Here is a 72,089-nt window from a genome sequence, read left to right on the forward strand (position 1 = left end):
AGAACTGATTGTGGTGATGCTTCTACAGTTCTTTTGATGTAACCTAACTATCGAAGTGCATGATATATGCCATTCAAACTAAAAATGCAGAGCCGTCTATGTTTGAATGGCAAACAGAACAAGGACATAATACATGGTATAAAATCTGGAAAGGTGTGAGGTTTGTATTCTTTCATCATACTTGCTCAATCAACGTGCATGCTGAGAAAATCATCAGAGAAGCTGCCTTATATGAAGAAGAGTACAGCATCAGGTTTGGAGGGGAAATTATGAACAACCTGCAATATGCAGATGACACAACCTTGCTTGCTGAAAGGGAGAAGGAATTGAAGCACTTGCTGATGAAGATCAAGGATTACAGTCTTCAGTCTGGATTACAGCTCAATGTAAGGAAAACCAAAATCCTCACAACTGGACCCATAGGTAACATCATGATAAATGAAGAAAAGATTGAAGTTGTCAGGGATTTTGTCTTGCTTGGATCCACAAGCAATGCTCATGGAAGCAACAGCCAAGAGATCAAAAGATTCATTGTGTGAGGTAAAGCTGCTGTCTTTAGAGAATTGAAGAGCACAGGTGACACTTAGAGGACGAAGGTGTGCCTGACCCAAGCCATGGTATTCTTCCTTGCATCATATGTGTGTGAAAGTTGTCCACTGTATAAGGGATACCGAGAAGGATTAATGTTCTTGCATTGTGATACTGGAAGAGAATATTGACTGTACCATGGAAGGCTAAATGGACAAACCACTCAGTCTTGGAAGAAGTAAGACCAGAGTGCTCCTTAGAGGCAACAATGGCAAGCTTTTGTCTTACATAACTAGACATTCTTTCAAAAGAAGGACATGGTGTTGGGTGAAGGTGAGGGGCAGAGAAGGAGAGGAAGGCCCTCAGTGAGATGGAGAGGGATTGTCACTGTAGCTGATCAATGAGCTCAGGCATAAGAACAATTATGAGGACCGAATAATGTTTCCTTCTGGTGTGTGTAGGTTTGCTATCTAATGGAGCAGACTCAACGGCACCTAACAAAATCAAAGTGTATCTCAGTTTGTAAGAAATGGAACCCAAGCCAAATCCTGGCAATTATGTCCATATCCACTCAGACCAACCTCTACATCGGTGTTTTGGAGCTGGTAAATCTTTATGAAAGCAGACACCCGCAGCTTTCTCCCAGGGAGAACCTGGTCAATTTGAACCTCTAACTTAGCGGTATCGTGAACTGTCAATGACAAACAAATCTGTTTTGGAAGAAGTCTGGTCAGAGTGTTTCTTAGAGGCAAGGATGGTGTGACTTCATCTTCCATACTTTAGCCATATTGGTAAGAGACACCAGTTCCTAGAGAAGGACATCACGCCTTATAAAGTGGTGGGGCAACAAAAGGTTGGCGAGCCATCAACAAGATGGACTGACATAGAGACTGGAACAATGGGCATATGGTGAGGATGGCACAGTTTTCCCTGCTCTTGTGCACAGGGTTGCACATGGGTCAGAACCATCTCAATAATACCTGACAATAAGAGCGAATGGTATTCACTGTGAGAATGGTGCAGGAATGCACAGTGTTCTCTCTTGTGCATAGGGTTCTCATGATTTGGAATTGACTTCATAGGGCCTAACAGTATTCATGGTTAGGTAGTGCAGCATGAGAGTAAAAGGTGAACATACTGGAGCAGGACTATCTACCAGTAGTTTGTCCCACTCACCCATATTACTCCCTATGTGACCTTGGCCAAACACAGATTTTTCTTGCTTTCACTTTGCCACAAAATTAGAAAATTAGTATGTCACTGTTCTAAAGGGATTAGTACATGTGAGGTGCTTAGAATAGAATCTGGTAACTTTTTAATGATCATTGATTTTATTAGCTATGCGATCTTGACAAATGATTGCAGGATCTCTCTTTTCCTAAGTAAAATGGGAATCCAATAATAACAATCCTTTAAAGGTCTTCCCTAAAAATAAAACAACAAAGGTACATGTAAGTGCACAGAAAAAGAGAAGTGTAAAATAAAACAGAATTACGTTGTCTGAATAACGAAGCTAGAATTAGAATGAAGAAGCTAAACTGGTCGCTTTGGTTCTTCAATTACTACATCTTTATGAAATTATTCTTCAATTTCGTTATCACTGGTTTCAGTGGTTGGTATGTAAATTTGAATAATAGACATTAACTGGATTATCTTGTAAACCTATAGATCATGAAACGTTCATTTTGGTGATGAGTGGGTGCTAGTTCCCTTGCATTTTTTATTCCCAGCAGAGGAAACCCTCTGATTATTTTATTCAAAATGGCTAACGTCAGTCCATTTCAGCTCACTAATGCTTAGAATACAGACTGTTATGTGTTCAATTTCATTTTTGCTTTTTTCCAGTTTCCCCAGATTCCTACTTCCTGCATTCCCGATTCTGACTACTTATGGCTGTTTCTTCTGATTGTGAGTCATGGCACATCAGCAAATGAAAGTTGCTTCACCCATGTCATTATAGTCAACTCTCCTTGGAGGAGGCTGCTCTTTCCTGGTTGTATGTTAAGTGCCTCTCAACCTTCCAGGCTCGTATTCTGGCACTAGATCTGACAATGTTCTGCTGTTAGTCATAAGGTTTTCAGGGTCTAATCCCTCAGAAGTAGAGAGACTATTCCTTCCTCCTCCCCTTGTCTTAGTCCAGAAGCTGAACTGGTCACCATGGTGACCCACTGGAATTTGAAATACTTCTCGCATGGCTTCTAGCATTGCAACATGATACATCAAACTAAGGGCCAAGTGAGATTTTTTTTAAAGTATATTGATTTATGAGAGTGATTCACAAACTATTGCCTTTAGGGTTCCAGTTCATTGCCCCATCGGTGTCCACATGTGTAACCATGTCTTGGGACAAGTTAATGGCTTCAGACAAGTGCTATAGACATAAACTTATCTTCATCTAAGAGTAATTTCAAATTTTAAAATGTCCCATCATAATGGTGGTTTCCAAGGGGATCTGTTGGGCCTGTTCAACTAAATTCCGAGAAGTCAGCTCAGGTTAGGATGGCAGGTATTTTGAGAATCCCAAGGATTAATTTGGAAAGATTAACTCAAAAGGATGCAGGACAAGTGTGAGGTACTCATTAGGAGGAAGATTTACGAAAATTGAACACTCCCTTGGTGAGATAAGGTCCAGGAAAGTTGAACTGAGGAATTCGGCCTTCCCCTGACCCTCAATCTAAACAGCTCACCTGATCCTTTGTCAAATGCGACAAAGGTTGTCTTGTGAGAATTTTGCTTATCACATCCACTCAAAGCCTTGATTTCCACCCTCAAACTGCATTTCCCCCACAAAATTCAAAGGACATTGAAAAGAAACATGATTTGAGTCCCTTAAGGATGCGAGGATGCTGCCTTGATGTAGTATTAATAGCAGTGTTGAGTTCTTCAGGGAAGGGTTAGTAAGATGGAAATAACGTGTATAGACATAGATGGGGAGTGTATTGAGGAACAATGGCTTTACATTAGGATATTTTTGATTTATAATACTTTTATGATTTTATAGCAATACTTTACCACTTACCTTTATATAGTAACTGTAAGAATTAGTTTTCATTCTAAACCAACCAGATTCCTGTTTTCTGGAAACTCTACCCAAAGCAACTGTCCTGAACTTCATTATCAGGCAGGGCTGTGAAGTAATTCTGAAAACTCTTATTAACTTTCTTCTTTGTCTATAGAGAATTAAAAAAAATTTTAACCATATTTTATCATCGACTCTTATAAGAGCTTTCCTGGAAGACTGTAAACATATGTTAGGGTCAAATGGATCAGGAGATTTCTAAATAAAATGTAGACCTTTCCAACAGAACTTTAGCTAGTGAGGTTAGTATAACAGACTTAGAAAACTGGAGAAAGATGCGAACTTTAATTTGTAGCTCACACAAGATTTGAACTTGGTGCCCGCTCATGTTTCCATGATAATCTGTGAGCTCCTGAACTTACTTGTCAAATTCAAGTCAGCTCCATGCAGCTCTCCTTTCCTATTGTCCCTCAAAATTGACCTGCCCCAACTGTTATCTTCCAGCAGCCTGAAATTTATTAATGAAATTAGTTGATTTGATCAAATAGAACGCAATAAGAAATTTCTGGAGATGTTATTTCGACTACATTAGGGAAGCTGGTACCAGAAACAAAAGAAGGACTAAGGCTGACTGTTTAGTTCCTCAAATCAACACTCCCCCAAAGCCTTGGCTTTCGCCATTAGATTACATGGAACGGAAGATGAAACACAACCACTCATGACAGGAACATAATGTAATTGTAAATGATTATTAAATCTTTCTTAAGTGTCACATGGGGTCTTTAGGGGATGCGAGCAGTTAATAGGGTCAGCTGCTACTGATGTCTACCCAGAAGCACCTTAGAAGAAAGGTGGAAAGCCACTTTTGAAAATCCAACCACCAAAAACCATATGGAATACCATTCTACTCAGACACATGGGGTCATGTTGAGTTTATTGAACTAGGCATTAACAGAGCCTAGTTCAAGTGCCACACGACGTATGTGCATTAACTAATTTAATTCTCACAGCACCTCCACAAAGCAGGTTGTATTCATAACGGTATTTATTAAGCAGGACACTATGGGATATGGGTGCAGTTCCATTGCTAGTCCATTCTAGAACACAAAATTCAAAACGAGGCCCTCTGGTTCCTAAATGTAGTCCCTTACTCCACTTTTATATTGCCTCCCTTGAAGTAGCTCTTTCAGTCCCCACGGAAGCCGTGAATTAGTACCTGGGTGAGTACCTGGGGGTTAAGGAGTACCTGGGTGACTCTACCACGAGCCCAAAGATTGGCAGTTTGCATCCGTCCTCCCCTCCCCCCAAGGTGCCTCAGAATACAGACCGGCAGTCTACTTTCAGAAAGGCAAAGCATTGAAAGCCAAGAATGAACCACAACCACACTATGTGGGGGGTTATTCATTCTACTTATTAGGGAGATGATTTGTCCAAGGATCCCTACAAGGAAACCAAATCGGGATCAAAGTCCAGGCTTCCTGTTTCCAAGCGTATGTTGCGTCCACTGGGCAAAACTGCTTCTACTGAGCTCTTCTAGTCCCATATCATCTCCTTTTCTCTGACCACTTCCTTGCAACGCATTTGTATATATTATGCATTACCGGAAAAGTTCCACGAGTGCCTGGGCTTTTAAAAAATGACATCCAGCCAGGAGTGGGACCTAAATTCTTGGGGATATTTCACAGCCTGCTTTCCACAAAACAGATGCATGTGCCATCTTGTAGCATTTAGACTGCCTAATGGGCAATTCACAAAAGCAAAAGGTGACTCTCCTTACATAAAGTAAATCTTTCTGCATTCCTCTAAAGTGATTTCGTTCTTGTAATTCCGAGTGCCATTGAGAAGCAATTGAAAAGCATGGTAGATATGTTGTCATCATTCTTTTCTAGACACTTACTTTCTATTGAGCCCTTGGGATCAGCGCCTCTTTTTTCCCTCCCTATGCTTGATACAATTGATATATGGATTGTAAAAAGAGTTGTAAGAACCCCTAATAAAATGATCTTTTATTAAAAATAAACAAAACAATACAACACCTTTTTGTTAAAAAAAAGAAAGAAAGAAAAAGCCTCGTAGATCTCAGTTCTTTAAGCATTGTGGGGCAAAGTCACAAAGTCACACCTCTCGAGTCCCATGACATTTGTCCTCAGAGCCCAGGCAATCTGGGTCCTGATCTTTCTTATTTCTCCTCCAACTTCACTTTATCCTTCACCTCCCACTTGCCATTTAAATGGTCTATGAGAGGGCTATCGAGTGTGTGGAAAATTGGATGAAAAAGTAATGGGGTTTCCTCCATGACATTCTTGAAACCTTCCCATATATTTCTGTGTGAATCCTTCAGGAGGAAACCTTCATGGGGGTGGCATTGGAAACAGTAAGACTACCGTAACACAGTTGTTATTAGGTGCCCGCTCAACTTATTGCGATCTGAAGGAGGACAGGGGAAGCCTTGCTCAGGTTTGCATCATCTTTACCAGAGTTGACAGGTTTGTAGCCCGTTGTTTTCAGCCACGATGTCAATCCAGCTCATTAAGGGTCCTCTTGTTTGCCCCTCTGACAGCCTACTTTTCCAGGCAGGATGCCTTTCTCCAGAGACGGGGCCCTCCTGATAAGGCACCCAACGTCTCTGAAACAAACTCTCCCCTTCCTTGCTTCTAATGAGCATGCTAGCTCAATGGCACTTCTTCCACGACAGACTTGTTTAGTGTTCTTCTGGCATTTTATGGTGTGTCAATATTCTTCACCAAAATCAATATTTCTTTGGTCTCCCTTTATCATGCTCATTCTTTAATTCTGTATGAAAGACAGTTCAGAGGAGTCTTGAGATCCAGAATGCTGCCCCTTCCCTAAATCCCTCTCCACTGGCTCCTTGCGGACAATTCCTGAATCAACCTCCTGTGACCACATGGAAAAGGGCTAAACAGAAAAACAACCCCGAGACTGCAAAACTCATCGATGAAGGCACACTTGACCACTGGTTCCAGATGTGCTGGTTTTTGTTTGTTTTTTTCCCTTCCTGAAAGTAGGTTTGATTAGCGGGGCTGGTGGGTAAAAGAGAACAGGCGCTAACAATTTTGAAAGCCTTCCTGCCTCCCACAGCAGAGCGATAAGCTATTGGCAAACATTTAACTTTTAAAAGGCCTGTGAGCTAGGTATTTGCCATCTGGATTTTACAGTTGACGATATCAAAAAGGCTCAATTACTTGCCTAAGGGCATAAAGCTAGAGAGGATCAGAAGCTAGATTCAAGTCTGACTCTAAAAGATGGTGTTGTCATTGGAGACTATTATATTGACGTTTAACAAACTTTTATGAACAAATATGAATTAAGCAAGGCTTGTCCTGGATACCAGGCGAGGAAAAAGTCTGTTGCTGCTGCCCTCTGTTGGAGAAGGAAGGAATTGATTTGCTTCATGTTTCCGTTGGGAGGGACCTCCATTAGAGCATCACCTCCACTGACTTCCTGTGGCCTCCCCGGGCTGGTAGCGAGGACCTCCATGATTGCGGAGTGAGTCAGGGAAGAAAATATTGGGCTCAGCTTAGTTCCCCTCCTTCTATTTTGGCAACTGCCTGCGCCAGAGAGAAATTATCCGTTCTCAGCAGTGCCCTCATCTGGTTATCTTCACCGTCTTGCCACTGTGAGCGAGCAACTTCACAAACCAGCGGGCAGCTGGCTTTTCCAATTCTGATCATGAACAGGGGAATCGGTTTACAGTGTATCTCATGAGCAAGCCAGTCAAACCTTTTGGTGGTAGAGTAGACCTCTAAATGCTCTGATATTGACTGTGGCTTTCATAAAGACACCATTTTAATTTTTGTCTCTTCTGCTGTTTGTCTCTCAGTTGTTGGAAAACAGGATTGTTACACTCCCTCAACCTCTCCCCATGTCAACGGGGTTGCCTTCTCATAGGAGATGCCAAATATAGTCAGTAATAAGGAAGTATAGATTTGTCAGTAACTTGCTGATGCTATTGAAAGAACCACGCGTTGTGCTAGCCTCATGAATGTGCCATGTATGCACCCCAAATAAATTCTGGAATAGATTCTGATTCATGGACACCTTACAGGACAACGTAGAACCACCTTTTGTGTTTCTGGGGCTGTAAATCTTACAGGATCCCAAAGCCTTATTTTCCTCCTGCAGAACCACCGGGGGAGTCGAACTGCTGAGCCTGTGCTTAGCAGACCACCAGGGCTCCTGGTCATATGTGGCCTTGCATTTAGAAGGTGTGGGTTCATTCTCAGGTATTGGTTCCTTGCAATTTTTGATAAAGTTTAAACAATGAACTATATATTCATGTGTACATGTGTGTATTTTATTTCACTATATCGCTAAGCAAATTAAGCGACCACTGACTGTTGGTATACTGCACTCAATCAAGAGTCCTCTTAACGCTGTTGTACATGTACAGCATGTACATTTTCAAGGCTTGCGGTGAACACCTGTGACTTTCAGTAATAGGTTGCTAACACAGAGTTTATGTTCTTCAACTACTTTAAGAGTTAATATTTTTGAAGTGAAAACGGATTTGTCTGTACACCTTCACCTAATTCAGAATAAACTTTGCTATTTTAAATGGACAAGCTTATTGCAAGCAAAACAACAGGGGGCCCTACATACTGTCTTTTTAGGAATTCGAGAAAATTACCTATTTTTAGAACAGGTGACGTCATCGCCAAGGCATGGGCTTTGAGGTCTGAATTTCAGTCTTTCAGACGGTTTGACCAGACATGGGTCTTTCCAATGCTCAGCAAATTTGGTTCCCATTGAGCAAAAAATATATATATATTTTGACAACTTTGGGTTGTTGTTGTAGAGAATTTTAAAATTTCACATCGCATTTTATTTTAGGTCATCATCCCTTGCAAGTATGTTCATGAAAGATTGCAGACATGTTGGTGATCAGATTTCTAAGTAAAATTCAAATTTTTCCAAGATATTCTAAGCCATGGCAGTGGCATTCATTTGATGGACTAGGAAAATGGAGAAAGGTGTGTATTTTATGATGTAGCTCATATGCCACATGGATTTGATACCACCTTTAATTTTCCATGATGTGTGAGTTTTTCTGCTCTTTTGTTAATCCTGGTCATGCAGACCCATGCAGCTGTCCATACTTATTGTCTCCTGTCCACAGAGGGTCCCTGTGAGTTGGAGTCGACTCCATGGTAGTGAGTTAGTTATGTAGCTCGTCTTTGAGGCGGTACTGGTTACGAGTTAGTGTGCTGACTGAAAGGTCAGTGATTCAAAGCCAGTCTCTTTGAGGGAGAAAAAGGGTGCTTTCTACTACCGTAAAAGTTACAAAATCAGAACGCATGGGGATCATTTTATCCTGTCCTAGAGGGTCACTGTGGGTTTGCATGGACTCAATGACTGTGAGGGTTGTTTTGTTTTTTTTTAATGGGTCAAAAGAGCTGAGTTCTTTTATCCCTCACTATGTGACGGGCATACAATATTTTTGAGGCTCTCTGTCATTAATTACAAACTGAGACTATTGTTGCCATTTTACAGGGATCTGGTCAAGATAGAAAATTTGGTTCTCTTAAAAACAATAAATAAAAATGTATAATTGATCAAGGATTTACAAGGGTGGGAGGGGAGGGGAGGGAAAGGAAAAAAGAGGAGCTTATACCAAGGACTCAAATAGAAAATGTTTTAGAAATGATGATAGCAACACAGAAACAAATAGGCTTGATACCACTGATGTATGGAATGTTATAAGAGCTGTAAGGGCCCTCAATAAAATGATCTTTAAAAAAATTCTTTGGAATATTTTGCTATTTATGTTTCCAAATACATTTTAGAATCAACATCCTTGATTTTTCTTTGGATTGTGTTAAATCTGAAACACAATTTCAGCAGAATTGGCATTTATAATAAAATTGAGCCTTTTGATAATTATATATTTTTAATTTTTATATTTTATATAAAATAATTATATATTAAAATCATCTCAGTAATATTTTATTATTTTCCATGTACAGATCTTATAACTTATAATAATGTAATTTTAAAATTCAAATTTCTAATGCTTTTTCAGTAATATATTTATATATAAGAATGTATCCCTCAACTGCAAGAGCAGCTGGTGGATTTGAACTGCTAATGATTAGAAGTCCAATATAAACCAATTATGCCACCATGAGTTGGAATTGACACAATGCCAGTGAGTTTATTTTGTTTGAGTGGATTTTTAATGGATGTCAGTCACTTTGAATTTAATGTACTTTAGTTTCTTTTTTTCAATCTTTCCCTCTTCCTTCCTGTGGTAGTTACATAGTCTGTTGTCAATTTGAGAGGATTAAGAGTGAAGGGGTGGAGATTAGCCTGTCAATCAGGTGGCAGTTTGATGACCTCATTTGGAGGCACTAAGGAGATAAATCGCTCACTCAAAGTGGGACACAGGCTCACTCCCTAGGAGACGTTACCGCTGACCAGATACATGGAACTATGCTAGTGCCCTGAGCTGAAGGAACCACGTGGAGACCCCTGCCAGCGCTGAGATGCTTACAATTCCACTGGATCCACAATACTTCCTACCCACTGGCCTGTAATCTTCCTATATTCGGCATCATTGTATGTGTCTCATGAGTCTGAAGAGAACTTTATAGATTGGTATCAGACATATGGGCTAATATTGGACTTAAGGACTTGATCTGGACTGGGTTGGGATGTTTTCTCAATATTCAGTTGCTCTCGTATATAAAGCTCTTTCTTATACACATATGAGTCTCCCTGGATTTTTTTCTCTAGTCTACCCAGACTTGTACACATTTTCCCTCCTTCCCTCTCTTTTCCTTTCATGTATTTATTTCTTGTAATCCATGAAGTATTTTGGAGATTTAATAGAGATGCACATAAAATGCACTCACAGGTTCTAACTTTTAAAACATGGCAGATGGGAAATTGACTCAGAAGGAGAAGAAACAGCTGTAACCATCAATTAATAATCAGAACTTAGAGTATATGAATTATGAATCCAGGTAAACTGGAAGTTATCAAAAATGAATACATAAATATAGATCATATTAGCATTTGTGAGCTGAAATGGATTGATATTGGCCATTTTGGATCAGAAAATCTTATGGTTTATTATTCTGGGAATGACATTCAAGAGGTCATTAAAATTACATTTCAAGATATATCTTGAAGTACAATTCTGTCTGTGATGAGAAAATATCTATACAAGGAAACCTAATAATACAAATATTATTCAAGTTTGCACTCCAACAACTAAATCTGGTGATGAAGAAATTGAAGGATTTTATCAATATCTTCATTCTAAAATTGATCTGCCATGCAACCAAGATGCATTGATAATTATTGGCAATTGAAATGCAAAAATTGAAAACAAAGAGGAAGTAATAATAGTTGGAAAATATGGATTTGGTACCAGTAACAAAACTGGAGATGCCATGATAAATTTTGTTAGCACAATTAATTGTTCATATTAAATACCTTTTTCAATAACACAGATGGCAACTGTACTTCTTCAGATGGAATATACAGAATTCAGATTGACTACATATATGAGAAGAGATTATGGAGAAGTTCAAAATCAGCAGCTAAAACCAGGCCAAGAGCTGACTGTGGAACAGACCACCAATTGCTCACATATAAGATCAATTGGGAGCTGAAGAAAATGACCTTGGGTCTATCCCACCTCAATGTTGAGAATATCTCAAGAAAAGATTTGCTGCAGTGAACACTGATGAGAGATACATGATGAGCTGTGGGATAATAGCAAAGACATAATGTAGAGAGAAAAAAGTCGTTAAAACACAGGGAAGAAAGAAAAAATTAATATGGATGTCAGAAGAGACTGACACGTTCTTATTTCCTAGAGCAGTGTGGTAGCTACATAATCTGGTGTCAATTTGAGGATTAAGAGTATAGGGGTAGCGTCTAGCCTGTTAATCAGGATATAGCCAATGAGGCCTCTCTGTGGGCATGGCCTTCTCCTGAAGATTCCAGGAATTCCTTTATTCCTCCCTGGAGGTGGGAAACACTTTCTCTCTCTGAACACTCCCTGTGATACATCCCTGAGGAGAAGCCACATGGACCTACCCTGAAGCAACAAGAGCTCTGGGAGCTGGAGAAGCCACATAGAGACCTCTGCCAGTGCTGAGATGCTTACAACACCACTGAATCCACAAGACTTTCTACCCACTGACCTGTGATCTTCATGAATTTGGCATCATTGCATATGTTTCATGAGTCTGAAGAGGACTTTATAGATTGGTATCAGACATATACGTTAATATTGGACTTATGGACTTGATCTTGACTACGCTGGGACATTTTCTCAATATTCAATTGCTCTTGAATATAAACTTCTTTCTTATACACATATGAATCTCCCTGGATTTGCTTCTCTAGTCTACCTAGACTAACACAAGTAGCTTAGGCCAATGAAAGAAATGATGAAGTGAAAGAGCTGAAAAAAAAAGTTTCAAAGGTAACTGGAGAAGACAAAGTCACATATTATAATTAAATGTGGACAGACCTAGATTTAGAAAACCAAAAAGGAAGATGTTCAGCATATTTGAAACTGAAAAAATTTAAGAAAAATTTCAAGACTGGAGTTGTAATATTGAATCACTTTATAAGCATTATATTGATGGATGCAGGAAGCATCCCCCCCAAAAAAAGATGGAAAGAATACAGTCACTATACCAAAAATAATTAGTTCACATGCAACCATTTCAATAGGTTGCATATGATCAAGAACCAATGGTAATGAAGGAAGAAGTTCAAGCTCTACTGAAAGGAATAGCCCAAAATAAGGCTCCAGGAACAGATGGAATAACAATCAAAATGTTTCAACATGCCAATGAAGCAGCGGGAAGCAACTACTTGTGCTTTTGGTAATTTAGAAGACAGCTACTTGACCAACCAATTATAAAAGATCTAAATTGGTATCCATTCCAAAGAAACGTAACCCACATTATAAAACAATATCATTAATATCACATGCAAGTAAAACTTTGATGGTCATTATCCAACAATGGCAGCAGTACCTCGCAAGGGAGTTATCAGAGGTTCAGGCTGCACTCAAAGGAGGATATGGGACAGGGTATGTTGTTGTGATTCCAGGGATCTTGGCTGAAACAGAGAATACCAGAGAGATTTGCATTTGTGTTTTAATGCCTATGTCAACGCATTGGACTGTGTGGTTCATCATAAACTATGGCTAATTTTGAGAACGGAAACTCCAGAGCACTTCATTGTGTTCCTGTGGGCCCTGTACATGGCTAACGAGGTTGTTGTAGTAAAACAATGGACTACTGAATGGTCTAAAAGTCTGGGAAGATCTGCATTAGGGTTGGATCCTCCAATCATACTTATTCTATCTGCCGATCAAATAATCAGATAAGTTCGATATTGTGAAGAAGAATATGGCATCAGGGTTGGATGAGTGCTTACTAATAACCTGTGATACGCAGGTGAAACAGCCTTGCTTGTTGAAAGGGAGGAGGATTTGAAGAACTTGCTGGTGGAGATGAAGAATCACAGCCTTTCATATGGATTACAACTCAGTATATAAAGAAAATAAAAATCTTTGGAGATGGACCAACAGGTAACATGATACATGGAGAAAAGATTAAAGTTGTCAAGGATATCATCTTGCTTGGATTTACAATCAATGCTCATGGGAGCAGCAGACAAGATGTGGGAAGCAGAAAGAATTCTCCCAAGTTGTCTCCCCCCAATATATGCCAAACCCAAGACTCTGCTTGCTACGCATGGTAAATGACTGTACACTAGGCCGTTGAAAGTAGGTCAGAGATTATTCTCCTTAAGGGTATCTAGAGCAACCAGACTATATAGTCTGATTCACTCTAAGTAGGGCCCCCTCCCTTCTGATACTGTTCCCTTGAAGGAGAGCCCAAAGGCAAGCTTAGACCACTAAAGGATGGCTAAGTTTAGGCCACTATATTGAGTCTAGGGTCCACCCATCTTGCCACATATGTGCCCCTATTTCCTCCCTGTACTATTGCGTGTACACCCTTAGATCATCCCCCTCCTATTGGTTGTATTGCCTATGTAACAGTGCCTTCTCATGACATACATTGTTATCTGTAATCAGAGGGCTTGCATGTCCCCAAAGATATATAAGCTTTGGTTAGCAATAAAACCAAACAAGAGATCCCTCCTACCTTCTTGTCCCCCACCTCCACGTGTCCCACCAAGAGGAGCTGAGGTAAGCATGCTACCATGAAATGTGTCTGACTTATTTATTTTACTCTCTCTCACCTCTCCCTGTTTTCTCTAACTTTACTATGATCTTTGTATATCTTGACTGTACAATGGCACCTATCGAAGCCGTGATTAGCTGTGAGGGGCTGGTTACCCCAACAGCAAGAGATCAAAGGATGCACTGCACTGTGTGAATCTGCTCCATGAGACCATTTTAATGTGTTGAAAAAAATAGGATATTACCATGAGGACTAAAGTATGTCTAACTCAAATCATGGTATTCTCAATTGCCACATATTCAGTGTAAGTTAGACTTTGTCCAAAGAGAACCTAGCAGATGCTGTGCATTTGAATCCCAGCCCTGCCAAAAGACAAACATATCTTTCTTAGATGAAGCAACACCATAATGCCCCTTGGAGGCAAGGATAGTGAGACTTTGTCCTATGTACTTTGAACATGTTGTCCAAAGACAATCCCTGAAGAAGGGCAGTTTGTAAATCAGAAGGGCAGTGAGAAAGAGGAAGGCTCTTGATGTGACTGAATTATACAGTGTCTTCAATATTGGACTTAAACCTAAGAGCCTTTGTGAGAATGGCATAGGACCAGAAGTGCTGCCTTCTATTGTGCTTCGGCTGACTGTGAGTCAGAGAAGGCTCAATGTCAGCAACAACAGCACTGATCATTCCGATTATTTGGTATTTTGGAAGCATGGACATTTTCCAAAGAGGTTTGCTTTTTTTACTTAAAAACCACAAATGAAAAAAAAATAAATAAAAACCAAAAAAAACCCCACAAATGTCAAATATTCCTGTAGTAGCAAATGTTGGACTTTATCTAAACATCTTGGCATGTATAGTTCAGTAGAGAGTGTAAGTCAGATACATTTACATTTATGTAATTATCTGTGCCACTCAGAATCATTCATTTTTTTGGTCTAATCTAAAATACTCTGGTAATTGCAGTTGAATTTCCATCCCCCACGTTCTTAGTGCCAGGAGGACTTTGGCCATCATTGAAGCAGTGGTTCTAAAAATAGCCAAAGGCTTCAAAGAAAGGTAACTAAGGAAAAATGACTGAAATAATAAGTAGATGTTTAGGTCTATCAGAACCCACTCACCTCGCACCTTTTGTTATGCCTGTAAGTGGAAGCTTTGATGCTGTATCTGTTGCCTCTTTTCAAAAAGCAGACAGGGAAGGAAATACTTGTATTCAGAATTGAATTCGGTGGCATTTTATTTAATGGGTTACCTAGGCAACTCTACCAATTTTAAGTGATCCTTAACACTCACCATTTTATCTGGGAAGAGACATCGTTTTTGCATATTTGAAATAATGTTAAAAGGTGCTTTAATAACTTGTAATGGAAACCATCAGCAGAAATATCTCGGTGTATTCATTAACATACATCTACCTTACTGTGGGTTTGTTGATTAGTTGACTCCTATTTTTCGGGAACTTATCTGTTATAGAATGGAATATTGTCCTATCCTGTGTCGCCTTTATAATGATTGATATGCTTGGATCTCTTGTGACTATTATGTTAGGCCATCCCATTGAAGGCATCCCTAAAATTTTGGCTGACCCTCTAACAATTTTGATGGTCTTTTCTAGCAATTGATCTTTCCCAATGGCATGTCCAAAGCAAAGGAAACAAAATATCATCATCCTTACTTCTACAGATCATGCCAGTTGATTTCCTTCCAAGGCTGATTGGTTTGTCTGCTAACAATCTAGGGAATATTCAATATTTTTTCCAGCCCCACAATTTGAATGCATTGTTTCTTCTCTAGTCTTCCTTCCTCTTGGTTCAGTTCTCACATGCATGTAAGGTAGTTGAAAAGAACATGCAGAACTTGGGTCAAGTGCATTTTAATCATTAAACTGACAATTTTGCTTAAAACTTTTAAAGAAGCCTTTGGAAGCAGATTGGCCCAATGCAATAAGTTTCTGGGTTTCTTGACACCTTCTTCCAAGGAATGATTCGTGAATTTTTACCAAGGAATGATTCGTGAATTTATTGTTCCATCCCACCTGAGAGAGTCACTATGAGTCAGACTTGGCTTGATGGCACTGAGAGTAAGAAATGAATATTGTAGTTCAGACTCTGCTGGACATTGGAGTAACCATAAGGTGTATGTTATGAATGTATTTTATTATAATATTATACATGTTTTCCTAACCTCATAGTTCCTTAAATGTACTTAAATGTTCTTAAATGTACTTTTTAATTTTTTGTGGTCTATGTCCTCTCCTTTATTGACAGACACATGTTTCAATTTCTTAAACACATTTTTTGGGTCAAGTTATTCTTATGATTAACAATCAAGATTGGCTCTGTATTGCCTGAAGAATAAAGTTAATATAACTTCTCATTTTGCCTTACCAAGGATATTGTTTCTAACCTAACTTTTATGCCTCATTTTACATAATATCTCTAACAAAAATTTCCATAGAAGCCTAATTATATCAGTTGTATTTTCCCCCACGATGTTTCTTGATCATGACCATCACTCATTCTTTGCCAAAAGCATTTCTGACATCTAGGAATATTCTCCACATTCTCCTCTAAGTTAACCATATCTGTTCTTAAAGGACTCCCACTTGCCCGTCAGTTTGTTGTACTGTAGTGGCTTGTGTGTTGCTGTGATGCTGGAAGTTATGCCACTGGTGTTTCAAATGTCAACAGGGTCACCCAAACTGAACAGGTTTCAGTAGAGCTTCCAGACTAAGAACAGACAATGAAGCAGGACAGCAACAGTGGGCTCAGGCACAGGAATAATTGTGAGGATGGTGCGGGACTATGCAGGGCTTTGTTCTGATGTACATAAGGTCGTTGTGAGTCTGAACTGACTTCATGGTACCTAACAACAACAACTTTCTTAAAGGAAGAGAAAACACCATTTGAAAGGAAGCGCAAACATCACTTCTTTATCCAGACTTTTCTAATTATCCCTATCCAGTGGGCTGCTTCCCTGTTCTGGATTATTCTTCCACTTTATTCTGCTGTGTAATCAGAGACGTGATGACTTGACTTCAGCAATCACAATCCATCTTGTTTGTTCAAAGAACTCTTATTTCTCCTTCCAGCTCAACAATGACTGCAGCCAGTGAGGATTGTGTATAGTTGTGTGAAACTTAGGGATTATTTTTCATGTAGCAAACAGAATGTGGTAACTTGATGGTTTCTTTCTTTCTTTTTTTGCTCTACTCTCTTTAGTGTTTTCTTTCCTTTCTGTGGGTCCTCATATAGCCATGATTGACTCTCCAGTCAAAAAGAAAACGCAAAGAAGTCATTTTAATGAGGAACTACCCAAGCCATGGCAGTTTCAACCCCCGCACATACATGGGAAACTAGGGAATTCTAACAAGAAGATTGAATCAGAACTGACACATTTGAATTGTGATATGTATAAATAATACTGAATATATCCTAGACAGTCAAGAGGACAAACAAATCTGTCTTAGAAGGACGACAGGCAGAATCCTCCTTAGAAAATTGGGTAGCAAGACTTATCTTGAAAGTTTGCCCACCTTATCAATAGAGACTACTTTTTAGAGAAGCACATCGTGTGTGGTAGTCATTAAGAGGTCAGAAAAAATAAAGCGAGGGAGGTCCTCAAGGAGGTGGATTGATAGAGTGACTACAATAATGGGCTGGAGCGTACCCACTATTGTGAGGACGGTGTGCTACATTTCGTATACTTTATTCCCATTGATGATGAGACTAAGCGCTATCTTAGCCTTATCTGCAGTCAATTTGCCTTTACTGTTTTCTGTTTCCGTCTTTCAGCTGTGATTTCCACAGGAATGGTGCCAGTTGTCTATAGGTGCCACCTAGTCAGACGGGACTCATCGGGACCCTGTGCACAACGGAACAAAACCCTGCCTGGTCCTGTGCGACCCTCACAATTGTTCCAATGGAGAGAGGGGAGAAAGGTGCACCCACCAGTTTCTTTACATTCTTCACATTCTACAGGATGGGAGAGAAAACAAAACCAGAAACTGGCAGGAAAGTGATGAGCGATTAAAAGTAGATGACTTCATCCCAAAATTTGAAGGCTGAAAATCATGGTTTTCTATTTGGTGTCGTTATCAAGATAGGGTCATTTTTACCAAAAAGGGAAATGCACAAAAAATCGACAAGCTTGCCATGAAATCACTTGTTCAGGAACACACGCTGACACTCTGGGACCTGAGTCAGGAGGCTGCATTGTTCACACTGGAGTCATGCCGGCAGGATGGCTGTTCTCCTGTTAGCAATTTCAGGGATCGCCTTAAAACCAGTGTCCTTTGGGCGAAAGCTATTTCTCAAGTACTTTACCCTTCTTTTGATATTTTATATTCTTATAATTTTCAGTGTAGTTTTAAAGGTCGAAGTGGTTCACTCATTGATATACTTCTGTTTTTTCATTGAATTACCTAATTGCTTTTAAATTTATGTTTTATATTTCACTCTCAATTCCATTTAAAACTAAATTTAGCCCATGGGGTCTGATGAAATTCAAACTTTCTTTTTTCCATTTGATCCCTTGGTACCAGCTCCTCTTTTGTCCCTTCCTCCCCAGCCCTTCCACCCTCATGCACCCCTGAGATATCATAAATTATTATTATTTTAATATTTTACATCACCTGCTGTCTCCCTTCACCCATGTTACTGTTGTCCGCACCCCTAGGAAGGAGGCTGGTTATACGTCAATCATTGTAGATGGTCCCCGTTTCTCCCCACACCTCCCCCCTACTCTCATGGTATCACGGTTCCAATTGCTGTTCCTGAAGGGTTTATCTGTCTTTGAGTTTGTGTGTCAAGAGCTCGTACCTGTACCTGTGTACGTGCTCTAGACTAGTCAGAGTTGTAAAGTAGAACTGATGCCATGATAGTGGGGGGGGGGGGGAGGAAGCCTTAAAGAACCACAGGAGTGCTGTGTGTTCAGTCGGTGCTGTGCTGCCCCCTGTCTGTCTTGTTCTTTCCTTGTGACCTGTTTGTGAGGAAATATTCAGTTATGTACAGATGGGCTACGGGTCTCCACTCCAACCCCCATCATTTACATCAATATATTTGTTTGTTTTGGGTCATCTGATGCCTGATATCATATCCAGTCAACACAGAACTGGTATGCTTCTTCCATGTGGGCTTTGTTGCTTCCCTGCTTGATGGCTCCTTCTTTAACTTCAAGCCTCTAAGACCCCAGATGCTATATATTGTAATATCCAGGTACCATCAGCTTTCTTCAGCACATTCGCTTATGCACCCATTTTGACTTCAGCAATTGTGTCGGGAAAGTGAGCACCTTAGAATGGCAGGTTATTAGAATAAAGTGTTCTTGCATTGAGGGAGTACTTGAGTAGACACCCAATGTCCATCTGCTACCTCAATACTTAACATTTAAATATATGTACATAGACCTTTATCCTTACCATTATATATTAATGTATTTATATATATGCATGCCTATATTTATACCTCTATAAATGTCTTGTGCCTCCTAGTTCTTTCCTCTATTTTTTACTTTCCTCCTGTCCCACTATCATTTTCGACCTTCGTTGACTCTCAGTATCTTCTCTCGGATACATTGCACTTGATCAAACCTCATCAGGCATTCTGTTCCCTTGTCTCTCAGTTTATTGGTTCCTCCCCTCCCTTTCTTCCACCTCCTCCTCTCCCGTGTCCCCCTAGAGCAGTTGTACCCATTGCTTTTTCCTTGAGATTGGTTATCCTGCCTATCCTGTATGGATAGAAAGGAGAAAAAGAAAAAGAAAAAAAATGAAAAGGGAAAGAAGATGGGAAAAAACCCCACAAAAATACAAAAACCCAATCCTATAAATAGTTCCAGATCTGTTGCTGACCCTTCTGAATGTTTCCAGTCTGATCTGGTGAAGTGCCACACCCTGCCCACTGATTCTAAAGTCTATTTTGGGGATTCCTCGGTACTTCATTGTTTTGCTTCTCTGGCTGTTCTGCTGTACTCCACGTTTTACTCTAGTGGGGGTGGGGGTGTCAGGCCAGGCACAGTCCCCATTCTGTGTGTCCAGTGCTGTCCCCTGTAGCCCTGTGAGTCAGTGAGGGGTATTGTTTCTTGTGGTGGGGCCAGTCCCATGGTCCTCTCTGTGCACTGGCTGCTCTGAGCAGGAATGTTGTCCTCTAAGCTTGGTGGGCCAGGTTGCAGTCCAGTCTCTCTCTCTTTCCTTCTTTGTGTACTTCCATGCAGTCTGGGCAGGCCCACCACTCTCTTTGAGCTGTATCTTCAGGGCCGTCCTCTGTAGTGCATCCATCTGGGGCGGGAGCCGATGTAAGAGGGACTAGGGCCAGCCCCGAAGACTTTCCTGCGAGTTTGCTGCTTCATGAAGGAATGTTTCTTTAGAGGCTTGATGCTCCAGGTTGAGGACTGGTCCCTTTCTTATGGAGACATGAAAACTACCCTCCCTGTGTGTGCATTAGTGCCCTGTTCCCCCATTATCCATGCCCCCCCCCTCTTTTTTCCCCTCCATTTTAGTTGGTCGACATATGCATCTCTGGGTTGGGTCTGAGCCCTGCCGGAGTGCCTAGACCTTACCCCGGGTATTTATGCAATTGGTGGCTTTTCCCCTTTGCCCCTTGTGTTTTTTAAGCTTACCTCAGTAGACCCATGTTAGACTTGTCCGTTTGTACTTGACTTACTTCACTTAACATCATTTCCTCCAACTCTTCCCATGCATTGATGTGCTTCATGTACACTTCACTACTTTTTAGGGATGTAAGTACTCCATTTTATGTATCTACCAGAGTTTTTAATCCATTGATCGGTTGATGGAAATGTAAGCGGTTTCCATTTCTTTGTGATTGTGAACTGTGCTGCGATGATAAACATTGGAACACAGATGTGTGGTCGTGGACAAGTTCTCACTTTGGGGTGTATGCCCAGTAGAGGGATTACTGGTTTATATGGTACCTTGATTTCTATTTGTTTTTGGTATCACCAAATCAATTTCCATAGTGGCTACACATACCTACAGGTCCACTAGAAGCTGATGAGTGTTCTGATCTCACCACATCCTCTCCAATACTTGTTGCCTTCTCTTTTTTTGAATTGGGCTATATTTGAGGGTGTTAGGTGGTATCACATGGTTATTTTAATATGAATTTCCCTTATGGCTAATGATCAGGAAAATCTTCTCATATACTTGTTATCCATTTGGATTTCTGCCCCTGTGAAACTCTGTTCAGGTCTTTTGCCCTTCTCCTCAGTGGGTTATTATTATCATTCTTAGTGCAGGATAGCAGGGTATTGTAGATTTTAGTAATAAGGTCTTTGTCTCATATGTCATGCTTTCCCAGTCTGTTCCCCAAACTTTTTGAAGTTCCCTGGCACACTGTTACAAAGGTTGACAAGTTCATCCCCACCCCTCTTCATGTCTTATTTTGAGTTGATGAGCTACTACTGTGTAGGATTTAATTACATGGCATTTTGAGGTGAAAATTTCAGTATCAGAGATTTGGTATTTTCTCGTCTGAAAATTTGTGATAGGTATTTATGCAAAAGAATATAAGATTCTCCTGTTTCAGATAGGATATTTATCTAAAGTAGGTGTTATGCTCCAAGTAAGTCTGGGAAACTGAGTTCTGCTCTGGGATGGAAACACTGGAGGTTCAAATCTACCCCGACCTGCCTCTGGGAAAGACCTGATGATCTATCTCCAAACAAACCAACCATTAAATATTTCACAGAGCCCCAGTTCTCTGACGCAGGATTCAGCCTTGCCTGATGGCACCACTCACTGACTCTTCGTTCAACAGTCATTTACGCAGGTGTTGACTTGAGGAGGTGGTTCCTGGGCTTGCATTTATGAAATAGCCTTATAAACCATCACAGATCATCCTGGTTTTAACACTATGCTATGAATGCTTCCTGGTCTTTGGATTTCTGCATGCAAAAGTCTTCATAACAGTTATATATTTATATCCATTATGTAAACATATATATCCATATATATCCTGTTATCCATTTAAATATACAGGTTGTTGATTTTGACACCTGTAACATATGGGGTCACCATGTGTGTTAGTGTAGGTACACTAGAGAAACAAATTCACAGAAACTCATGTATAAGGGAGAGTTCTATATCAAAGGTAAGTGCACATCAAGAAAACATCCCAACCCTGTGTGGCCCAAGCCCCAAAGTTCAACATTAACCCATATATCTGACACCAATCCACAAAGTCCTCCCACATCTCACAAAACACACGCAGTGATGTCAATTGCAGAAGGAAAGCCAAATCAGTAAGCGTATAAGCATCTCAGCACCGGCAGGGGTCTCCACATGGCTGCTCCAGCACCCAGTGCTGCACCAGGGTAGGTCCATGTGCCTTCTCCTCAGGATGTCTTGCAGGAAGTGAGCCTTGCAAGCTGAATCAAGGAACTGGTAAGGTAGCTGCACCCTAGTCCGACCATCAGAAAGCAAGAGACCCGAGAACTAGAAAGGCAAGGCTCGCCGAGCCATTTATCTCTCCACCATTCAATTAACCCCACATGTGTTTATTGGCCAGGTTGGCACAGTAAATTTTCATTATCTCACCGTGAATCAGAAGTGCCTTGATGACAGTGTAGCTAGCTTTGGTTTATGTGTCCATGAATCTACTACCATAAGGAAGATATCATACATCTCTATTATTCAAAAATTTTTTCCTAGTGTCTCCATTTATTTCATCAACCCCTGCTCCAGAAAAACACTAATGTATGCTCTTTCACTATAGATTTTTTAAAATACATTTTCCAGGCCTATGAAGAGCCCTGGTTGCTTCGTGGTTAAGCATAGGCCCACTAGCCAGAAGGTCAGCAGTTCAAAACCACGAGTTGCTCCAAGGGATAAAGACAAGGCCTTACTCCTATAAAGATTCACAGCCTTGGAAAAGAACAGGGCAGTTGTATCCTGTCCTGTAGGGTCCCTGTGAGTACCAATCTACTTGGCAAAAGAAGTATTTATATCAATTTAATCTTATAATATATACTCTCTTATATTTTCTCTTCAATATAATGATTTGAGATCCAGCTATGCTGTTGCCTATATCAGTAGTTAATTTTTTTTCACGACTGAATAATGTCCTATTGGAGTCCTGATAGCCCTGTGAAATAAGCATTGGGGTGCTAACCACAAGGCCAGTGGTTCAAGCTCACTATCTACTGCTAAGGAGGAAGATGAGGCAATCCACTCTGGTAATGATCAACAGCCTTGGAAACCATAAAGCCAACCAAACATACAAACAAATTCACTGCCACAGAGTCAATGTTAACTCAAAAAACCGGTGGGTTTTTGAGACTGTTTGTAGGAGTAGAAAGTTCAGCTTTTCTCCCTTAGAGCTGATGGTGGTTTTGAACTGTCCACCATGAAGATTGCAACCCAATGAGTAACTAGTACACCACCAGAGCTCTGTAAGGAGTTTTGTCCTATAGAGTCATTATTAGTTGTAATCTACTAAACAGCAGTGATTTTTCATTTATGTTACATTGTATGGACATTTTGTTTCTAGGAATTTGGATTATTTCAAAAATTTGTCTATTATGAATAAAACTGTTGTGAACATGCATTTTCAGTTCTTTGTGTGGACATGTATTTTCTTCTTTTTGACTGAATACTTGGACATGAGCTTTGAATTATTTTGGTAGGTGCCATCCAATCAGTCCCGACCCTAGCAACTCTTGCACAATAAAACAAACTGCCTGGGCCTCAGCCTCACAAGTGTTCCCATACTTGAGCCCATTGTTGCAAACATTGTGCCAATCCCTCTGCTTGAGGGCCTTCCTCATTTTCTCTGTCCCTCTAATTTAGTAAGCATAATGTCTTTCTCCCGGCACTGGTCTCTGCAAAGTATGTCAGGTGAAATCTCACCATCCCTGCCCCTAAGCAGCACACTGGCCATACTTCTAAGACAGATTGGTTTTTCCTGTTAACAGTTCATGGTACTTTCAATACTCTCTGCCAGCACCACAATTCAAATGCATGAATTATTCTTTAATCTTCTTTACTCAATGTCCAACTTTCACATACATACGAGGCCATGGAAAACACCATGGCTTAAGGTCAGACACAGACATGCTTACTGCAATGTGTTGTTGGAGCCTTTGATTTCTGCTTCCATGAACATTCATTGTGTCCTCAAGAAATACAAAATCCATGGTAAAAATCCTATGTTCTAGGCATTTTAAACTCGACATATTGCTGACATACAATGTTGACCCTGCTCACGGTGCACAGACCTCACATCACATCTTAAGAAGTGTTGCAATATCCCGGCGTGGAGGACGGAACCGGTGGAGAGGTCTGGGAGGCTGGCCCCAGCACCATAAATTAAGTGGATTCCTGCCCCTCCCCCGAAAAGAACTTGTTCCAAAGGACGACATTGACCCTGCAGCTATGGGAGATGGACATATTTGATCAGAGCACACGGGAGCAGATGAAGGGGCAGGAGGAGAGAGTGGAGCACAGCCTGGCCCACCAGGCCGTGATGATGATGTTCCTGAGTAGAGCAGCCAGTCCACAGAGAGAACAACATGGCTGGCCCTACTATGAGACATGATGCCCCTCAGTGACTAAGGGCGATACAGGGGACAGCACCGGAGACACAGTGTGGGAATTGCACCTGACCTGATCCCACAACACCGAGGCAAATCACTGGGGGAGTGCAGTGGAACAGCAAGGGAAGGGAGTGGCAAGGTCCCCAGGGAATGCTGAAAGTGGACTTTGGGGCCAGGGCGTGGTGCCCCAACAGACTGGACTGGAAAACGCTCCTAAGGGCCAGCAAAGATCCCTGAACTAACTACAAGCTTTTCTCTTGTGAACTGTTTTGTTCTGTTCTTTTTCAGTGGTTTGTTTTGGTTGTTTTGTTGTCTGGTTGTATACTGTTGCTTTGTGTTCCTCTGTCTAGTTTTCGTGCATGTTAGTGACTCCACAGGTCTGTCTGATTAGGACAGGCTGGATGAACTATCTGGATGAAAAACAACGGGACCGACAGTTCCGGGGGGACTTGGGGTGGGGGGTAGGGGGGGTAAGGAAGTGGTGTTAACAAACCCAGGGACAAGGGAAAAACATGGGACCCCAAAGGGTAGAGAAGGGGGAGTGGCAGGCCTGATGGGAAATGATCAAGGGTAAGGTTGCTTAGAGAAGAGGTATACTCTAGCCCAGGTGGCGATGAAGCATGGTAGTAGGGCAGGAGGAAGGTCAAGGGAGATGGAGGAAAGAGCTAGGAGTCAAAGGGCATTCATGGAGGTCTAGACAAAGACATGTACATGCAAATATATATAGGAGGTTGGGGAAATAGATCTTTGTGTCGATATTTATAGGTCAAGTATTAAGGTGGCGGAAGGACCTTGGGCCTCTACTCAAACACTCCCTCTATGCATGAATACCTTCTTTTATTAAATTGGAACTCTATGATGCTCACTCTCCCGACACAACGGCTGGAGCCAAAGTGGGTGAACAAGTAAATGTGGTGAAGAAAGCTGATGGTGCCCGGCTATCAAAAGAGATAGTGACTGGGGTCTTAAAGGCTTGAAGATAAACAAGCGGCCATCTAGCTCAGAAGCAACAAAGTCCACATGGAAGAACACACCAGCCTGTGTGATCGAGTGGTCCCAAAGGGATCAGTTACTAGGCATCAAAGAACAAAAAATCATATCATTGACTGCACACCTCCATGATAGGATCGCTGAAGACAAATGGGTGCATAAGCAAATGTGGTGAAGAAAGCTGATGGTGCCCGGCTATCAAAAGAGATAGTGTCTGGGGTCTTAAAGGCTTGAAGGTGAACAAGCGGCCATCTAGCTCAGAAGCAAATAAGCCCACATGGAAGAAGCACACCGGCCAGTGCGATCACGAGGTGCCCAAGGGACCAGGTATAAGGCATCATGCAAAAAAAATAAGATATAAGTGTGTGTATGTATGTGTATATATGTGTATATGTATATATGTATGTGTATATATGTATATATATCATATTAAATGAAGGGGGAAGTGCAGAGTGGAGACCCAAGGCCCAAGTGTCGGCCAATGGAGATCCCCTCATAGAGGGGTTTAGGAGAGGAGATGGGTTAATTAGGGTGTGAGGTAGTATCGATGAAGAACACAGCTTTCCCCCAGATCCTGGATGCTTCCTCCCCCCAACTACCATGATCCGAATTCTACCTTGCAGGGCTGGATAGGACAGAGGCTGTACACTGGTGCATATGAGGGTTGGAGGTACAGGGAATCCAGGGTGGATGATACCTTCAGGACCAAGGGTGTGAGGGACGATGCTGGGAGAGTGGAGGGTGAGTGCGTTGGAAAGGGGGAATTGATTACAAGGAGCCACATGTGACCTCTTCCCTGGGAGAGGGACAGCAGAGAAGGGGGGAAGGGAGACCCCGAATAGGGCAAGATATGACAAAATAACGAGGTATAAATTACCAAGGGCATATGAGGGAGGGGGGAAAGGGGAGGGAGGGGGGGAAAAAAAAGAGGACCTGATGCAAGGGGCTTAAGTGGAGAGCAAATGCCTTGAGAATGATTGGGGCAGGGAATGTATGGATGTGCTTTATACAATTGATGTATGTATATGTATGGATTGTGGTAAGAGTTGTTGGAGTCCCTAATAAAATGTAAAAGAAGGAAAGAGAAAAAAATGATTAGGGCAAAGACTGTACAGACGTGCTTTATACAATTGATGTATGTATATGTATGAACTGTGAAAAGAATTGTATCAGCCCCAATAAATTGTTAAAAAAAAAAAAAAGAAAAGAAAAAGGAAAACAAAATAAAAAAAAAAAAAAAGAAGTGTATCATCCTTCCTGCGGTAAATACTTCCGGCCACGCCAAACCCTGGGTGCCCTGGGTATACCCATCTCCCACTGACCCTGGGCTGGTTGGCTGAAGATCCTGCATCTTGGACAGTGTGTGCAGAAGACACGCTCATTTATTCCAGCCACATCAAGCCACCTTGAAGTGTGCAAAGTTAAGTTAATTATAGTCGAGTTTTGAAAGTTTACCTTTCTATTTAATACAGGGAAAGAACCATGTAATACCTTAAATATCTGAGGTTCCATTTTGGCTTTGCTGTTTATATATTACCTTTGTGATCCTGAATACAATTCATCTACCTAAACTTTTGCTTCCTCCAGCATGCCAGCCTTCCTTCATAAGACCAATGGGAGACTTAAGTGAAATAATAGATATAAGCCGATTTTGAAGTTCGAAGTTATAGACTTTAAATAAAAGAATTTTTGCCATTGTTAATTTTTTTAATTTAATTTTTAAGAAACTGGCGATTTATTGTCCAAATTGTTTGTGCCATTTATGTTCCTACCAACAATTTATAAGACTTCTAGTTGCTTCCTATTCTGACCTACTGGAACAGCCAGTCTTTAATTTTAGTCATTTTGATAGGAGTGGAAGCCCTGGATTCTACTTATTTATTTTGTGTTGCTTATTTTAGTTTGAAATAGATTTCTAGCTATAATGTATAAGTTGATTATCTTAGCTGTTGAAGTATATAAATCATATTACCTGTGAATAATGATAATTATGTTAACTTCTCAATTTCTCAACTCATTTTATTTTCCATTGTAATGCACTGTTAAAGTTGGACTTGACATTAAATGATAGTAGTGGCACTTAGCTTATGTGTACCTTTTCTGATGTAACTGCAATATCTTTACTGATTCAGCATCAGGGTAGAGGCTTTCTATTGTAGTAAAATATGCTTATGAAAATTGCCAACTAAGATGCTTTTTACAAAATTAGATGCCTGATGAATTTTTATAAATATCATTTGGCATTTATTGATATGACTTTATTTCCAAGTTGGTTACAATCCCTTGGATTAACTCTTTCTGGGTACAACCGTTCATTTAGTTAGTACTTTCCTTATAACAAGTGATATTGATCTTTATTTACCAGGTTTTGATATCAGCTTTATATTTCAAACTCACTGCTATAAAGTTGATTCTGACTCATTGTGACCCCAGAGGACAGGGTAGAAATCTTGTGCGTTTCCAAGGCTGTAACTCTTTACTGAAGTAGGAGAACTCACTCTCTCACTCAGAGCGTCTGGTGCTTTTAACCTGCTGACCTTGCCAGTAGTAGTCCAACCCCTAACCCCTAACTCTTCAGAAATCAATATGGAATAGTTCCTCTACTCAGACTCTGGAATCCTTTGCATCGCCTTGAGGCTGTTGTTACTTGACTACCCGGAAGAACTCACACTCTTCAAAAACTAGTGCTGCCGTAATAAATGATACCACAGTGGGTGTGTTTGAAGAATAGGAATTCCTTTCCTCACAACTGTGGAGGTTAACATTTTAATTGAGGGCTTGGCAAGGCCTGGTGGTACCTTCCTCTGTGGTCCTAGGACAAACCCTGTCTGTTCACAATGACAATGTTTTACATCCTAATTTGGTGAGGTTTGGCTGGGGGTCCTAAAATCTCTTGGTCTCTCCTTTGCAGAATAAAGCGAATGATGCCCATCATAAGACACATGGCAATGACTAGTCAAGTTGACTCATGGATATTGCAGACGTCAGTCTCCACAGCCTTGAGACCAAAAGAGCTCCTTGGGTACCCAGCTAGCACTACCCACTGCCCTGGAAAGAATCCATTAGAAGGCGGTGGGTACAGTGAAAGGAAAATGTGGAGTTGGACCCCAAATCATAATAGACCAGATTTACTGACTGGATAGAGACTGATGAGATTCCTGGAACTATAGCCGTACACCAGTAGGTCTGGAATTGAACTCACATCCACGTTAAAATAATCAACCATTTAACATTAAAAGGATAGAACTACCCAAGGCAAAATCCAGAGGATTGGACAAGGAGCCATAGAAATAGGAAACACAGGGAAGTCATGGGGTAAGTGAAGGTATGATGGAGGGATTGCAGTGGGCGAATCATAACAGAATGCATATGAACTATTGAATATAAAATTGTGATCTTCTCTAAAACTATCCCCTATTTCACAATATATATTTTAAAAATCATGTTTAAGTCCCAACCGGTTCTGGTTTTATCTCAATAATTTAGAGAATGAAAACTTCATGTTGACAGGCCCAGAGGGTTCAACTTCAGGATGACTCTTGGGGATACAATTCAAGCCATAAAACTCATCATATGGATTTACAAATACTGTGTAAGGCACTCTCCAAACACCTTGTGGAATTTGCCCCATGGTTATTGACCTATTAAGGTTTCATGCTTCATGAACCCACATTGGTTTGTTCCTTTGACTTCCACATCTCCCCTTCCTCTGAGAAACAGGCACAAACATCCTTTTCATGGCATCTGGAAGTTTATGAGCATAGCTCATTTTCAAATGAACAACTTTTGCAATCCCCATATGTACTTATAGCTCATTTATTTTTTATAAATAGCATTTGTCTTTTTAAACATGATTTTCTCCATGGTTTAGACATTCTCTTCACTGTATTTTTTCATTTAATGTTTTCCTTGATCTTTTTTTAATAATTGCCTTTGCTTCCCACTTTTATACCAAACTGTAAGTAGCATGTCTTCTAGAGCACAGCTCCATTATTCTGGCTCCCACAGAAGTGCAGTGGAGACATTGGGGAAGGGAGCTTTTGAGAGGATGGAGCGCAGAAAAGTAACATGCTGCTATCCCAGTTTTATTCCACCGATTGAATGAAACTGAGCTGTATATATATTTATTGTTGCCATTTTTTGGTGACTTTCATCTATTACGCAAAGTGGAAAAATGGGAGGTTACAATATACCTGGAGGTACCTCTTGTTGATTATAAGAAATATTAACCTAAAGTTGCTGAATAGTGTGGCCTACTTTTGAATAAGTCAATGATTAACAACCCAAACATTCTTTTCTGAGCTATCAATCAGATAAAAACTGGCGGTATCACTCATTCCTTCATTCAACAACATATTTTTGTTTGTTTAAGAAGCACGTATTCTTATTTTATACTAGGTACTGTATCCCTGGGAATCCAGTCTTGAGCAAAACAGTGAAATTCCTTTCCTTTATAGAATTTATGGTCCAGTAGGGAGGAAAGGCAATCAATAGACAATAATAACAATGTAATGAGGGATTAAATTAGGAAAACACAGAGTGCTACGAGTCTGTAACTTAGACCAGGAGAGACCTATTTTTCTTCTGACTCTTATTCTAGTCTTAAAAAATAAAAATTCCCGTAATGGCAGGGAAGAAGTCACTAGAGACTTCATGCAGAAGCTACCTAGGGTCTCACCTTGACCTTTAGGTGTCCTCCAAGACCATGAGAGTTTAAATCCTGTTCCTCAGGTTATCTTGATGCAAACCACTGGGTTTGGAAGTGCTGCCTTAATAATAATAATTTCTAAATTATCAAGGATCCATGAGGGAGGAGGAAGTGGAGATAGAGGGGGAAATGAGGAGCTGATACCAAGGGCTCAAGTAGAAAGCAAATGTTTTGACAATGATGATGGCAACAAATGTAGAAATGTGATTGACACCATGGATGGATGGATGGGTTGTGATTAGAGTTGTATGAGCTCCCAATAAAAGGATTTAAACAAAATACTAGTGAACCCATGATATTTGTGCTCCAGGCCTAACCTGAAAACAAATTCTCAAAAAGAATTAAAAATAAATGGAACCGCAGTAAGATTGTACTCGTAGGGATGTCAATTTAAAAACAACCAGGACACTTCAATCAAACTAAAGTTGAGTGTGTGGCATTGAAACAGTGTTCAAATGTAAGTAGTGAGGGATTGTTCATCTCTAAATGAACAAAATTGGGTTGGATGTGTGAGTGGGATGAAGGACAACAGCAAGCAACACCAGATCTTTCATTCTCAGAATCACTGCAGCTACTGAGCGATCAAGACTCTCAGGCAACAACATCTGCTGCTCGAGTCAACCATGCTAACTGCTGGGGCGGCTTATTTGCCATGAAGCGAAGCATCTGAAATATGGTGGCCTTGCCTCAAAATAATTGACCAGGTTTCCACAGGTGAGGTTGTGAACTGGAGCATGAAGTATTATGAAGTTGGATTCAGGGTGACTACAAATTCTACACAGTAACCCAGTGAGGTATCAGATACTAGATGTCTTTAATACTGGGCATGCTGAATTGGAGATGTCAACGTGTGTGTTTATGGTGTCTCCTTAAATTATGTACTTTGAGATTTCTAGGGGAAATCCTTGCACGTCAAATCAGCTTCTTCCTTACACCAGAGATGTGGAGAACACCTGTCACAGACTATATTGAATCTGAGAGTCAAGGGCGAGAGGACCTACAAGTACTTGAACTCTGCCTCATGGGGAAGTCCTCATTTCAGCTTGTCTTGACAGAAAGAAAAATAAGAGTTCCAAAAGGTCAGGGATTTGTAGTCAACAAAAATCCATTGATATCCATTTTCTATGCCTGTCATTGTTCTAAGTGTGCATATACTGTGGTGAACAATACAGAGTCCCTACCCTCTCAAAGCGTGTCTCTTGGTAGGAGCTCAACGGTGACCATACCAGTAAATAACAGCAACAAAATTAATGTAATTGTAGTTGTTGATGATTGTTAGAGTGTGGGAAACAGAAAGATTTCTCCCAATTAGTCTCCTCCAAATGTATGCCAAACCCAAGACGCTGCTTGCTACACTAGGAGGTCAATCAAAGTAGGTCAGAGGTTATTTTCCTTAAGGGTATGAGAACAACCAGACTGTATAATCTGACTCACTCTAAGTAGGGCCCACTCCCTTCTGATATTGTTCCCTTGAAGGAGAGCCAGAAGGCAAGCCCAGGACCACTCAAGGATAACCAAGCTTAGGCTACTATGTTGTATCTAGGGTTCACCCATATTACCACATATGTACCCCTATTTCCTCCCTGTACTATTGTGTGTACACTCCTAGGTCATCCCTCTCCTATTGCTTATATTGCCTATGTTACAACCCTTTCCTATGAAATAGATTGTTATTTGTAATCAGAGGGCTTGCATCCCCAAAGATATATAAGCCTTGGTTGGCAAAAATATTGCTCTCGCCCTCTTGTTTGCTCCTGCCCGCTCTCCCCCCACCTCCACGTGGACCACCAAGAGGAGCTGAGGTGAGCATACTACCACAAAATGTGTCTGACTTCTTTATTTTACTCTCTCTTCCATCTCTCCCTTTTCTCTATGACTTTACTATAATCTTTATATATCTTAACCATACAATTGTGTCTACCAAACCCATGATTAGTTGTGGGGGCCTGGTTACCCCCACATTAGAGAAGGAAAAGTATGTGCTACCTCAAAGCATGCTATCCCATGCAGAAGGGACTGCAAACATATAGGCCTGGCAGTTTGGATTGTGAAACCTGCTGACAATAGGGGCTAGGCAGATACGTGAGTCATGTGTTAAGACAAGGCATTGAAAACTGTGAAAATGTAGCACCAGGTTCTATCTTACACAGCTGCTCTTCAGATCTAGCAGACTTTCATAAATATAAACCTAAAGTTGCTGAATATTTTGGGTTTTTTTCATGAGAAATTAAAAACCAGTATTATTGAGTGAGGTCACCAATTTTTAAATATATACAACAAGTCAACACTATTGGGGGCTAAAAGCAAACAAAGGCACACAAAAATCTGAATTGAATCAATGGGTTGCTAATTCCCAGAGAGGGTGAAAGTGATTAGCTGTTACATGCATGGCCTCAACAATGAACCTTACCTTGTTAGAAATACTACGGACTACTGTGATTGGTCTACCATCACATTGACTATAACAGTAAACATGAAGACGTTGAGAGGACCGGAAAGATGATAATTTCACTATTTATCTCACTTAAGAAAGTTGTTTAGCTCTGACTCAAATGTGCTGGTCAGAAATCCCTCTATGACATGGGATTGTCTCACACTCATCTTACTTTTTTCTGTTTCTAGTTCTCCCAACCCACCATCCACTGGCTGGATTTATTTTATTTCTGTTTCATACACAGAGAGCTAAGGGAGCAAATGAAAGAATACTTCTCAAACATGTTCCACAAACACAGCAGTTGCTGGCATACATTTGCTCATAAATGACTGGAGAGTTGATGGTAGGACAGCCTTTGAGAGAGCCGTCAAACAAACTGTGTAGGTTCAAGAGCATTACATTGCTCAATCAATCACTGAGTTTATCTAATCCTGTACTTGAGGCGCTTACCGAGGCCAGAACAAGCAAGAAAATGTGGCACTTTGATGCCAGACACATTAACCTATGGGAGTGTCCGGACAGGAAGACCACATGTAACACCATCTAGAGCAAATGTTGGCTCGTGGACAGAATCTGAAATAGACAACCGTCTCTTCATAGATTCCTCAGCAACAAAGTCAGAAGTGTTCTTGTTTGCATCTTTGGGGATGGCTTTTTATGAGAGAATCTGATAGCCGAGAAAGGCAGTATAATAGTTGGTGTGATTTTATAGAGCATTGGTTCTCAACCTGTGGGCCGCGACCCCTTTGGCGGTCAAACAACCCGTTCACATAAGTCACCTAATTCATAACAGTAGCAAAATGTCAGTGATGAAGTAGCAACGAAAATAATTTTATGGTTGGGGGGTGGTCACCACCACATGAGGAACTGTATTAAAGAGTCGTGGCATTAGGAAGACGAGAACCACTGGTCTAAGGAATCAAGGGAGAGAGTACAGCTGCGGCTAAAGACAGTTGTATTGTTTAATCGTGGAGGTTAATATTGACTTGGTTCAGTGGTAGTATTCTCTGTTCTCTCCTTTCACGCGGGGACTGTCCAACCCCAACCGTTTCATTCCAGTGGAGGCTGACTTGGTGACATCTAACAACACAAATAGTAGTTACTATTAAACTATTAAACTCTTAAACTCTTACTATTAAACTCTTAATATTAAACTCTTATCACAATCTACACATATACACACATCAATTGTATAAAGCGCATCCGTACATTCTTTGCCCTAATCACTCTCAAAGCATTTGCTCTCCACTTAAGCCCTCTGCATCAGGTCCTCTTTTTTTCCCCTCCCTCCCCGTTCCTTCCTCCCTCATGAACCCTTGATAATCCACAGATTGTTATTTTGTCATAGCCGGAGTCTTCCTCCCCCCTCCTTTTCTGCCATCCATCTCCCAGGGAGGAGGTCACATGTGGATCCTTGTCATCAGTTCCCCCTTTTCAACCCACTCACCCTCCACTCTCCCAGTATTGCCCCTCACACCCTTGGTCCTGAAGGTATCATCCACCCTGGATTCCTTGTGCCTCCAGTTCCCATATGCACCAGTGTACAACCTCTGCTCTATCAAGTCCTGCAAGGTAGAATTCGGATCATGGTAGTTGGGGGGAGGAAGCATCCAGGATCTGGGGGAAAGCTGTGTTCTTCATCGGTACTACATTGCACCCTGACTGACCCATCTCCTCTCCTAAACCCCTCTATGAGGGGATCTCCAGTGGTTGACACTTGGGCCTTGGGTCTCCACTCTGCACTTCCCCCTTCATTCACTGTGGTATATACATATATATATATATATGTATGTATATATATGTATATATACACACATACACATATATACATACACACATACATACATATACATATATACACACATGCATATCTACATATGTATATAGATTTTTTGCATGATGCCTTATACCTGGTCCCTTTGGCACCCTCGTGATCGCACCGGCTGGTGTGCTTATTCCATGTGGGCTTTATTGCTTCTGAGCTAGATGGCCGCTTGTTCACTTTCAAGCATTTAAAACCCAAGACACTATCTCTTTCGGTAGCTGGGCACCACCAGCTTTCTTTGCCACATTTGCTTATGCACCCATTTGTCTTCGGCGATCATATCATGGAGGTGTGCAGCCAATGATATGATTTTTTGTTCTTTGATGCCTGATAACTGATCCCTTCGGGACCACATGATCACACAGGTTGGTGTGTTCTTCCATGTGGGCTTTGTTGCTTCTGAGCTAGATGGCTGCTTGTTTATCTTCAAGCCTTTAAGACCCCAGTCACTATCTCTTTTGATAGCCGGGCACCATCAGCTTTCTTCACCACATTTACTTGTTCACTCACTTTGGCTTCAGGAGTTATGTTGGGAGAGTGAGCATCATAGAGTGCAAATTTAATAAAAGAAAGTATTCATACATTGAGGAAGTGCTTGAGTAGAGGCCCAGGGTCCTTCCGCCACCTTAATACTAAACCTATAAATATAGACACATAGATCAATTTCCCCATCCTCCTATGTATATTTGCATGTACATGTCTTTGTCTAGACCCCCATTAATGCCCCTTGACTCCCAGCTCCTTCCTCCATCTCCCTTGACTTTCCTCCTGCCCCACTACCATGCTCCATCCCCACCTGATCACTGCCTCTTTTCATAAAGATGAAACCCTACAGGGCCACTCTACCTTGTCCCAGAGAGTAACTATGAATTGGAATCCACTCAAAGGCAACCTTTTTCTTTCTTTCTAGTATTAAATGAACTGCTTTATGCGAAACCATTCCCATCAGTATGCTGCCTTGCATACGAGTAGCAGACTGAATCAATGCCAATTTAGTGAATTAAAATCAAAGTTTGATTAACTGCTACATGCATGACCTCACCAATGAATCTTATTAAAAATACCACAGAAATGATACTGTGATTGGTCTACCATCCATCCATCCATCCATCCAATCAACCATCCATCCATCTATCCATCATCCATTCATCCATACATCCATTCATCATCCATCCATTCATCCATCTATCCATCCATTCATCCATCTCTCTGAAGTCCCATTAGGTTTGATGTATTCCAGTGTGCTCAACCCATGAAGCCACACCTCTCATACCAGACCATCCTTAGTAATTTTTATCATCATTTTAATCACAGAATAGTTTGTGATAAATATAATTTAATTGTAAATTGCTTAAGTATAATATTTATTAGATTCTTACTGCTATCAAGTTAATGCCAACTCATAGCGAACTAGAGTAAAAGCCTGATCATTCTCTGGCAGAGTGGCTGGTGATTTTGAACTGCTCACCTGTAGCAGACTAATGCTTAACCACTATACCATGAGGGCTCCTACTTTATTGGATTATATGATTTTAAAAAACAACAACCACAATACAGCCATAAGTCAATTTCAACTGATAGTGATCCTAGGAGACTGCTACCTGCAAAATCAGCAGTTCCAACAGGCAGCCTCTGTGTGGGATTTGGCCTTCTTCCCCTTGGATCCTACTTTATCCTCAAACACATTATTGATAGTTTCACAAATACTACACACATAATAATGAAGTTAAAATGCCAGAAGAATCTGATGAAATCATTGGAGTATAAAAACATTGGGAGAGAAAAAGAACCCCAAAAGCTTAGCCTCATCCCTCAGGCTTGGGGCTCATGCAGGTGAAAGCATGTGCTACAAAGCATCATTGTGCTCAGGTCACCAAATAGCTTTGAGCAGAGGGCATTACAAGTCCAAGCAGTCAGTTTACATAGAGTTTTAGTTTTATATGGCTATTGATTTATGGATGCTGGACTTAAGAAAAATGTTTTTGTCATTATAACTGATGAGTGATACAACATATAGTACATTTCTGTTGAAGTCTACAGAAGAATGCTATAGACAGTCATTTTGGTGCCATCTCTCCTGATATTGTCACCTGATGAGTCCACACCCCCTCCTTCCTCCACATCCTGCTATGTCTCCACTGCTTTGTGTCACCTGTCTACTGAGAAGGGGTTGGGGAGTCAAAGGCTATCTTCTGGTTATTAAACGCTCAAGAGATTGATGTAAAACCTGCTTGACACTCACTTTGAGTTCGACGACTCAACTACTAAGGATAATCCCTTCTTTCTAGTCACCTTTCTAAGTGTGAGTGTCATGGACAAAATTCTGATGGCTACATATAACAGAGTTTTCAGGAAAGATTCCACAAGCACCCCATTGCCTTTTGCCTCTGTTCTCTCCTACATGGAAAGAGGACATAATGATGATAGTGTTAGCTATCATCATGTGACCACAAATATGTGCTCGTCTAGAAACAAAGGCAAAAGAATTATAGACAAAGCCTGGAATCTCTAAGGTAGCACTTTTCAAACTCTGTAGTTAAAGAGTATTTGATAAATATTTCCAGTCAATGGTGGGCTGTTTAAAATACAATCAAATGAAAGCATGGGAAAATGAGATGAAAATCAGAAGGCCAAAGTATAAGCCCACATATTCTATTTTTAGATTTTACAGACATTAAGTAAATGAGCCAAATGAATGCCCAATTTTCTTAATGCTTACTCTCCCTTTTGTGATTACCTCATCACAGATCAGTTATAAGTGGAGACCCAAAGTCCACTTGTCGACCACTGGAGATCCCCTCACAGAGGGATCTAGAGGAGGAGATGAGTCAGTCAGGGTGCGACGTAGCACCGATGAAGAATACAGCTTTCCTCCAGTTCCTAAATGCTTCCCCCCCTTTCCCGTGATCCAAATTCTACCTTGCAAGTCTGGATAGAGCAGAGGTTGTACACTGGTGCAGATAGGAGTTGGAGGCACAAGGAATCCAGGGTGGATGATACCTTCAGGACCAGGGGCGTGAGGGGCGATACTGGGAGGGTAGAGGGTGAGTGGGGTGGAAAGGGGGAACTGATAACAAGGATCTACATGTGACCTCCTCCCTGGGGGACGGACAACAGAAAAGGGGGTGAAGGGGATGTCGGATAGGGCAAGATGTGACATAATAATAATTTATAAATTATCAAGGGCTCATGAGGGAGGGGGGAGCGAAGGGGGGTGGGAAGAGGACTTGATGCAAAGGGCTTAATTAGAGAGCAAATGCTTTGAAAATGATGAGGGCAAAGAATGTACAGATGTTTTTTTTTTCCCTCTTTATTTTTTATTTTTTTTAAACGTTTTATTAGGGGCTCATACAACTCTTATCACAATCCATACATATACATACATCAATTGTATAAAGCACATCTGTACATTCTTTGCCCTAATCATTTTCTTTCTTTTTTTTAATTTTAACAATTTATTGGGGCTCATACAATTCTTTTCACAGTTCATGCATATACATACATCAATTGTATAAAGCACATCTGTACAGTCTTTGCCCTAATCATTTTTTTCTCTTTTCTTCTTTTACATTTTATTAGGGACTCATACAACTCTTACCACAATCCATACATATACATACATCAATTGTATAAAGCACATCTCCATACATTCCCTGCCCCAATCATTCTCAAGGCATTTGCTCTCCAATTAAGCCCCTTGCATCAGGTCCTCTTTTTTTTTCCCCCTCCCTCCCTCCCCATTCCCCCCTTCCTCATATGCCCTTGGTAATTTATACATCGTTGTTTTGTCATATCTTGCCCTATCCGGAACAGATGTGTTTTATACAATTGATATATGTATATGTATGGATTGTGATAAGAGTTGTATGAGCCCCTAATAAAATGTTTGTTTGTTTGTTTGTTTTTTTAAAAAAGGAGGTTTACAGACTGACACCAATCCTTTGGCCACACTTTGAGATGAGACACCGTCAGAGTAGGTTGGTCATTTTGCTGGCCCTGGGCTGATGTCTCCAGAATTCTTGCTCAGAGGAAGAAAACACACCCCATTTCTTGAAGCCACTATGGGCCAGATGTCTTGTTTTGCAACTGATAGGTTGCAGGTTGATGCAACAGGAGAGATATTTGTAAAGTTCATATTAGGAAGCATACTGGACTTGAGAGCTGAGCTGGTCACCTTGGAAAGTTTGCCCATCAATTACGTTTCCCTTCCCATCATTCCCTCTCCCTGTTTGTGATAACAGCACCTCCACTTTACTTTGGGAACGTTGTTCCCAGGTTACATGCCATTTTCATGTGACTGTCACCCAAGCTGCTTCTTCCTCCATTGGCCCAAATATCCAAACTTCCTCGACCCTTTCTCTTTCTTCTGCTTACTACTCGCGTGTGATATGCAAACAGCACCAGATCCAATTGCCACATAGGAGATTTTGATGTGCGATATGACTTCAGGTGTGTGTGACTAGAATCGTGTGTCACAGGGTTTTCCATGATTGCTTTTGTAGAAGTAGATCACCCCGCCTGTCTTTTCAGGTGCCTCTGGGTAGATTTGAACTGCTAATCTTTGGTTAGAACTCCAGCACTTAACCGTTCACAGCTGCCAAGGATTCTTTGCAAAAAGTCAAAGCCAACCCAAATACCCAGCCACGGGATCTTTTCCAGCTCACACCAACTTTATAAGCTAGGGAAGACTGCTCCCTAGGATTCCTGAGACTAGATCTTCACAGGAGCACACAGCCGCATATTTCTTCCTCTTATTGGTGGATATGGCTGCTGACTTGGTAGCAAATAGTCCAGTGCTTATCTAAATAAAGGCTATATTGTTTGTTTGGTGAACAAGTAAAAGAAGGGACACACTTGAAACCTATACGCCAACGTTTCTTCTGAGAAGCCTCTCTCACTCAAATCTACATGTTTAAGCTTGTTTCCCTCCGATTCTGGAGGGATTTAAGCATCCATCCCCCAGCACAGTTAATGCATCATACAACAAATACACACTCGCAGTGGTCCTCACGGTGAGGCTGCATTCTCCATGAGGAGGAGCATAGGGTTCGCTCATCTTTGTGCTTCCACTCCCTAGCATGTAAGGGTGCATAATAGGTGCTTGATAAATACTAGCTCAGGGCCCCTGCTGGCTTCGTGGTGATGTATTGGACTGCTGACCAGAAGGCTGTCAGTGTGAAACTTCCAGTTGCTCAATGGGGGAAAGACGAGTCTTTCTCTTTACTCCCTTAGAGAGTTACAGGCACAGAACCCTGCTGGGGCCTGTCTTCCCCATCCCTCTAAGGTCGCCACAAGTCAGAATTAGTTGCATGACACTGAGTTTTTGTTTTTCATTATTTTTGTGGAGCACAACAGACTGGCTGCTTTAATCAATATTTCATCAATTTATTTATTGATCAGTCCAGTGGGGAAAATCATTAAGAATCCAGTGTGCAGCATGGAGGTAGTGATAAGAAGAGAAAACGCTATAGCCAACACATTCTCAAGAAGTCTGTGGTCAGAAGGATGGAGACAGGACAGGAGAGAGCATATGACGAATTATGATAACATGATATTGTCAGGTTCTCTCATGGTTATCAAGTCAATTCAAACAGATGGCTGCTATGGAGGACAGAGTAGGACAGACCCTGTAAGCTTCAGAGACTGGAACTCTTTACAGGATTTGAAAGTTTCTTCTTTTCCTGCCCAGCTGGTTTTGAACTGCTGACTTTTTATGTGGCAGCTGAATATATAATCCACTATGCCAAGTTAAAAAAAATTATTTTCATTCATCCATACAGCATATAATTATTGGGTGCACACTATAAGTGAAGTGTAATAAGCAAATATGCATGCACGCATGCAGCATGTTCATTTGCCTTTCTGTGGTGATTGCATGTAGGCAATATTTCAAATACTAACAGTCATACAGGTTGGATAAATTGCAGCAGAGTTTCCAGACTAAGGTAGACTAGGGAGAAAGATCTGTACTTTCAAAAATTAGCCATAGAGAATCCTCCAGATCATCACAGAATATTTTCCTATATAATGCTAGAAAATGAGCTCTCTGGTTTTGAAATCATTCAAAACACAGAGGCTGAACATAGGTTTGAGCATACAAACAATCATGAGGATGGCTCAAGACTAGTGAGGTAGGTGGTTTATTGTGCCTACCCGGTCAACAAACACACGTGGGGTTAATTGAAAAGTGGAGAGATAAATGGCTCATTGAGTCTCGCCTTTCTAGTTCTTGGGTCTCTTGCTTTGCGATGGTGGACCAGAGTGCAATTGCCTTAGCCAGTTCCCTGCTTCAGCTGGCAAGGCTTACATCCTGCAAGACATCTCTGAGGAGAAGCCACATGGACCTAACTCAATGCAGCCCTGGGTGCTGGAGCAGCTGTGTGGAGACTCCTGCCAGCACTGAAATGCTTACAGGTTCACTGATTCAGCTTTCCTCCTGTAGTAGGCATTTTTGTGTGTGTTTTGTAAGATGGAGGAGGACTTTGTGAATTGGTGTTGGACATATGGGTTAAAGTTGGACTCTGGGCTTGGGCAGCACTGGGTTGGGATGTTTTCTTAATCTTGGGATGTGCACTTGGAACCATTATATAAAACTCTCCCTTATACACAAGAGTTTCTGTGGATTTGTTTCTCTAAAGTACCCAAACTAACACAACTAGGAAAGGTTTCCTTCTGTTGCTAGGGGCTCATCATGCATCAGAGTTACTTAAAGACACTAAGAACAATATCAGGAGAAGAAACTTTGAAAGCATCTCACTTCAAAAAAGAAATGAAGAAAGCTTCTCACTTAGTGTGGAGATGTCAGGGACTGAACCTGCAGAAGCTAATAGCTGAGCAGAACCTAAAGGCATTCATAGAGGACAATTAGTTTTTGACGTAGTTGTGGCAGAAGATGTGAATTGACTGAGTAAAGATAAAATCAGTGGGCGAGTTGCAGGAGTAGGTGGTGCTTGAAGTGACCCTTCATCCGTGGACTGTATGGCCTTCCTGGCCAAGCAGTCATTGAAGTTGGAAAAATGGTTGGGTTTTAGCATTGTTCCAGCATTGAGATTTTTCTGAGTGGGCACAGAAGACAAGAAATATCAAAGAGGGGTGGGGAGGGTATTCCTGAGGCAGTAATTTAGATGACCGCCTATGGGACCCAGTCTGGGTAGGAAAGAATTACCAGAAAGTAGCTGAGTGAAGGGCCCATGAATGACAAAGCTTCAGAGTATGAGAAGAGCTGATAGAGCTGCATGCGCATGTATGTGCTTCATAGACATTATCTTATTTTATCCTCACTAAATACTTTATCTTTAATCCTAGGAAAGGTATGATTTTATTAGCTACATTTTTTAATAAGAAGAAACGGAAGCATTAAAGTCCATTTATCTACTGGACATTAAGCATGTATCCAGGGTAGCAATGATAAAACATACAACTTTCCTGTCTAGTTCTTAAATGCTTCCTCCCCCACTCTCATGATCCCAATTCTACCTTACAAATCAGACTAGACCAGAGGATGTACACTGGTACAGATAGGAACTGGAAACACAGGGAATCCAGGGCAGATGATCCCTTCAGGACCAGTGGTGAGAATGGCGATACCGGGAGGTTGGAAGGAAGATGGGGTAGAAAGGGGGAACTGATTACAAGGATCTACATATAACCTCTTCCCTGGGGGATGGACAACAGAAAAGTGGATGAAGGGAGATATCGGGCAGTGTAAGATATGACAAAATAATAATAATTTATAAATTTCCAAGGGTTCATGAGGGAGGGGGTAGTGGGGAGGGATTGGGAAAATGAGGAGCTGATTTCAAGGGCTCAAGCAGAAAGCAAATGTTTTGAGAATCATGATGGCAACAAATGTACATGTGTGCTTGACACAATGGATGGATGGATGGATGGATGGATGGATGGATGGATGGATTGTGATAAGAATTGTACGAGTTCCCAATACAATGGTTTTTTAAAAAAGAAAGGAAATGTTCTGAAACTGACTATGGTAGCAATTGTAAAAATAACGCTTAATGTAATTGAACTGTGGGGTGCAATCTGTAAAAGTGCCCAATAAAATGGTTTTTAAAAACCTTAATAAAAATCCAGGTCGCCCAACTCCAAGGCTTTTGTTTTATTTTGTTTCTTTCTTCTTCTTCTTGAGGAGCCTTGATGGCATCGTGTTTTTGCATTGGGCTGTGATACTCAAGGTCAGCAGTTCAAAACCACCAACCACTCTGCAGGAGAAAGATGGGCATTCTGCTCCTGTAAAGAGTTACAATCTGGAAACTCACAGGCGCAGCTCTGTGCTGTCCTATGATGGGGATAAAGCCCATGGCAGTGAGTTTGGTTGACAGGAGGACAGCTGTCCATTGTCATTTAGCATTTGAGAAAACGCATCGTTTTTTTTGCCTCTCTGCTCCATCTTCAAGCCAACTATAAACTTATGAACATAGCACGTATATATTTTTGCAGTGTTTTTTACTGTTACAAATATATGAATAACACATCTAACATTTTTCATAAAATTCAATGAGACTGATTACCTCAATCATGTACAACTGTCCCCAGTGCCCATCGCCAAATGTGTCAACCCTCTAAACAGAAACTTCCTGCCTCCTCAACGGAATCTCCTGTTGCCCTCCCTCCACCCTGCTACCAGTATTCAAATTCCAGCGCCCTTTATTCTACTACTCTAGGTACTTAAACTATGGTAGGAGGGAGTCAGATTAATCTGTAAACATTAAGGGAATTTGCTGTTAAACTAAGTTGCTCTTAAAATTATAGCGATATAGAATTACTGCATTTTCTTTCAGAAGCCATCCTAAGTAAGCTTTAGCAATTACTTGCTTTTCCGGATTTTGTTTTTATCAGTTACTAGCTTGGGGTATAGGATGTGAATCAGATTTCCTGGCTGTTGGCCCACAGAAACAACAGTTTCTCATGGTTCAACATACCATCATGTCGGCAATATGTCCTGCTAGGCAAATGGCGTTATGGTGGAATAGGTGTCAGAGTTCTATGACCATTGTTTCCCAGCTCGCTTTTCTAAGGTCTAGTCTCTCTCTGGTGAAGACTTGAAGGCCTTTAAGAACCACAGAGTGAGGCCACGTCCTCTGGTGAGTTCCTTTTCATGAGGACCCTGAGCCTGTAGGAAGCACCTCATGCGGAGCATTGAACCTACCATGTCTTATTTCAGTTCTTCCTTCCCCAGGTCATGTGCAATCACATAATTTAGGTGAGCTGAAAGCCCTGGGCAATATGGTTCTTGTAATTGCTTGTTTTAACAAATTTCTTGCTTTTCACTGATTGTCAGACAGTAGAGTTTTAAAAGTATACCCCGCCCCCAAAAAGGTAGGGGGTGGACCCACTATCAAATGAGGCTGCAGAAAATGCTTTGAAATGATCTGAGATCGTGCAATAGATAAAATCACCATGGAGGGAGCACTTTCGCCCAGGAAGGCACTACACAAATGTACTGCATTTGACTTGTTGTACACACGTCCTGAAGAACGAAGCCCTCAAAAGCGGAAAGTTGTTCATTTACAGTTTACAAATACAGTAACACACACACACACACACACTCACACACACACTCACACACACAATAGTACTGTAGCCATTGGGAGAACTGGCAATATAGCAATCAAAAGCCATCAAATAATTGCTAAAACAGCCACAGAAAATGTGTGCTTCGTTTCCCTACGGTGCAATAAGCTCATTTCACTTTATCACTTGTTACAGTCTTGTCGAGAAAGAAAGACCTAATTCTCTTTTCATCCTCTTGTAATCCCAGATAGAAGGGAATGAGGGACAAGCATGTTTACTATGATAATTAAAACTATTCTTTATCAACCCCAAATCCAAGCCTTTTCTCTATTCGTGTGCATATGATTGTTCATTATTTCCATTACTAAAATCTATTCCTTTTGTTTAAGGGTTTTGGTTTTCACAGCAAAATGATGTCCAAGGCAACATTTTAATAAACAACTACACCAACAGTAATTTTCTTAATTTTAAAAATCTTTCCGGGTTTTGTTGCAACAACTTGTGATAATGAGCATTGTACTGAATGGTGCTTTATCCTCAAAGATAAAGTAAATTATAAAACAGTCCAGAATTGACTTTGTTTCTCTAATTCACTGATTGCAGGATATTACCACTGTTTGGGATCATCTTTATACTGGGGACATGGAAAAACTTTTTTTTTTTACCAGAACAATTCTGATTAGTTAAGAGTTGTGTTGTGAAGGACTATGTCTAAGCCATTACACCTTAAAGGAAAGACTTACTTGGGTTTTCTTCTCTTGAAGTCATGTCCGCATTAGGAGCCCTGGTTGTGCAGTGGCTGCTGACTTTAAGGTCAGAGGTTGGAAACCACCAGGCGCTCCACAGGAGCAAGATGAGGTTTTCCCCTCCCCTATGGAGTTAGTGTCTCAGAAACCCACAGGGCCTACAGATCCGTCACGAGTTAGAATGGGCTCCATGGGAATGAGCTTTTTGGTTTTGTTTTTGAAGGCCATAGCCAAGTACTTTCTAAAAGAAGATGGCTTTTCTTACCATAGTCTAGAAAAGGGGTGATACCATCCAGGGACTTGTTTACATGCATTGGGTTTTGACAATTTGGGAAAAGGGGCCTTGTGTCTCCACGGAATTGGAATGAGCATACAGACCCCGCCATGATGCACCAAATCAGGAGAGCAACATAACACATGGAGAAATCCACTAAAACACTGGGCTATAGGCTGGCCCCAACCAGAACCAGCCTGACCCCCACCCTAAAAGTGTGTGCAACAGAGAATGACACTAGACCTTCTGGAGGGGGAGAGGAACCAACATATCACACTCAGACAGAAGTGGAAGCAAATGAAGGAGGAGGAAGGGAGTGGAGCACATCCTGGCCCATCAAGCCCTGAGGACAATAGCCTCGCTCAGAGCACCCAGTGCACAGAGAGGACCATATGGCCGGCCCCACTATGAGACATGACATCCTGCAATGACCCACAGTCCTACAGGCGACAACACTGGAGATGCAGTGTGGGATTTGTGCCTCCTCTGACCCCACTACTCTGAGGCAAAACACTAAGGGCATGTAACAGAACAGCAAGGGGAGCAGAGCAAGGAAGTCCCGACAGAATACCAAAATTAGACGTTGGGGCCATGGTGTGGCACCTCCATCAGATCCGACCTGAAAACACTCCTTAAGGTCAACAAACAGACCTTGAAATATTTACAGGCTTTTCTTTTCTTTTCTTCTTATTCTTTTTTTTGTTTGTATTTTTGTAATTGTTGTTTTTGTCATTGGTTTGTTTTCTTGTGTCGCTTTGTTTGGCACTGTCTTGTTTTTGTGCATATTATTATCTCTGCAGGTCTATCTAGATAAGATAGGCTGGATAAACAATCTGGAGGAGAAAGCAATAGGACAGATGGTTCTGGGGTGACATGAGAGAGGGGGAGGTGAGGGAAAGGAAGTGGCATTAATCAATCCAGGGACGAGGGAACAAGTGATTCAAAATCAGTGACAAAATGTGTGTTAAGAGGCTTGGTAGGGACTAATCAAGGGCAGTGTAACTGAGAGGAATTACTGAACCCAAATGAAGGCTGAGCACGATAGTGAGACAAGAGGAGAGTAAAAGGAAACAGAGGAAGGAACTAGGAGGCAAAGGATACTTATCGAGGTCTAAATACAAACCTGTACATATGTAAATATATTTATATATGATGATGGGGAAATAGATCTATGTGCATATATTTATAGGTTTAGTTTTAAGGTATCTGATGGACATTGGGACTCCACTTATGTACTACCTCAATGCAAGAACACATTCTATTAAACTGGCATTCCATGATGCTCACCTTCCCAACACAATCACTGAAGACAAATGTGTCATAAGCAAATGTGGTTAAATAAGATGATGGTGCCCGGATACCAAAAGATACAGTGTCTGGAGTCTTAAAGGCTTGAAGGTAAACAAGTGGCCATCTAGCTCAGAAGCAACAAAGCCCACATGGTAGAAGCACACCAGCCTGTGTGATCACGGGGTGTTGAAGGAGGTCAGGTATCATATATCAAATAACAAAAAATCATTTCATTGTGGGCTCACCTTCCTGATACAAATGGTGAAGACAAATGGGTACATAAGCAAATGTGGTGAAGAAGGCTGATGATGCCTGGTTATTGAGAGATATAGCGTCTGGGGTCTTAAAGGCTTGAAGGTAAACAAGCGGCCATCTAGCTCAGAAGCAACAAAGCCCACATGGAAGAAGCACACCAACCTGTGTGATCACGGGGTGTTGAAGGGACCAGGTATCAGGCATCAAAGGAAAAAAAAATCATATCATTGTAAATGAGGGGGAATATAGCTTGGGGACCCAAGGCTCATCTATAGGCATCTAGACATCCCTTTCCAGAGATGTTATGGGGAGGAGTCAAGCCAGTCAGAGTGCAGTGTAACAATGATGAAATACACAAATTTCCTCTAGTTCTTAAATTCTTCCTCCCCATCCCCCTGCCACTATCATGATCCCAATTTCTACCTTACAAATCTGGCTAGACCAGAGGATGTACACTGGTACAGATAGAAACTGGAAACACAGGGAATCCAGGACAGATGATCCCTTCAGGATCAGGGGTGGGAGTGGCGATACCGGAGGGTGGAGGGAAGGTATGATAGAAAGGGAGGAATCAATTATAGGACATACATGTGACCTCCTCCCTGGGGGGTGGACAACAGAAAAGTGGGCGAAGGGAGATGTTGAACAGTGTAAGATATGAAAAAATAATAAGTTATAAATTGTCAAGGGTTTATGAGGGAGGGGGGAATGGGGAGAGAAGAAAAAAATGCGGAGCTGATACCAAGGGCTCCAGTAGATAAAAAATGTTTGAGAATGATGAGGGCAACAAATGTGCTTAACATACTGGATGTATGTATGGATTGTAATAAGTGTTGTAAGAGGACCCAATAAAATGCTTAAAAAGGTAATACTGCCCTCAAAAAAGGGAGGGGGTGCTTAGTGAACCTGAGAGAATATTCATCTGGTAAATGGAAACTCAGTAGCCAGTCATTATGGAGTGGATTCTGACTGATGGTGAGCCAGAAGCAGAGTAGAGCTATGTTCAATAGAGTAGTCAACACTGGTCTTTTTTGTCAAGGCACCTTTGGCTGGACTAAGACCTTTGGACTACTAGCAAGTGAGCACATTACCCAGGGATTCCTAAATAGATCTGCTAGGGACCCTTTGGGTTCGAGTCCAGTGATTTCTTTGCTGTACCATAACTGACATATTGTTTATGAACACCTCACCTCTGCTGTCTCCATACTGCAGAGGAATCCTCAAATGAGAATCAGACGTGCTCATATGTTCAAGTTTTATGAGCACAAAAAGAAGAGTCTTTCCCCACCCTGTTCAATAACAGCCCTTCTGATGAACGTGCGTGGTGGTAGGGGGTAAGCATCTCCCATCTCGGGAGGCTCAATCCCCTGTGATCTGGCAGCAGTGCCTACCACTGTGAGTTCTTCCAGGATGCATTCTTCCTTCCGAGTCAGGCTGTCCCCAAGGGAAATCGTGGTGTACACTTTAAATGACTCAAAGGCAATAGCTTCTGTTTTATGTATGCTATTAAACCCGCTTCTATTTGGTAACTTGGAGAGATTTTATCTAAAGCTCTCCTTTATGATGCAATGTCTACTAATCAATTTCTATTTCATTTATGGTCAGCATAATTCCTTTAGGGAATGAATCAGGAAATCAGTTAGTAAGTATTTATTAAACTACTGTCGAGGGCCTGGTCCCTATGTGGATCTTAGAAGGACTATCACATAGTACCTGCGTTCAATAAAACTGTGCCTTAAAGTTCGGAAAGTACGTTCAGAAACACAACAGAAAAGTTCTCTCTCATCAAATATATTTATAAAGATCAGAGTTAAATAATGTAAAGCTGTAGTTTCTGATGCAGGAATAATCAGGGAAAGTTGTGTGATAAAGGGAATTGCAATCTTCCCCAAAGGGAGTATATTATGCTTTATTTTCCAAAGGCAACAGATCATTTTAATTCTCATTTTATGAAGTATCTCAAAGGAGTAATTTTCCTTTAAGGACATGTTGGAAAGCATTTTCATTTGAGTATTATAATTATAATTTATCACAGAAAACTTCCTCTATGTCTCTTTTGTTGAAAATTCCTGTCTGACATAATCTAAGATGACTCGGGGAGATGTGTACCTCTAAGGATGCACATAACTTCCTAAGAAGCACCAACATACAGATCATTTTTAAGAGAACCAATTTCTAAGTTCTCAATTGTCACATTTCTCCCTAGAAATTGATTTATGAGGGAAGAAGCCTACTTTTGAGGAATTGAATTTCTTTTTTACAGAATGCCTTCTCCTGCTATCAAAAAACTCCTGCTTCTAAACCATATATATTCTTTCTGGGTTCAATGCAATTTGATATAGACCTTACTCCAGCCCCAAACAAGGGATAACTAGAAATGGTGGGGTAGACAGTGATCAGAATACCTTGATAAATCTTTTATTTTCAAGACAGATGGTTTCCAATTCAATAATATTGAAGATATAGACAATCAAGGTGCTAATGAATAATTAAAATAGTTCTCGAGGAGTTTGCTATGTGATGTGTTTTGCAATTACATGAAAGGAATTCAAAGGATAGAATGACTGAGCACATCAAATCTCTTTCATTCCCTTAACAGTTCTTTAGGTGAAAACATTTTCTCTTGTCTCAAATCTATATAAAAACTGAAAACTATGAACATAATTAGTACTGACACTTATATTATTTTATAATGGTTTTATGAAATGATAATGAGTTATAATCACCCTTGGAGACAAGAACTGTATAGGGAGAAAGTCCCAGCCCCATCCATTTCATCAGGAGATTATTGTTAATAATATTGCACTTCCTGTGCTAGGAAGGCTTATTAATAACCTGTGCTTTGCAGATGACAGAACGTTGCTTACAGGAAGTGAGGAGGACTTGCAGCACTTGCTGATGAAGTTCAATGATGGCAGCCTTCAATGCGGATTAGAAATCAACGTAAAGAAAGCCATAATCCTCACAACTGCGTCAACAGGTAGCATCATGGTAAGTGGAGAAAAGACTGGAATCGTTCAGGTTTCTGTCTTGCTTGCTTCACATTCATGGAAACAGCACTCAAGAGAGCATGTGATACATTGTACTGGCAAATCTGCTGCACCAGACCTCTTTCAAGGGCTTAAAAGCAAGCCGATTGCTTTGAGGGCTGCGGTGCGCCTGCAGCAGACCAAGCCATGGTATCTTCAGCTATCTATCATGCGTGTGAAAGTTGGACATTGAGTAAGACAGACCAAAGAAGAATCCATGCATTTCAATTGCGGTGCTGGAGAAGAATATTGAAACTACCATGGACTGCTTAAAGGACAAACTGATCTGTCCTGCAAGAAGTATGATCAGAGTGCTCCTTAGAGGCAAGGGTAGCCAGACTTTGTTTTACATACCTTGGACCTGTTGCCAGGGGAGACCAATCCTCGGAGAAGGACATCATGTTGATCAAAGGGGAGGGGTAGCAAAAAAGAGCATGGCCCTCCACAAAATGGATTGGCACAGTGGCTTCAACAATGGACTCAAACATGAGAAAAATGGTGAGAATGACTCCTGACTGACGATGTTTCATTCTTTTGCACATAAGGTCATAGTGGGCTGGAATTGACTCAATGATACCCTATGGTCTCAGTAATTATTTATGATTTAAAATTATTTCTGCTTAAAAAATTAGACCCTAAAATATTTATGGGAATACCTGGGTGTTATAAATGGCTAAGCACTGGAATGCCAGCAAGACTTACCTAGATGGGCCTCCAAAGACATGCCTGACTATATGTTTCTTAAAGTCACAAGCCTAAAAATTTTATAGATCGGTCTATTATGCACCTGTGAGGTTGTTATGAACTAGAATTAATCAAAGACAACTGAAACAACAATAAAAATGTGTAATTATAATTCTATTCTGATAGAATTTTTGTTGATGATATTTAGAATATTATAGACACTGGGAATTTAAAAACATCTTTTATTTACTCCCATAATTTTATTGTACTAAATATGATTTTGTGATCATCAAATATTTCCATGCACAAAATGTGTTTTTAAAAGAAATACAATTCCATAGGGAAATTGAAATGGGAATGTAAAATGAAGTGGAATAAAAAAGTGATATGCATTTTTAATGTAAATGAGTTTTTCTAAACTTGCTTTTATTTATTAAATGGAGTAGTTCTATTTTCAACTTGTACTTTGTCTGGGTTGGATAGATCTTACAAGATAATCTGACAGTTTAATTTAAAAGTGTCATTAGTTGTAATATTTCAGTAATGGTATCTTTTGTATCTAGTGAAACTAAAGGTGAAATTTTAGACATCATCTCAAATATGGGCAAGATTTTTCCCCAAGTTTGTCTAATGGATAAATGATCAAAAAGTGTTTAGGAACCACTTGTTGAAGCTGCCCTGCTCCAATTTGATCCTTCATTCGCAACTTACTCTTGTGTATTTTAATTGACCTTGACTTTCTTTGGATTGTGATGCTTACACCAGTCAAAAGTTGTTTCTTTGGTGTCCTTATTAATAGCCTTTCACTTTGGGGCACCTCTACTCATAGGTGTTTCTAGAAAGCTCTTCTTTAAATTAAGACTAGGAAGTGCTCCTCAGTGACTGTGCTGACTATTGCTATCTGCTTGACAAAAAATCAGTATCATCTTCCTTTATGCTAAAAAATAATGTATAACATATTGATCTAGTTTATGCATATAGCCTGAAGTCTTCATGGAATAAAAACAACAAAATCAAGACAAACTCACTGCCATTGCTTTGATTCTGACTCATAGAGACCCCTAGCACAGGGGTGCACTGTCCTGGTACATTCCAAAGATTGTCATGCTTAAAGGGAGCCGAAAGCCCCGTCTTTCTCCTGTGAAGCACAGTTGGTTTTGAATTGCTGACCTTGTGGATTGAAGCCCAATGCTAACCACTAGCCACCAGGGTTCTGAGAATGAAATTAAGAGTGAACTAAGAGGTGGTATTTATAGAGAACACCAGTACCCAGAGGCCAAAATTCAAGATTTATATAACTTTAAACAAGTTTGTCTACATATCTCAGTTTCATGATTAAGTTGATTTATCAGTAATATCCCTTTTCACATTCAGATTACTTAATTTAAAATTTTCTTTCATTAAAAATTGTTTTGCTCTGAAATGATTCTAGATTTTAAAAACATTATAAGGTGCTAAAATGAATATTTCATATACTCTATCCAACTTCATGGATACCTTCTATAATATTTAAAAACCAGAAAATTAACACTGACATTATATGTGTGAAATCAAACTCCATTTCTCACAGTAAATGTTTATATCAATTAAAACCTAGCTTTTTCCAATTCTTGGAGACCAACACAATTGCAGGAATCCATTTTCCATCAATTCCACATGTAGCACTTTTCCCTCTGTTCCTAACCAAGAAATCTTGGTCAGTTTTAAGTCAAAGAGCACAATGTTCCAGCCTGCCCAGTGTACTAGGCTTCAGACCCCAGTTGCCTGCTGGTAGGTACCTACAGTGTCTTACGTTTGACCTCTTGGTTACAGATTGTGTCTACTACTGTTAGCTGTAAGTTGAGGGTTCTCATTGGCTCCTTACTTCTGACCTACTAGTTCCCTGCACTTACTGGAATCTGATAATGAGCAAGAGCAACTCACAGAACTCAACGAAGCACTACACATATAGACACAGCTTTATTATTATAGCAAAAAAGGAGGTGGATGTCAAGATGCACACAGCCAAGTCTGAGAACGTTCCCAACACAGACATACCAGGTCCCCCAAAGATCCTCTGTAATTTCAAGTGTGTCAGTGTCTTTCACCAACCACAAATATTTCCAATTCTAGATTTTAATTGGAATCTTATAACATAGCCATGATTCATTATGAGCTACGGATAACCTTGCAAAGGATTGCCATTCTAGAGCACTTCAGTGTGAAAGGATCACGAAGCAGTCATTCAAACAGAACAAAGGAATATTTCTTAATTTAAAATCAGAAAGGTGTGTGTCAAGGTTGTATCATTTCACTATACGGATTTGTTCAGTAGGTTGAGCAAATATTTTGAGAAATTGGACTATATGAATGAAGAAAGACTTATGAACAGCTTTGCTGCGCAGATGACACCATGTTGCTTGCTAAAAGCAAGAAAGGCTTGAAGACCTGCTGGTGAGAATCAAAGACTGTGACCTTCATCGTGGATTACAACCTACTGCAAAGAAAACAAAATCATCACAACTGAACATGTGACAATATCATGATAAATGGAGAAAAGTTGGAAATTTTCAAGGGTATTGTTTTACGTGGATTTGTAATCAACTCCAATGGAAGCAGTAGTTAAGAAATCAAAGGACATATGCTTAGGGGAAATCTCCCAAACAAGACCTCTTTAAAGGGGTTAATGAGCAAAAATGTCACTTTGATGAGTAAGGAGCACCTGACCTCAGTCGTAGTGTTTTCCATTGCTTTCTAGTCATGTAGAAGCTGAACAAGTCACAAGGAAGACCACAAAAAGATGCTGCATTTGCATGACAATGTTGGTGAAGAACATCAATGTACTGTGGACTGCCAAAAGAGTAAACGACTCTCCCAGAAGTCCAGTGAGGCAAGATGGCAAAACTTCATCTCACATGTTCTGGACATGTTTTCAGGACAGACTAGTCCCTGGAACACTACATCATGCTTGGTAAGCAATCAGGGGGCAAAAAGGAAGGCCCTCAAGGTACTAGACTGGCACAATGACTATGATGATGGGCTCAAATTTAACAGTTGTGGGAGTGGAGGAGGACTAGGCGGTGCTTGTTCTGTTTTGCAAAGACTCTATGAGTCAAACCAACCTGAGGGCATCTACCAGCAACTACAGCGAACTAAGTGCGGGGGATTAGACCAGCTATCCAGCATCAAGCTTGGTTCGAAATGAGGCGTGCGGATAAAGGCAAGAAAGAGATATGTACAAAGCATGGGATCAGGAGGACAACAGTCTGATGGACTGAAGTACTGAGTATATTCAAAACTTGGTTTTTATACTCTTCTTACAAGGGATTGGTTACAAAACAAACATCAAAGAACTTAAAACACATTCTTAAATTCTTCTCTATGCAAATGTTACTTAACTAGTCACAGTGTCTTAACCTTAGAATAATAAAAGCACTAAGTTCAAAGACAATCACAAGGATATGCAAGATTTAAAAGAGATCGTAAATAACCCAGTTATCTCTCAATGTTTTTAGCAGCAAAGTCACAAATAACAGTCATTTTGCAATGCTTTTGTCTGCAAAGATACAGAGGCACAGGGGATTAATTGATCACCCATTAGTAAACACCTTGATCAGCCCATGCCTCCTACAACCAAGCACTGTGATATAAGTGTCTCAGGGAGGTTACAGTTGATGTCATAAGATGACAAACTGTATTTCTGATTCTATATTTCCCTGTGCACGGTCAAATAATATATATAAAGTAAAGAGTTATAAAAATAGATCATTGTGTAAATTTTTGTTTTTATGCTTATTATTATAAGCAACTCTGCTTAGGGTGCAACTCAATTAGGCAGTTAGCAAGTAGAAACACAATTGTGTTCCTGTAGTGGGTATTTTCTACCTCTTTCGTCGGCTTATATTCTCTGCTTATTGCCTTAGTCTTCAACAAGCATTTCTATGCCTACTGCCCTTCATTTCTCCCCCACGACATCCACAGTGCAAAGGCAGAGTTGCTGCAAGTAGCTACTCAATTGAGAGAACTTCCAATACCTCCTTCTTCCTTTACAAGTTCAATTCAGCTCCCAGTGGCCAATGGATTCATTACAAGTTCCATTGGGGCTCATTTCTTTGTTGTTTTTCCAAAGGATCTACCTCATGCTTCATGGGTAATGGGACACACACCATCATCACAGATCAAGTGAAGGGTCAGGGATGGTGAGAGGGATCTTTGGAGAGATGGATAGGCCCAAGGACCAAAACAAGGAGCTCAAACATGCTAATGACCATAAAGTTGGTTCTGGACTGGACAATTTATTGTTCAAAGTAGGGTTGGTCAATGCATCAGAGTCAACTAAATGGCAACCAACAATAATGATAACAACAACAACAACAAAAACCCACTTTCAATCCTGATTCAAAGTCTCCTGGCACTGGTATGAGACCCAGGAATCAGCATTCCTAATGAGCACTCAGGAATAAATCTGTCATCACCACTCAGCATTACAAACGGTCCTCAAACTCACTGCCATTCAGTCTATTTTGAGACATAAAGACCCTATAGGACGGAGTAGAACTGTCCCTGTGGGTTGGTTCTGAAGCTGTACAAAATATCCGAAGCCATGCTTATTTATGTTTGCTCTTGCCCAGAATTTTCCCTTGATTTCAGTGGCTGCCGTCACATGGGTAGAGGGTTAAACTTATCTATATTCACAATTCTCAGATGCTCAGGAAAGAAAACCAAGGTTACCTTGGGAACATGACTCTTCGACAATTACTCAAATCAAGGCACTTGTCTTCTGAAATTGATTCTCAATGCCGCATTATTTTAAATGGAGAAAATGATTGAAAATTTGAAGTAGTCATTTACTTTGGGGGTAGAAAAGTACCAATCCCAAGGTTCTGTCAATTCTGTTTTATTAACAGGAAAGGCCTCGTTTGCGTAGCAGACATCTGAGGTGAACTGCCCTTTCAATAAGAACCTGAAGGAATCTGTTAGTGGCTAGATCTACACGATGCTGAACGATTTATTCTTCCCTTCAGGTTGCCACTATTTCAAGGTTTATAGCCCCATAAAACATTCATGACAATGCTGCGACAGCAGAGAAATGTGTAGCTATTTTATATTGGGGAACACAATCTACACGGTACAAGTGGGGTGGGTTTCACTGGTTCAACGTGTTGACTTGCTTGGAGGGGCGTCTGTGCGGAACGTGGCTGTTGCCATGCCACCTTCATGCATGATTTCTGTGCAGGTAGCGCTGCTTGGGTCATAAAAAGATGTGCGCACGCGCGCACACACACACATTTACAAAAACAACTTCTGGATGCAATTGTTGCCATGAAGCCATGCTGCGTATTTTCTTTTCTATAACTCTATATTGCATTATTAAATGTTTCTTAGAGTTGTTGATGTTTTTGACTACTGGATGGTTTATTGACTCTCTGACCCACGATTTGTTAAATCTTAATGTTTTATGGTGTAGAGTGAGAATGACAAGCATTTAAAAAAATACAGATCTATTTACGATTGTTCTTAGCTCTTATGCATGAACTGTGCTGAAAAGCTGTGTTCCGTTGGATGTTTGGGAATCGAATGAGACATGCGGCTTCGTAAAATAGTGCCACTGTGATTTTGTAAATAAAGGATTTTTCTTTAATGGCAAAGCAGATAATCATGCTTCCTGCCCTGAATCCATGCATCTGAATGACGAGCTGACCTATTTTAGACTTAGGCTTTAGAAGCCAGAGATCCAGATTTAGTTCTACCATGATCTTTCTCACCTTAGCTCATAAGCTATGCTGCACCACATTTGTTTCAGCTCTAAAATGAAGGAGTTTCGTCAATTTTGTTATCTTAATGTTTTACAATTTGCCTCTAGGTTCTTATATTTATTGTAATGGCAACACAGAAGCTAACAGACCCAAGTCATGTTTCCTAAGAAGTCAACAAACTAATGCCAGTGAGATATGCTCAGGGTAGTTGTTTACCAGGACACATTACAAAGTTTAAGGTCTGCTAATAGCTGCCCAAAGTGCATACTATTGCTGTAAACCTCAATCTGAAGGCATTCAGCTCAAATTCTGTGGATCAGCAAACCCAACACCCTGAATCAAGTGCCCAGAGAGGCACTTCACTGCGGTAAACCTCGGTCCAGAGACACCCAGCTCCACTTCTGTGGGTCAGCAAGTCCAACTCCCCCAATTTAGTTCCCATTCTGCAAGTCAGTTTCCTATACAAGAGCACTCATCTTAACTAGCTCTGTGGGTTGGGAAGTCCGTCACTCTGTCCCATCCTCTGCCTCCTGGTTCAGCTACTGTTCATCTGATGGCATAGTTGTCATCTGGACCAAGGAGGTTCGCTGCGTACAGTCCTCGGATCCATTGGTCATGCTCCACTCCTGGCTCTTGCTGGTCCGTGAAATCCTTTCTCCTGCTTCTCAAAGGGCTCAGTTTACACACAGCAGAACACCACTCCAGGGAATCCTGTTTGTAATCACTCAGGTGAATCCTAAAACATGCCCCCACCTTAGCCCCCCCTCCTCCCACTTCCTTCCCAGCCCTTGCAGGGGAAGGTTGTTTGGTGGGAGTTAGAGACTTTGGCTAGAAGAACCACACTAAGTCATTCACTGCCCCTGTAGGTCACCCACTGGCTCTTTTAGCCACTGTCCCTTTCATATTAAAGGAGTAACTTCCCCAATTCCAATCTTCGTGTGTGTGTGTGTGTGTGTGTGTGTGTGTGTGTGTGTATCCATCACCGGCAAGAGGCAGAAGTGGAGTACATCCTCTGGCCCTGGCAGCTGGTTTATCCCTGCCTGACCTTGAAACTTTAGTCTCTCAGTTACTTGTTGTTTTGGTTGGCTTGTCGATTGGTTTGTCATTGTGTCAATTCCAACTCATGGTGACACCATGTTGGCAGAGTTGAACTATTTCATTGGATTTTCAAGTCTGTGACCTTTGGAAGTAGATCTTCAGGCCTGTCTACCGTGGCACCTCCAGATGCATTCCAAATGCAAAACTCTCATCTTGTAATCAAACACCTAACTATTTGTATTTTGCAGGGGCCTCTCAGGTTCCCTACCACTTTTACACATGATTAAGTGCGCATATGTGTGTGCGTCATGCATATTCGTATTTGTCAGACTTACTTACAGGCAACATCATTCTTTCCCTTAGAACACTTAAATATATTCCTACATAAGAATTTATTGACATTAATAGAAGGCATTGAAATTTCCTCTTAACTCACAATTTCACTATTAGTTTTAAATTAAGACATAGTTAAAAAGTTTGAGATTATAGTCAGGCAAAATGAACCTGAGACTAAGTTTTATTGATGACTTGAGACCACGGGAGACCTCGGGCAAATTAGACAGACGTTCATTCTTAGAAATGAAGGAACATATGGCTAATGGTTCTCGTTCAGATGAATTGTAGAGACTAAAATACTGAGCAAGCTTTCCAGAACAAGAATGAGGGTATTCTCAAGTACAGTGAACAGATATCAAAATCAGCAAATTATGCGTCAAACTTTTCAGGATCACTGGACAAGGAAACATGCAAAAAATGAATTTGTCAAAAGTTCATCTGAGCATTTGAAAATCTATTGAAATAATGGTAGCAATCTTAATTTGGCTTGCAAGGAAATAGCAATTGGGAATGTATGAGCAATAGCTCTGAGGAAAAATATACCTGTAAGAGTTAATGGAGATGGGAAGGGACAGAGAGATGCTCATTTGCAAGGTGCACGTACCTGAGGTCTTAGCTGATTGTGTGAGGAGTTCTCACGTTGAGAGATGGGCCTTCAGATTAGTCTCAAAGTAAGAGAAGAGGATGGCGTCTTAGTAAACCTTGTCAACAGCAAGTCATTGGTCATAAGCCAGTCTCTAAGAGTAGATCCCTGGAATTGAGGGCAACACTTAGTAATGGGTGGCATTGTCATTGATTAGCCATTGATGGTTCCACCACTGGTGATGGGCACATTGATACTGAGAGAAGATTTAAGTGTAGCACCACAGTACCCACTAAGTATCCGCTACACTCATTCATATCCATGTTAATCCAAGTGCACTTCATCAAAGGTTCTAAAAAAAATGTGTGCTCTCAAAAATGAGGTATTTTGTCTTAAAGTCTTGTAGTTAAACAAGTGGTCATATAGCAGGGGATCAACAAAGCCTACATGGAAAAGCACATCATCCTGTGTGATCTTGAGATTGCAACAGGAATGGGTATCAGAAGTTAAAAAACAAGCAACCAAATTGATGTGAAGGAGCGTGGATGTAGTGGAGACCTAAACCCTCCTGTAAGATAGACTGTCCCCTTCAGAAGAGCCACATGGAAAGGATGATAAATTCAGGGTGTGGTATAGCACTGATGAGACATATAACTATCTTTTTTATTTAATATTTCCTCCCCTTATTATTATGATTTTTACTTGTTTTACCTCATTAATCATGTTAGACTTGCATATGTCAATTTGTTTAATTAAAATAGTTTGATACATGAACACCAAGATAGATAATCCTTCAGAAATAGTAACAGGAGTAATGGTTCCCTGAGAGCAAGGGAAGAAAGGAGTGGGAAGAGAGACCTGATAACACTGATGACTATAACCCCACTCGAGGAGAGAGAACAACAGAATTGTATGTGAACAGATACATTGGATGGTGTAAGATATGGCAATACTAATAATGATTCCTGGAGGGGAGGGGGGGGATACATGGGAGCTGATATCAAGGAGTTCAAGAAGAAAGACATTTTTTGGAAACAGGATGTAGTAACAATTGTACCATCATGCTTGAAGTGATTGAATTATGGAACGTTATGGTATCTGTAAGAGCACCCAATAAAATGATTTTTAAAAAGGTGTGCTCTATTAAATCCAGTTTGGGAAACTGTGCTCTGCTAGGGAACGTTCTTCCATGGGAGAACGTCCTGTTAAGCTGTACTCCCAACTGGGACTTGTGTAACGATGTGCTCTCCTCCTTATTTCATCGTGGATCTATGTGAGGATGATACCAAGTGACCACATGCAAATAAATGCTATACTGATGACTAAATAAGTTATTTGCATAGCTATGATTCAATTTTGTCATGTTACTAAACATTCTGTGATTTCAAATCATTCTCGAGAATAAAATACATCACACACCTCACTCTATCTCCTCAATGTGTGAGTTACAAGGATGTGGCTTGTGCTTCCGTGGCATCCCCGGGGCCAGTGTTATCCAGTGGGTCAGCTCGTGGTGTTCCTCCCACCTCCCTGAACCTCCTCCTGCACAGTCCACACAGAATCCTTAGTAATATTTAGTATAATTTTCAATCATACAATAATATGGGACCTAGTTATTAATTGCTGAAATATAGTATTTCTTACATTATATGAATATTGATACATTTTACATTTGTTTTATAAAATCTTTCTGCCTTGAAGAGCTTCTCCCTGGTGAGGGTTACAGTCTTGGAAACTCACAGGGGCAGTTCCTCCCTCTCCTACAGAGTCTCTAGAGTTGGAATCACCTCCGCAGCAGTGAGTTTGGTTTGAGTTTTTCTTAGTAACTCAGTGGGATCCTTTTAAAAAGTCACTCTTTCATCTCTTCAGTATTGCAGTGGGTTGCATTATGGACTGCCAACCACAATGTCAGCAGTTCAAACTCACCCGGTGCTCTGTGGGAGAAAGATAAAACTTTCTGTTCTGGTAAAAAATTTACACCTTAGTTCTACTCTGCCCAACAGCATGGTCAGAGTCTCTATGAGTTGGAATCAACATGAATACAGTGTGAGTTTGGGATTATTTTATTGTCAAAATGTTATTAATCGATGCTCATAAATATAACTTTGCACAATATTGTAGCTAAAACACTAAAACATTTGGCAAAACCAGCAACTATGTATGCTTGTAGAATGCACAGACAACATCATGTGGTGGGGAATATCATAGTAATTCAGTCTTTTTTTAAAAAACATTTTATTAGGGGCTCATACAACTCTTATCACAATCCATGCATTTACATACATCAATTGTATAAAGCACATCTGTACATTCTTTTCCCTAATCATTTTCAAAGCATTTTCTCTCCACTTAAACCCTTTGCATCAGGTCCTCTCTTTTTCCCCATCCTCCCCTCTCCCTCATGAGCCCTTGATAATTTATAAATTATTATTTTGTCATATCTTGCCCTATCCGGTGTTTCCCTTCTCCCCCACCCCCTTCTCTGTTGTCCGTCCCCCAGGGAGGAGGTCACATGTAGATCCTTGTAATCATTTTCAGTCTTAATAACAACAATAGCTGGGGAGGATGAAAGCAAAGCGTAAACTCACTGCCAGAGTCTATTCCAACTCATGGTAACTCTATAGGACCGAAGAGAAAGTCCCTTTGGGTTTCACGACTAAATCTTAAAGGAATGGGAAACCTCCTCAGAGCAGCCAGTGGGTTAGAACTGCTGATCTTGTGATTAGTAGCCCAACTATACCACTAGGAAAACAGTCGGTGCTGACTCAGTGACCCGTGTGGGTTTCTGAGACTGTAATTGTTTACGGGAGTAGAAAGCCCATTCTTTCTCTCGAGGAGCTGCTGATGGTTTTGAACCACTGACCACGCATATCGCAGTCCAAATGTGTAGTGACCACACCACCAGGGCTCCTCAGTAAAACACTAATCAGACCCCAAAGTCAATTAGCATAGAGTTTTCTCCTTCTAGGGATATTAATACATGTTAGCTGGGTTCACAAAAATGGTTTTGCTTTTCTAACTAACAACATGGATGTTTTTATTAAACATATACTTTTCTGCTGAAACAGTGCACACAGATATTAGAGGGAGTCCTTTTGGTGTTGGCCCCGATGAAAGTGCCATGGGTGCAGTCTCCACCCCCAAAGCCCTTCATACTGTTGTCACTCAGTGAAGCAGCTAATCTGGATTCAGGTTTAGAACAGCTGCGCTCTGTATAAATGTACCTGTTGTACCTGTTTACCCATCCATTAGATCGTCGTTTCCCAAACTTATTTAGCTTACTAGCCCTTTCAGGAGAAAAAAAATGTCTTATACTATAATCTGGGATAGAATGTAGATAACTATTTTTGGTTCTTTCCAGTGGTCCTAGCAGGGGCGATATGGCTCAGTTTGGAAAACACTGCATAAATAATCAATGTATTTAATACTGTCCATCTGAACACGTTTATAAAAATGATAAGCTCCCAGAGAAGGTAGATACTTATATATATCATTAAACAAGCATCCAGCACAATAATTAGCAGCAAATATGAATATAGCTCGATGAATTAACCCTGAGAGGTGAATGGCGTCAGATGCCAAGGCAGCCCTGGGAAAGCAAGGCAAACACACAGTATTGTGCTCGCACTGCAGAGGCGCATGTTCAGGAGGAACCGCACAAAGACACCACCCTTTGACCTGGAGCCTACTGGGTCAACCGCCAGTCAGATTGGCTGTGATGGTTCCGAAGGTCACCTATAGACGAGGAGGACGTAGGCAATTCATGCTCCAACAATTCACTCACCAGGCTCAAAACCTTGGCCGTGCTTGTTTTGGGATTTTGAAGGATTTCTGGGGAAAAGGATACAGTAGAATAGCGATAAAAGGGAGCGAGGTGATAGTGCCTGGTGTTTATGGGAGGAATATGCCCAATCCAGTATGTCTCACTGATGCCCATCCCCCTAGTCCTTTGGCTGTGTGGCTGAACATGCCGGTAGCGTTTAAACAGTCAATGATGGAAGTAACAGAATTCTCATTGTATGTATTTAATCCTCTGAATAGTTTTACTGTCAAACTGAGCTAGTGTATCTGCCAGGATAGCAGTGCCTTTGTCCAAGTCATCGGTCTTGTTGTCTTTACTCTGTACGGCTTCTGAAAGAGATCTCCCTCTCTGCCCAGCTTTGCTGACTCCCCAGGTCAACGGAGTCGCCACTCTGGGTGGTCAGCAGCCAATATGTCCAGAGACAGACGGTTTAGGACTTAAAGAGAATCGATACTGTAGGAGTGTCCCAGGCAGGAAACATTCGGAGGGAAGAAATGAGAGCATTTTATTTTTGCATTCTTTTCCACATTCTGTTTTATCATTGTACTTTAAAAAAATGAAAGTACTTAATGATGCCGTACTGAGTCTGAATTTCTAAGTGTGTTCTAAGTGTTTGAACACACTGAAGCTCAAGGGAGTCTTCACTGATTCAGGAGTTCTATCAGGAGCTTTATGACTTGAAGAAGTAGTCAATGACACCAAGTGAGTACAAGTTGGTTGCAAAAAAAAGAAATTACGACAGTGTGGTCGGTCCAGCTATGTTACTGAAGAAAGCACAAAACGAATAAATAAAAAATAGACACAAGGCAAGCATCATGAAATTTTAGGGATGTAAAAGAGAAATTCAATATGCAGAGGCAATAGGAAAGTGCACATTAAAACTGAAAGGCATAGAACTTGCTGATACCCCATTTTCTATTCTCAAATTTTTCATGAATATGCTTATGAATCAGTGAGAGGGAGAGATACTATCAGACAGCACCAAGAAGAGGGAAGTCATGATATAATAAAAAGCAAAAATAGCTAAGGTGACCTTTAAGGTAGATTTATAGGCTTCTAAATTTATAGGTGCATACATCCCCCCTGAAGAAATCCAGGCCATACTGTATCAGACCAAATGGAATCAAGATAATTTCAATTATTTTCTCCACACACAAAAAGATCCTTGGTCAAACCAGTTTTTCAATTTTCTTTGATACAAATAAAAACATCCGGCTAACTAACTTATTTTCACCACCGCAGAGTTCAGCTGTGGGCCGCACATTTACATTATCCTGCATTTGTCAATGACCTTGCCGTTCTCCGCTTTTATAATTCCTCCAACTGGGAGATAAAATAAAAAATCAAAACAAAACGCTAAAACCCAACTCCTGCTATTTGCTCTTCTCAAATCTATAGCAGGATCTACCACGATTTCCCTTTAACGATCTTCTAAAACAAACCTTCAACAAAATATAAAGTCGGTAGCCCTCTTCCAATATAGACACTTGATTTTTTGGTTGTTGTTTATAAAAAAAAAAGACACTTGATTTTTTTCCTTTGTGTTAGCTCTCAGTTTGCTCCAGTGAGCCTGCGGAAATGACAGCTGTCAGCAGGTTGCCTTCCTCTCTGGCTCCTGTTCATCTCCCACTGAAAAGGTAGCTCCAGATTCCAACCTGCCCTCCTCTTCCCACCCTAACCTCTTGTAAGACTTTTTCTAGGTCGGAGCAGAAGGAGTTGTGAATAAAAACCATCCAATTTCTCATTTTCTCTCCTTCACCTGCAACTTCCGACCCAAGAACCTGCTGATTAGAAATCAGTAGCTGAAATTTAAAAAAAGGAGGACTTAGATTTTCTAAACACTTTTCTCAGGGTGTCTTCCTGCATCGTGCTACCTTCCTTCCTAATCAATAGCTCATTAAAACTGTGAAGCTCACTGTGGAAGTGATAGATTCTCTGTAGCTTTGGATTATCTTCTCCAAAAGTGATTATAAAAGTTACTACTTGTTAGCAGCCCACTGATTAACCTGGTGACCACAAATATAATGGGTTCTCAATACTTTTGCCTCTTCTGCTTATTTTGCATTTCTCTCGCTTCTATTGAGTCAATCCTGATTCACAGAGACCTGATGGCACAGGGTTGACTTGTCCCTGTGAGTTGTTGAGACTGTACCTTTTAATTTTTTTAATTAAAAGATCATTTTATTGGGGGCTCATACAACTCTTACAATCCATACATCAATTGTATCAGGCATATTTGTATATACGTTGCCACCATTGTTTTCTAGACATTTATTTTCTATTGAGTACTTGGTATCAACTCCTTTTCCTCCCCACCCCGACCCCTTGATAATAAACTATTATTATCATATATTATTATATTATTAATATTTTATAAACTATTCATATCTCATATCTGACTGCTGTCTCCCTTCCCCCATGGTTTCTGTGGTTTTCTCCCCCTGGAGGGGTGGGTGTGGTTATATTTCCATCTCTATCCATTCCTGTGCACATGCTCCCGTCTAATCTGAAGTGAGAGGCAGTACTGGGGTCATGACCAGTGGGGGAGAGGAAACCTCAAGGAACCAGAGGAATGTTGTGTGTTTCATCAGTGCTTTACTACGCCCTGGTGGACTCATCCCTTTGCTGTAACCCCTCTGTAGGGGGATGTTCCACTGTCTACAGATGGGCTTTGGGTCTCTGCTGTGACCTCCCACATTCTCAACAATATTTTTTGTTTGTTTGCTATGGGTCTTCTGATGCCTGTTACCTGATCCTGTGAACACTTCATGATCGCACAGAGTGGTGTGCTTCTTCCATGTGGGCTTGTTGCTTCTCTGCTGGATGGCTGCTTGTTTCACTTCAGGCCTTTGAGACCCTAGATGCTAGATCTTTTGATAGCCAGGCACCATCCACTTTCTTTACCCCATTTGCTAATGCACCCATTTTGTCTTCAGTGATTGTGCCGGGAGGGTGAGCATCACAGAATGCCAGCTTGTTAGTACACATTGTTCTTGCATTGAGGGGGGGGGTATGAGAAGTCCAACCACTATTTCAGTGTATTGCCATATAAGTCTATGTACATAGGCCAATATCTCTATTTTCATGGATTAATGTATTTATGTATATACACACCTAGCTTATACCTCTACTCATAGATTTGCTTTCTAGATCATTCCTCTGTTTCCTTTTACCTTCCCCAGCCCTACCATCCCACTAACCCTTCTTCCTCTTAGTACTTCCTCTTAACTAGATTGCTGCTGCTCCAACACCCTCAGGATCGCTATATCCTTGTGGTTGATTTTAATTCCCTAGTTGTTCCCCTATCTATGGCATTTGCTCACCTCACCCTCCCCCCCCCACCCCTACCTTCTCCCCACATGTCCCTCTGGGACTCTTGGTCCCATTGCTTTATCCTCACGTTTGCTTCCCATGCCTAGCTTATATAAGTAGGCAAACCAACAATGACATAGACCAAATAAAAAGAAAATAAAAGATTGGAAAAAAAGAGAAAAAAACATAAATCATTCCAGGTCTGGCTGCTGGCTTTTATTACTATCTCCCCACTGGTCCTGGGGGAGTTCCAGGAGCTGTCCCTCCTAGCCCGAAGTCTATTTGGGGGGCTCTTTAGGGGCTTTGTGGGTTGGCATTGTTCCAGTTGCTGATCTGTGATGCTCTCTTATTGATTTACCTGCTTACAGTATGGGGGGTTTGAGGTTCAGATCATGTATCCCCAGTATTGTCCTCTGTCACAGTATGCTCTAGTAAAAGGACAACATGTCACACAGTCCTCTCTGTGCCTTAGCAACTTCAGACTTGGAAGCCACACGCAGTGATACACAATGCAAGAACATCCCTGACCAATCATGCAATGTCCCATAGATCTCAATTTTGCCCCCCCCCCCATTTTGCCCTCCCCCTTCCCTTTTCTGTGTGTTGGATTAACATGTACTTCCTTGGGTTTGGTCTGACTGTACCTCAACCCATATAGTGTGAGATAAATGGCTTTTATACCTACTGTGCTGATTATATTTACCTCAGGGAACTCATATTTTACTTGCGATTGGCTGACTTTGCTTAGATTCTCAATCTGTGGGTTGCAACCCCTTTGGGGGTCGAATGGCCTTTTCACAAGGATCACCTATTCATAACAGTAGCAAAATTACAGTTATGAAGTAGCAACAAAAATAATTTTATGGTTGGGGTCACCATAACATGAGGAACTGTATTAAAGGGCTGCAGCATTACAAAGGTTGAAAACCCCTGGCTTAGAATAATTTCCTCCTACTGTGTGTTGATTTTGGATCCTGACACTCTTTCATATTATTCTATCACTGTCAGTACTCCTGTTGTGGAGTTTTGGGGATTTTCAATGTACAGAATCATGTCATCTGCAAATAGAGATAGTGTCACCTCCTCCTTTCCCAGTTGGATACATTTAATGTCCTTTTGCTGTCTTATGTTGTTTGCTAGGACCTCCAGTGTGATATTGAATAGAAGTGGGGATAAGGGGCATCCTTGTCTGGTCCCCTTTTTCAGTAGGAGTGGTTTCCTCTTTTCTTCATTGACTATGATGTGGCCAGTTGACTTTTCTTAGATAACTGGTATTAATTTGAGGATTTTTCCTTTCATTCCTATCTTCTTGAGTGTCTTAATTAGGAATGGGTGTTGGATGTTGTCAAATGCTTTTTTTGCATCTATTAATATTATCATGTGGTTCTTATATGTTTTCTTATTAATGTGGTGTAAAATATTGATGGATTTTCAGATGTTAAACCACATTCTTGCATCCCTGGGATGAATGCTACCTAATCATGGTATATGCTTTATATACTTTTGCATTCTATTGGCCAATATTTTAAGGACTTTTGCATCTGTGTTCATTAGAGATATTACTCTAGAGTTCTCTAGTCCAGAGTTCTCATGGGATCCTTGCCCTGTTTGGGTATCAAAGTAAAGTGAGTGTGGGAGTTGGTCATCTTCTCTACACTCTGGAATAATTTGTGGAGTATCAGTGTCAGCTCTTACTTGATTGCTTGTTAGAATTCTCCTGTGAGGCAGTCTGGTCTGAGAGCTTTTTTGTTGGTAGCTTCTTGATAACCATTTCTATGTTTTATTTTGCTATTGGTCTGTTGAGTTCTTAACCTCTATCTGGGATAACCTAGGGAGGAATTGTTTGTCCAAGCATCTGTTCATTTCTCCCATGTTGTTGAATTCATTAGAATACAGACTTTCATAGTACTTTGTGATTATCCTTTGAATCTCAATGGGGTCTGTTGTGTTTCCCCTGTTTCATCCTGCATCTTAGCTCGATGTGTGCTCCTTCCTTTCCTTGGTTAGGATTGCCAGCGGTCTGTTGATTCTTGCGACCTTTTCAAAGAACCAGCTTTTTGCTGAATTAATCTTTTGCATTGTTCTTTTGTCTTTACACTGGTTTAACTCTGCTCTGATTTCTTTTATTCTTTTCTTCTGCTATTGGAAGGGTTGTTCTGTTGACCCTGCTCTAGTTGCAGGAGTTTCTGTGATAGTGTATTAGTCATAAGTCTCTCTTCCTTTTTCTTATATGCATCTATTGCTATCAAGCTACGTCTGATAACTGCTTTGGCTGTATCCCATAAGTTTTTATATGTTTATTCTCAATCTCATTATTTTCTAGAAATGTTATAAGCTCCTCTCTAATCTGAGCCAGTACTCATATATGTCACAGAAGGTCAATATTCATCTTCCAATTGTTTCCCCTTGTTTTCCTGGTCATTCTTTTATTAATCTCCAGCTTTATGGCATCGTGATCTGAGAAGGACATATAAGTAATTTCCATGTGTTTGAATTTACTCTGGCTTGACTTCTTTCCCAGCATGTGGTATATTTTTGAAAATGAGACAAGAGCACTTGAAAAGAATGTGAATTTTTTTTTTTGCCGTTGGATGGAAAGCTCTATATATGTCTATCAGGTCCAGTTGCCTAATTATAGTGTTTAGCTCTGTAGTCTCCTTGATGGACTTCTTTCCCAGTGATCTATGTTTTTCTGATAGTGGTGTATTAAAGTCACCTATTATGCTTATTGAATCTGTGATTTCTTTTTTCATCTTTTGAATAGTTCAATGAATTTCACAGGTCTTTTGTTAGGCAGGTATACATTTATTATGCTCACTGGTTCCTGGTTTACTGATCCTTTGAACATTATATAGTGCCCCTTCTTGTCTCTCTTTTTATGGTTCAAACCTTGAGGACAATTTTGTCAGCGATTAGGATTGCAACCCACTGCTTGTTTTAAGTTGCTGTTGTAGATATTTTCTGCCAGCCTTTTATTCTTAGTCTAGTTTTTTCTGTGAGCTTAAGATGTGTCTCTTGCAGGCAACACATTGATGTTTTCTCAGTCAGTCTGCTAGCCTTTTTCTTTTAATGTATGAATTGAGACAGTTGACTTTCAGAGTTATTAGCATGATCTGTGAATTCATTGCTGTCATCTCGTGCATTTTGTGTTTGGTGGTTTCCCATCTCTCTTCATATCAGTGGGCTGTGTTTGTATGTGGGATTTCATTCTCACCTTTTCCCTCTGAGGCCATGTTATCTTGATAATTTTTATCAGCATGTTGGCTTCTGGATGGAGTTGGGCTGTATGGTGGTCTCCTGCTTGTGCTTGGTGGATTTTGGTCTTCTGACCATAGTGAGCTGGCAAGGATGTTCCATGGGGTTGGGTGTCTTACGGAATATTCTTTGAGTGTTTCTTTGTCCTGGAAGACTCTTATTTCTCTTTGTATCTTAATAAGTAATTTGGCAGGGTAGAGGATTCTTGAGCAGATTTTTTTTCTTTCAGCTTTTGAAAGATGTTACTCTACTCTCTACACTTCATGGTTTCTGCTGATAAGTCTGAGGACATTCGTATCTTAGCACCATTGTATGTGATTACCTTCCTTTCTCTTGCTGCTCTTAAATTTTTCTCTTTTTCCTTGAAGTTGGATAATTTAACTATTGTATGCCTTGGTGAACTCTTCCTAGGGTTAAGTCTAATTGGTGTCCTATCTGATTCTCATTCAATAACCTCCCTGGTGGTCTAATTATGTCAGTAATTTTTGTACCCAAAGCGGTACATTGCTTTGCATAGTTTTTTTATATTGTAGGCCTGCAATTCTTAAGAAATTACTCATTTTAATCTCTCTAGTAGACATTCCAGGTATGACAAACTTTAATACACAGTTAACATTTGCGTTGAGCCACACTCGGGATTACCGCCAGGGAGGTTAAGGTGGGAAAGTTTGCTACCAGAATTCCCTCGCTAATTTAACTGTCTGCTTGTTAATTGTGCCTTGCTCCAGTAGACCAATTATTTGAATATTGTTCCTCTTCATAGCATCTATCATTGATCTCAGGTTTTCTTCCACCTCTTTTACTACCTTGTTTGACTCTCTCTCGTTTGCTGAAGTCTGCTTGATTGTCTTCAAAATTACTGGTATGAATCTCTGCCTCCTGTAGCCTGTCCAATTCAAGTCCCTAAGTATAATAGTAGTCCATAGATCCCTCTCCAAAGTCAGGAAGCGACATTCAATGATGCAGAATGCAGGAAGACCACAGACTGGTGAGTGTGAGGTCCTGGTGTAGTTCTGACAGCTAGGTAAGTGACTCAACAATAGGAAGGTGAATCCAAAGGGGGTGGGGAGGTTACCAGGGCCCTTCTTATGGGAAGGTCATGCCCACAAGGAGGTACCATCAGGTTGTGACCTGTTGACAAGCAAGACTCCACCCCTAGATATCAAGTTGACATGCAATTATGTAAATATCACACTTTCCTATACTGAAAAACAGAAAAATACATAGCAGAGTCAAGATGCCATCAACAAACAGAGATAAACCCGTTTGAAAACTAAACCCAGATAGTAACAAAAAGCAGATCAAGCTCAGTGTGTCAAATGAGGTCATGTGGTAAAGTTTTAACCATTCAAGTCAGATTTTTCATTTTAATTTACTATAGTTATCTCCACAATACTTTCTGCTTGATAAACAGCAGATTCCCAACACTTAATTATAGTCCAAAGGAAAACACCAGAGGCTTATCCCAAGTGTAGATTCTGCAAATGTACAGGAGTTTCATTATCATCCACAGTCTTCTGAAAAAGTTTCACAATTTGAGCTCTAATTCCATTCCCTCCTTTGGATTTGGATAATATTATTACAATCCTTGGATCATGCAGGATGGTGTGCTTATTCCATGTGGACTTAGTTGACATCTCACTTAAATGGATGCATATTGGAAAATAAGTCTGTAGGATCCGAGACACTATTCTTTCTGATATCTGGGCACCATCTGTCTTCTTTACTGTGCTTTTCTGTAGCACCTATATCTTCCATGTTTTCTTCATGAGGGCAAGTATAGAACGGGACCATGCGGTAGGAACTAGTTGTTCTTACATTGGAGCTAGGATAAAGTGCAAGCCCTAAATCCATTCCTATATCCATGCTTCCTATATGAGTGTTGTCCCACAAATCCATAGTCCAGTACCTTTCACTGCAATATTTGCAGGGGCTGGAGTGGGAAGTGGATGGAGACTATTGTCTATGAGTTTAACACTCTTCAAGAGGTTTGACTTTAGGACCATAGTACTGAACTAACCAAATATGATGGTCAAAAGACTAAAATTAATTCTATCTGAAGATAGTCTACAGGGTAAGTCAGGTGACTCTCACTGTCTCACTGCTACCATGGATACCCTCTTCCAAGTATCAATCTAGAGAGCACAGACTTTTCAACTAGGCTATCGCTGCTCAAATGTAGGCTTTGCTACTTTTCAAATGAGTACCTTTGAGTGAGTTGAGTGTCCCTGTACCTCAGCTGCAAAATTAAGACTAATCCAATGCATCTCATGCACAGCCACTTTCGTCAATCCATAGAGATTTTCTCGATACCATTATGCCAGAAGAATCAGGGCAATGGAAAAGACAGATTGACACAGTGCCTGCATCGATGGGCTCAGCTATAAGAACTATCGCAAGGATAGCATCGGACTGGACATTGTTTCATTCTGTAGTATACTCAGTTGCTATGAGTTGGAACCTCCTTGACTATACCTAATACCACCCCCACCAACAACAATGTTGAACAGGTTTCAGGTGAGTTTCTAAAGGAAAACAGACCAGAAAGACAGAGGTCTTATGATCTACTTCTGAAAATCAGTCAGTGAAAACCTTATGAATCACTATCGTCCAATTTCCACAGCCCATCGTGGGAATGATGCAGAATGGGCAGTGCCTGGGAGACACCGTGAGTCAGAGTCTATTGGATAGCATCTAACAACAGCCTGTACTACCTCTGATGATTTCATGTGAACACATACGGCACAGAAAACCTTGCCCAGTGCATGCTGAGTGTTGTGTGTGTGCCTGCCTCTCTGGCCATGAGCTTAATTCAAGAGTAATTGTGGTAACAGTCAACTCCTAACCGGACATCAAAACCAGCTTTAAGTTGTTTCCAATATGGAAAATCCCCATTATGCTTTCCCATCTCTGATCTTCACCCACTTCCAATTCAGAAGAAAAGCATAACACGGGCTGTTTTGCCAGGCTGGGGAGGAAGACCTTCTCCCAGGGCTCCTGTTTCCTCCTATACTTTAGGCTTAGCCGAGGCTCCCAGCTCCAAGGGGAGTTCTGGGCTGCTGATAATGTCCTACTGCTATTTACAGAGTGACCCAGGATGCTTTATAGTCCATGAGGATTTTAAGAGTTTGGTGAGGCTAGATCTGCTTTCATGCAAGAGAAGCAGGGGCTCAGCATTTCCACGAGTGTATGTTTTCTGTTCCCCATCTCTCATTATATTCTTTTGCTCCCCAGTCTCTAAAACTAGGTTGTGTGGTTCATATTTGAAGGTAATTCAGAAGACTTTATTTTTAAAATTATCAGCTGCTAAAATCATTGGAAACAATTTGTCTATGCCATAGATTTAGAGGAGATTATACAAATAGACTTTGGCTGGAGTTGCTGCTCATCTCCCGCATAACATGAGGATACTGTTGGTACAACTGCCCAATAAATCTCACTTTCGGCAAGTTGATTTAGACTTATAGGAAGCCAAGTAGCTATCATTTATTGAGCATCTGGCAAAGGTGAAATACGTTTTTAATTGTTTAAAGATGTTACTTCATCTAATCTTCATAGCACCCTGTGAAACTATTATTTCAGCTTTATAAATATGACAAAACAAAAGCAGAATTTAAAAAGCTAGTAATTTTCACATCACCATCTGTCCACATTCAGTTTGTTGTGTTGTGGTGACATGAGTGTTGTGAGGAGGAGCCCCGGTGCCACAGTAGGTTATGTGTTGGGCTATTAACTGCATGGTCAGCAGTTCAAAACTACCAGCCACTTTAAGGGAGAATGATGAGGTTTTCTATTCTCTGAAATCCACAGGGGTGGTTCTCTCCTGTCTTATAGGGCCCCTGTGAGTCAGAATCTACTCAGTGGCAATGAGTGTGTGCTTATGCTAAAAGCACTGCCAGGAGTAGCTGACATCCAACAGAGCCTCCATGGTTGACAGGTTTCAGCAGCGTGTCCAGACTAAGTCATGTTTG

This window comes from Tenrec ecaudatus, chromosome 3 (assembly GCF_050624435.1).
Source record: "Tenrec ecaudatus isolate mTenEca1 chromosome 3, mTenEca1.hap1, whole genome shotgun sequence".
Lineage (NCBI taxonomy): Eukaryota > Metazoa > Chordata > Mammalia > Afrosoricida > Tenrecidae > Tenrec > Tenrec ecaudatus.